This window comes from Lepidochelys kempii, chromosome 14 (genome assembly GCF_965140265.1).
Source record: "Lepidochelys kempii isolate rLepKem1 chromosome 14, rLepKem1.hap2, whole genome shotgun sequence".
NCBI lineage: Eukaryota > Metazoa > Chordata > Testudines > Cheloniidae > Lepidochelys > Lepidochelys kempii.
This window is the reverse complement of record NC_133269.1, coordinates 5,717,607-5,783,606: the sequence shown is the minus strand read 5'-3', so window position 1 is coordinate 5,783,606 and position 66,000 is coordinate 5,717,607. Positions and strand designations below refer to the sequence as shown.

The window sequence follows — 66,000 nt, the reverse complement described above, 5'->3', positions numbered from 1 at the left end:
TAAATGGCAGTTTGGCGTTATGGTTTTCAGGTGAAAATCAGTCCCATCACTTTCCTTCGCAAAGGAAACCCCCATGTAGACTGGAACAGAACCAAAGTTTTGCACCAACCTATATGAAGCAATACAACTGAATTTCATGGAGCTCTAGCTGGACTTCATACAACTAGTGGAAATTCGGTAGGTTGCCAGTGGATGGCAGACATGCAGGGCTGGTAGACCTCGGTTTCCATTTACAGACAAGGGAGGTAAGAAATCAAATCCCCTGGGTTTGCTCTTTGGCATTGACACACTGTAAAGATGAAGCGTCTGACACACACAAAAATAATCATCTGACGTTAGCTCACTCATAGCCAGTGAGACATATTTTTGGTCATCTGTGCGCCACCTTGTGGCCATAACAGGATACAGGCCTGAGCAGTCATTAAGCATGCTGGCCCCACTTTGCTTCATGACTGATGCCGAGGTATATAATTAAACATTTCTGGAAACCACCTACTAGCAGAAAAGGGCTATAGACTAAAAATAATTCCTAAAGCTCAGCCCAGAGAATCCATCCCTTCTCTTTCCATTCATCTTAGCTATTTCCCATGTGCCGATCTCTACAAAATCTGACCACCACTGTAGCCAATAACAACATTTAGGATACATAGAATGCTCCAAATATTCAAAGCACTGTACATGCATCAACCAATTTGTTGTCCTGATATGCCTATGCACTACATTAAAAAGTGTTTTTATAACACATCACAAATGGGGAAGCTACGACAGCAATTATATGGCATTGCCCAAATACAGGATTAGAACTCAGGGCTTCCTAAACCTGACCCTTATCCTCAATCCATTAGACACCACCACCTCATTGCAATAAATCAAAGCTCAGTGAATAAATAATGCTGCTATAAATACTGATTCCACACATGTTCAGTCCCTCTGATTTATACTGTATCATTCCTTTTATATATAGAAGCAGAACTGGAGGGTTGCTTGATTTGCCACCATAGGTTTATATAACCAGCCAAAACTGGCTACACTCCACCAGGGACCTTTCCAATAGAACAACAATCTATTTACAGTCAAAGATACTTACTTCAATGTGTATCAGTGACAAGAAGTTACATGCTGCCAGTCTGTTTGGCTCTGCATGTGTGAGCCCAAGGGCTATCAAGATACTTCATCAAATACAACTACAAAGTATCACTATATGCCTATAATGGTAAATAATACAGAAGAATAGGCAGACTCTAAAATGGAAATACCATAATGATCACTTCACACTCAATGCTCCCTTCACTGTGCATAGCTGAACACAAATATTCAAACAAGTGCCTTTGTGCTTTCTTCCATGCTGCATGGGAGGAGCTCCCTGTAAACATCTGCAGTGCAACCCCCTTGTCTTCCTTCAGATCCCTACTTAAAACTCTCCTGTACCATGGTGCCCACAGAAAACTTGACAATGGTCAGGCAGCTGGAGTCACTGTTTTGCATGCTGAGCTGTATTGTCTCACTGTTTCCTTGTGTACTCTCTGTCTGTTGTCTCTCATCTCATATTTTGATTGTAAGCTTCTCGGGGCAGGGGCCATCTTTTTGTTATGCATTTGTACAGCACCTAACACAATGGGGCGCCTTGGGTCTATGACTGGTGTCTCCAGGTGCTACTACAATACAAAAATGAACAGCACAAAGACAGGCAGGCCAAAGTCCCAGTAAGGTCACCGACCTACACTGATCATGTCAGATATGACCAGCGCTCATTCCCATCATTGTCATGTATATAGGCAGCCTGTTCGGGGTGTGCCATAGCAGTGATTCTCAACCTTTCCAGACTACTGCAACCCTTTCAGGAGTCCGAACCCCGATCCCCGCTGCCCAGGGCTTTGGCATATAACTTAGCTTTTGGGGCCCCTGTAGCATGGGGTCCCAGGGAATTTCCCTGCTTGTCACCCTCTAATGTCCATCTGGCACTTACAACCCCTCTAAACCTCTCCTGAGACCTCCCTCGGGGTCACAACACCCAAGTTGAGATAAATTGATCTAGATGAGTTGATGTACCCCTGGGAAGACCTCTGGGTACTTTGTACCTCCCTGATGGAGAACCACTGTGCTATAGGATTTTAAGTTTTGTATGAAATAGGGTTAGTTTTAATGTGTGTAAAAGCTCTCACAGCTTAGGATGGGCACCAACACCAGAAAATGCAAATAGATGGATAAGTCCTTCCTCTAGGTAGAAAGCTGGAAAAGACTCTTATCAATATAGCCTAGGGGAAAACTTCCCTCTCAGCCCAAATTTAGAGCTAGATTCTGCTATCCTTATTCATGCTGAGTAAAATCAGCCCCACTGATTTCAGTGGGACTGCTCCCAGAGTAAAGCACAGCACAGTAGTATGTGACTAGGGAGGCAGATTCTGGTAAACACCTCACCAGTTAATCACCATGGCTATAGGTTAAAATCCCCTCTCTCTGTTTGGCTAGTCACCAGCCTGTTCACAAAGACATGAATCCCCTCCCCACTGGGTTTTGTTTTATATGTTTGTGGGTGTCACAGTGTGTTGAGCGCCCCACTAACACTCAGGACAGCAGCATCTACTCTCGAAGGGCCCAGCAGCTCTTTCTCCGCCCTCTCTCTTCTTCTTCTTCTGGGGGAAGTCATAAGACACACACTGGCACTGAAGGGGACAGTCTTCCATTAGGAACGCCAATGCAAGAGATGCACCAGGATCACTTTTAAAACTGCATCATATCTGCTATTTCAGGATGCAGGTACAATGCTGCAGGAGATGCAATCATTGCAGAGTAGAAGGTGTGTGTGTGTGTGTGTGAGAGAGAGAGAGAGAGAGAGATAAATAGCTCCTCTGCCCTAGTTAAGTTGGCTTTATTAAAATGGAACAGAGAGGGCTAAATTAACCTCAAGTTTCACCCCCATGAAAGATGTGCTATTTCACAGCAGTGAATTTGGTCCAGTGTAATTACCATACTGCTAATTTCACCAGAGCTGATAAGAGCATGGGAACAGCAGGACCATATAAAGGGAAGACTCACACACAGCTGATCTATATGTAAGGGGACTCTTTCCCCCTTACTAACATTCAGTGCGGGCGTTTTAGTTGCTAGCTCCCAGTACTAAAAAGGGGGAAGCGTCGATGGGGAATCAGGAACCTGAGACTGACAGCCCCCAGGAACAATGGGGAGAGGCCAATGCTGCAGGTCAGCCTGAATGACAGGGCGAGCCAGGCTAATCAGGGAGTCAGGAGGCCAGGGAGGTCCCGTCCTCCGTGTGAGCTGGATTTGCCTGGGTCAGACAGAGTGGGGCCGAGCTAAGGAGAAAGCAGGGGCCTGAGCTGAGCTGGGGAGCAGAGCTGGGCCAGATCCAGAGAGAGCAGCCCCTCTCCTGGGAGCAGAGCTGCAGCCCCAGAGCCAGAGGCACAGCCCAGAGAGAGCAGACTTGCCCTGGAGCCGAGCTGCAGCAACCAGAGCCAGAGGGGCCAGAGAAGCAGCCCAGAGAGCTGGAGGCAGAGCAGCAGCAGTGTTGAGACCGAGTGGTGGAGCTGGGGCTGGAGCAGTCCGGAACTGGGGAGAGCGAGGGGGACCCTGGGCAGCAGGCCCAGCACAGGGAGATGCCTCAGTCAAGAGGCTCTGCAGGCCAGGCTTGGATCGTAACCCTGACAGGGCGGGGACGACACTGGGAAGAAGGGTCCTACCACTGAGAGCGTGTGGCCACCACCAGAGCGAGTGTCCAACCCACAGCATCCCTGCAGCACAGCCAGGGCCTGCGAAGGGGCCTGGGACCTACAAGGAACAGACTGTGAACTGCCCTGACGTTCCAGAGACACGGTTTGTGATGTTCCCTGCCACAGAGCGGGCTGATGTGTTTCCTTTAACCTTTCCCATTTTTCCTTATCCTTTTTAAAATTAATTGTTGATTAAATAAACTTGCATTTGCTTTAAATTGTATGTAATGGTCAGTGGGTCAGAGAAGTGCCCAGTGCAGAGAGAGTACCCCGGAGTGGGGACACCCGAGCCCCTGTCCTAGGAGACCACACAGGGTTGGGGGTCGAGCCCCCCCCCCCCCCCGGAATCCTGGGCCCAGCCTTGTTGGGGTTACGAGGACTCTGCCAGACAGGAGAGTGGAAGGGGAGTCCTCAAGGGCAGGGAGACCAATGGGTAAAGGAAGTGGGAGCGAGGACTCAGATCCTTTTGCTAGCCCACTTCACCGGGGTAGTGCAGAAGCCAGGAAAGTTCCCCACAATAGCGGGACTATTACCTCGCTTACATATAATTATGGATCCCTTTTATGAGCACAGGAAGAACAGAAAAACTGCTTTGTTGAACTGGCTGCATCTATCATGTGGTTACCTATGACACTCAGGTGTGAGAGTTTTTCACATCCCTGAGTGATGTAGAAGGGTCGATCTAATTTTTAAGTGTAGACCAGGCCCGAGTCCCTCTTTGTGCTATGTTTCCTGCTTCACTTTCAAACACCCTCACCCTCGGTGAACCAATACCCAGCAAAGTCCTCTACTCACATACTTCTAATTTCTGGCTGGGCTCACGTACCCCTTTGTCCTAGGTGAGAGCTGCTATAAAGAAGCCTGGTTCCCACAGCCATCCTAAATGAAGGGCGGTGGCCACACCCACCAGCCTAATCATGCTTCGCTCAGCCCACAACATGGATTTGACTAATGTGTCAGGTTCGATTTGTTCTCTGTCTCTCATCCTTTCTCCTTTGTCTATGATTGGGGCCATTATCAGGTGTTCTACCCCAATGGCTCTCAACCCTTTTGTACGTCTGTCCGCCTTTCAGAAGTCTGATTTGTCTCGCATACCCCCAAGTTTCACCTCACTTAAAAACCACTTGCTTATAAAATCAGACACAAAAATACAGAACTGTCACAGCACACTGTTACTGACAAATCGCTTACTTTCTCCTTTGTACCATATAATTATAAAATAAATCCTTTGGAATATAACTATTGTACTTACATTTCAGTGTATAGTATATAGAGCAGTATAAACCAGTCATTATCTGCATGAAATTTTCATTTGTAATTTGTAAAACTCGTGCTTTTTTATATAGCCTGTTGTAAAACTGGGCAAATATCTAGATGAGTTGATGCACCCCCTGGAAGGCCTCTGCAAACCCCCAAGGGGTCTGTGTACCCCTGGTTGAGAACCCCTGTCCTACAATATTTGTTAAATCAGAATAGCATGCGTTTCAGATGTGGAGTTCTGCAAATTCACTCTTCCAGGCCCCAGTACAGGAAAACCGTTAAGCCTGTGCGTAAATCCATCTCAATTCAGGAGAGTGCTTAACCCCGGTGCTTAAGCACTGTGCTGAAAAAGGATGGTTTCCCGTAACAAGGCCCCAGTAAAAGAACAGAAAGTTGGAATATGACCTATTTTTTCAAATTAACACAGCTGTTAAATACTTGCAAAGATCTTCACTCATGAATGAATTACAGACTGAGAATTATTTGCAGAAGTTTTTCACGGGATTATTATGGATGAGCAAGTAACTGGGGAAAATCATGACCTGTTCGCATCCACTCCGCAAACAGCAAAAGAGAGGACATTTGCCCACGAAGATTCTTCTCTCTGAAGCACTCGCTCACAGCTGGAAAGCACAAACACCAGCTCTCTGCAAATGAGACACACCGCATTTGTGACTGTGTTCTATGCGGGACCCGTGCAGAAAGCAGTGCACTGAGTTGCCTCATGCTGCCACAACCAGCTGTGGGTAACTTTCTGAGAATTTCCTTTTCGATTTGTGTGTGTGTGTATGTGTGGGCACGTGCACTTGATAAGAAAATGGCATAATCTTTTTCTCTCTGACCTTCCCAACAAGTGTTTGCTTCATAGGATTTGGACATTGGCTCAAATAATAGTAGAGGATCAAAGCCAACTTTTTAAAGTATTAGGGAGATTATAAAGTAAAGGCTGGATTGCGCCTGCTAGGAACAGCCAGAGTAGAGTGCAGTGGCCCCAGGAGAGGCACTCCCCTGTGCTAAGGGGAGAGAGCCTGTTATTACAGCTTTTCATGAGGTGCAATCGCCTCCCCTCTGCCTATGCACGCTTAGTGGAGTAGGGTCAGAGCTTCTCTGAGTACCAGGGCTGCTGCTCTGCTTGACTCTACAGGAAGCATAAAGGTGTGTGAAGGGTGCTTCATGTCCCCACGGTGTGCCCACATAAAGAGCAAGCAGGATCTGCCCCCAGGCGCTACATGGCCCCAGAAAGGAAGCTAAGCAACACAGAAATATGAGAGGGGAGGAAAGGAAAAGGTGACATATTGTTTATTGAAGATCGTTGTGTCTCCATCCATATATTTTGCTAACCACAGAGTTGGTTCACTGCGTGGGTGAACTGCTCTGGATAATCAATCAGAAACAATGTCAAGAAATTCACTGAACTATTTTGACCCATTGGTTTGGTTTGAATTTTGAGGGAAATTCAGGAAGGGGCCTGTTTATTTCATCCATGTGGCCCCACCCCACTGCTCAGGAGCTTAGTTTGATCAGACTGTACAGCATCTAAAAAATCAGCCATTGTAAAACAATTTGACTTTCTTGTTCGCTGGTCCTGTCCCCTGCCTGTCTCAGTGCTGCCTGTTTGAACATACACTCCTCTAAACCCAGTGAAATAAAAACAACTACTGACATATTATTTGTCTTAGAAAACTACCATGGATTTTGATCTTGATCCACTGCTTAATTTGTAATTAAAGAGGTGCCAGGGCTCAAGCAATATTTTTCCCCTTTCATAACTGATGAAGCAAGCCCAGAGGTGCCAGGGTTATGAACTGCCAAGCCTAGAGGTGCCAGGGCTCAGCCCTGACACAAATTAAGCACTGTCCTGATCATGTCACTGAAGACAATGGGGAGTTTTGCCTTTGATGCTAAAACTTGCAGGGTCGATGAAGCCGTAGATTATTTTCTACACTATCAAGAGCAGCAAACGATTTTCATAAACTTGAATCAAATTAGAAAAGTAGCATGCTTTGCACTGATACTAAAATAATGAATTTTTAACACAGGCCCCATGCCTGTCCTCCTTTACGGAGCAGAGTCGTGGAAATCTACATCAGAAATTGATAAGAACATCAACTCATTCCAAAGTAAATGCCTGCAGAAAATCTTCAGAGTCCACTGGAAAGAGTTTCTTGCAACATCAGAAATTGTACGTAGAGCAAACCAAGAGAAAGCATTTAACATGGTAAGAAGATGGTGATGGACATATTTAGGATATGCTTCAAGGATGCCACTAAAATGACTTTCACCTCTAGTAATAATATGGACACCACCTGGGAAGAGACAATGATGGCAACCTATAGAAACATGACACAGAACAATAGAGAAAGAAGCTCAATCCATAAACATGACTGTCAGAAGCCTGAAAAGACCAGAACAAGACCAAAATTAATGGTGGAAACTGGTGTATTCCCTATGCTTAGGTGCACCTAAGCATAGGGAATACACCGATGCATCCGATGAAGTGAGCTGTAGCTCACGAAAGCTTATGCTCAAATAAATTGGTTAGTCTCTAAGGTGCCACAAGTCCTCCTTTTCTTTTTATTAACCATTAACTCCCTTTCTCTTGAGATATACAAAGAATGGAGATTATGGAAGATAATTAACTGCCTTTCAGACATATAGAAAAATATATTCTTACTAACATTCAAGGCCTGGTTTTTACATACACTAAAGTCGCTTCACATTTCCAGAGCAGTAACCTTAGTATAAATGAGAATTAGGGCCCCCTTGTATAATCAGTAGAGACACCTCTTTACACAGGGACCTCAAACCTGCAAATTCCATCACTGTGTCTATTCTACTCTTTGCAGGTTTTAGTATAGAGAGGATTCCAGGGTTTTATCTTCCTATTGCCTAGCCGTGCTCACAGTAGTGTTGGACAACATAGTGGTAAAAAATAAAAATGTACAGATAGGATCCAGGTGGTTTTCATTTCAACAACCTTCACCTTTGCTACTATTGGCGGAGCTGAGGCTATGGTAAATTAAGGCTCCTACATTGTAACTGAGGACTCAGCCCAGTTAGGGAGCTCAGTTCCGCATTTGGGAACTCAGATCAGAACCCAGGCATCTATAACCGGTATTTAGGAGTATATCCTTCAAAACTGGATCAAAAAAATTAGCTAATCCTATAATGCCACGGGGGGATAGACTAGATGACCCAAGAGGTCGACTTAACGTTCCAACCCAAATGATTAGCCATGATTCTAAAGTATGAAGGTTGTCAAGACGGCATTTAGGTAGAATCACTACAAAGTGCACTACAAATGAACATGGTCACTTATTCTCAGGAATGATGGAGTCTGTAGTACTGTAAAAATGCAAGCTGCACACTGAACACCACAATTTCTGTGGGCTTGCGCCTGTGAAGTGGTAAGCATCTGCTGAGAGTTGAGAGTGCTCCATGCCTATTTGTTGCAAGGTCAGGGCCTAAAATGTTATGTTGCGGAAAGGAAGTTTCTCTTCGTATTAAGCACTGTCTCTGTCGTTGAGGGTATCTCTTGCCTTCACTGTTGGATTGTTAGTTTTGACTCATCATTTCACCCTTTCTTCACCTTGCTTGTTGCATTCACCGTCTGTTGTGCCCAGGTTTGGTGTGTAGGGAGCAGAAAATGCAGATTCATTTTTAAACCTGTGAAATAAAGATGTTGCTTGGTGGGATTTTTCCATCCTATAATAGGTAATACGACACTCTACCGTCTTCAGCAATTTTTGCAGCTCCCACAAATCAGAATAGTGAATAGGAAAGACGGAGAAAACTCCTTAGTGTCAGGAATGTAAACCTACTACATTTTCTATGTCATATTTCTTCCTCCTCTTATGAACAATTGGCTTTTAAACTTGTTATCACTGTGTCACAGGCTGTACATGTGAACATCCTATCTGCTTGCAAAATATGCAACACATTTGTTCGCTCTTTTAGATCCTTCATCAAAACTCAATATATTTAATTGCCTCTACTTACAGAATGCATTACTGATTTATATATTGCATATTCTATTATTTCTGTTGCAAATATGGCTTAATTTTTCTTACAGAACCTAGGCATCAGACCTGTTAACATCTAAGAACATCTCAACCTCAAGATTTTATTGTGAATGAGACAAACACCTTTATCTGATGGATTTTTTTCTAGCTGACCTAACAGCTAGAGGAGAAAGGCTAATTTATACCAGTTTATATATTGTGTTTTGCTTGAATCTCCATTTCCCTGCATATAAAGCTTTACTTCTGGTTTTGCATGAACCTAGTGAACCGATTGTACCAAGTGGATAAAAGACCAGGATTCCATTGTAAATGTAATGTTTGAGTCAAGATATTTTCAGCTGGAAATAAAAACTTTGGGAACTAAAATGTACTTGGCCAATTCAAGATATGGAGATGCTATATAATTAGGGCAGTCCACCACTCAGACATAGAAAGCAATTTATTTACATGTCCAATGCAATGTGTTTCTGGATCCCATCCTTCCCCAGGGAAGTCTCTCTCCACAAGGGCTCTGCTGTGTTCTGCAAAGTTTGGGAGAAGGAATGGAGGGAGGAAGGTGAGAGCAGGGCTGGGGAAAGGCTTACTTGCATAGGGACGAAGAGTACCCTTTCTTTATACCAGTGTGGTTTCATGTGTATGACTGAAATTTTGTCTCTATAAGGAGTGAGAGCCTGGTGCTCACTGCTCCTCTCTCAGTGCACGCACGATCTCGGACGCACTGGTCATGTGACTGATGATGCTGTGTTAGGCCTTGGCTCCCACTGCCCCCTCTGGCCTTTGGTAGACTTGCTCCTTCAGATAGGGCATTGGGGAGATTCCCCATTGCAAGGGAAAAAGCAGTTCTCAGATGCTGTGCTGAAGAGAAAGAAAGAAAGTCATCCTGGAGGGCAGATAATATGCTGAAAGAACTGACTATTCTCCCCACGCAACCAATTTCACTGTCTCCCACTGTGCAGTCCCTGGGGTCCAGACCCTATAAGGGCTAGGAAAGGGGAAAAGCAAAGTAGGAGATATTTATAGTGGCAACTATTTATACCTTATATTTAAAAAACATATTTTAAAAGCAAAATTAACTCCTGGACTGGAAAAAAGGACATTACGTACAATGGAGTTAGTGCTCAGATGAGTGCTATAGACAACCAATGTGAGAGAGAAAGAGGTAACACCATGTCAGAGAACCATTCATGGCTAGGAAGAAAACAAGCCATGCTTACTCTCAAGGGTTAAATTTTCAACTGCATCTAACCCACTTCATCCCGTCTTTCGAGAAGAGATTTGCAACAGGAAAGGGTTTTTTTAGAAACATTTCATGTAACTTAAACTTCCTGGTACATAGGTCGTTTAGGAAGCATTTGTCTTTCTGCCACTCTCACAGGCCAGAGATGAATTTCTTAAGAATAGCAGAATAAAGCAACCTGTTTGAAATGGATGTTTCATTGCTAGGAAGGGTCTTTAGAACATAGTTGCCACTACCTTAAGAGCACTGCAAAGAATCTAGCAACAGTAGAATATCACTTTCTGCTTTTCTCTAATACCCTGTTCAATATATAACACTACTTGGCCTGATCCTGCAAAGCTTTGCTTCCTGTGAGTAATTCTTATTCATGCCAGTCATCCCAGAGCTCACTGGGTCTGTTTGCATAAGTGTGCATAAGAGAGGAGTCTTTATGCAAGAGTCTGTAGGGTTAAGCTTATTCTGTAATGTATTGGGTACATTGTGCAATGCATTGTAGAACTCACAGTATGGTCTAAACAACGTTCCATCAGTGCTTCGTTCACTTGCATATAATTACACCCACTTGAAATATATTTTCATCAACACAGATCATCATGTTACCATTCCCAGTTTGCAGGTTTATCTGTTTTAACTAAAAGAAAAGGAGTACTTGTGGCACCTTAGAGACTAACCAATTTATTTGAGCATAAGCTTTCATGGGCTAGAACCCACTTCATCAGATGCATGGAGTGGAAAATACAGTAGCAGGTATATATATACACAGTACATGAAAAGATGGGAGTTGCCTTACCAAGTCGGGGGGTCAGTCTAATGAGACAATTCAATTAACAGTAGAATACCAAAGGAGGAAAAATCACTTTTGTAGTGGTAATGAGGGTGGCCCATTTCAAACAGTTGACAAGAAGGTGTGAGTAACAGTAGGGAGAAATTAGTATGGTAAAATTAGTCATTACCACTACAAAAGTGATTTTTCCTCCCTTGGTATTCTACTGTTAATTGAATTGTCTCATTAGACTGACCCCCCGACTTGGTAAGGCAACTCCCATCTTTTCATGTACTGTGTATATATATACCTGCTACTGTATTTTCCACTCCATGCATCTGATGAAGTGGGTTCTAGCCCATGAAAGCTTATGCTCAAATAAATTGGTTAGTCTCTAAGGTGCCACAAGTACTCCTTTTCTTTTTGCGAATACAGACTAACACGGCTGTTACTCTGAAATCTGTTTTAACTGTTATACTTATTTTCGTAATAAAAATAAACAGGGACTCTGGAGAACTAATAAGGGTCCCCCCTCCCCAATCCTAATATAGGTGCAGAAGCTTGGTAGTGGTTTTCTCTAATCACCCATATTCAATTATTTCAAAACCATAATAAATTACTAAAATCAATTATTCTTACTAGACAACTTGATTTTTACTAGATTTATCATGCAAAGGAAATGTGTATCTAATTAATGGAGCGGCTACTTCTTATTTTCTTATTAATGAACTATTAGATAGAAAGTGACCCAAGGTTTTTATTATTCATAAGATATACATCTGCATGACATATACACATACTCATAATTATCTAGAAAAGGGTTAATCAATGAGGTGGCAAAGTTTTCAGATGATACCAAATTACTCAAGATAGTTCAGTCCAAAGCTGACTGTGAAGAGTTGCAAAGGGATCTCACAAAACTGGGTGCCTCAGCAAGAAAATGGCAGATGAAATTCAAAGGTGATAAATGCAAAGAAATGCACATTGGAACAAATAATCCCAATTATACATACAAAAGGATGGGGCCAAAATTAGCTGTTACCACTCAAGAAAGAGACTTTGGAGTCACTGTGGATAGTTCTCTGAAAACATCTGCTCAATGTGCAGCCGCCGTCAAAAAAGCGAACAGAATATTAGGAACCCTTAGGAAAGGGATCGCTAATAGGACAGAAAATATCATAATGCCTCTATATAAATTTATGGTATACCCACGACCTTGAATACTATGTGGAGTTCTGGTTGCCCCGTCTCAAAAAAAAAATTGAATTGGAAAAAAGTACAGAGAAGGGCTACAAAAATGATCAGGAGTATGGAACAGCTTCCTTATGAGGAGAGATTAAGAAGACTGGGACTGTTCCGTTTAGAAGAGAGATGACTAAGTGGGGGATATGAGAGAGGTCTATAAAATTATGAATGGTGTAGAGAAAGTGAATTAGGACATGTTTTTCACCCCTTTGCATAACACAAGAACCAGGGATCTCCAAATGAAATTAGTAGACTGCAGGTTTAAAACAAACAAAAGGAAGTACTTCTTTACACGACACATAGTCAACCTGTGGAAAGCATTGCCAGGGGAAGTTGTGAAGGCCAAAAGTATAACTGGGTTCAAAAAAGAATTAGATAAAGTCATGGAGAACAGGTCCATCAATGACTATTAGCCAAGATAGTCAGTGACACAACTCCATGTTCTGGATGTCCCTAGGCCTCTGACTAGATGACAAGGGATGGATCACTTGATAAATTGTCCTGTTCTGTCCATTCCCTCTGACGCATCTGGCACCAGTCACTGTCGGAAGACAGGATACTGGGCTAGATGGACCATTGATCTGACCCCTGTGGCCATTCTTATGTTCTGTCTCTCCCTCTCACCCCTATGTAATGTGTAGCTTGTATAAACTAAAAACAGAAAGACGTAGGGTGAGGATTTTTAAAACTTCCATTCACCAAATTTGACTATTTTACTGGTTGTTGTAATATCTGTGGTACTTCCCCATTCTGAGAATAGAGAATACTTCAGATATCACAAATAACAGTGGAAGTGGTAAGTGTGTGCGGCAGTTTTTAAAGTGCACTCACACAGATAAATGTAGGACAAGTTAGAGTCTCTAGGATTACTGCTTTATCAGTGTTAGCATTATAAACCCGATTTCATTCTATGATCACAACATTCCACGATGAACTGAGACCTATGCAAAGCCTGGACTCTAAGAGAGATGGTTTTTGTAAAACATTTCCAAAAAGCTCCTTAAACCAGGCTGACATCATGGCTACAACCCTAGTGAGTGGGAGCAGGAATGGATCATGCACCCCTTCCATGGAGTTTGGGGGTGGGGGCACATATGCTGGGAACCTAGTCTAGCAATTGGATGGCATAACCTCCATAGTTCTACACGCTACCTTGTGTGGAGAGCTCCACTCCTCCCATATCAGACCAGCAGATGGCCCAGTTGCTGGGCAAGGATCTGTTTGCCCCTCATAGAATCATAGAATATCAGGGTTGGAAGGGACCTCAGGAGGTCATCTAGTCCAACCCCCTGCTCAAAGCAGGACCAATCCCCAATTAAATCATCCCAGCCAGGGCTTTGTCAAGCCTGACCTTAAAAACTTCTAAGGAAGGAGATTCTACCACCTCCCTAGGTAACGCATTCCAGTGTTTCACCACCCTCCTAGTGAAAAAGTTTTTCCTAATATCCAACCTAAACCTTCCCCACTGCAACTTGAGACCATTACTCCTTGTCCTGTCCTCTTCTACCACTGAGAATAGTCTAGAACCATCCTCTCTGGAACCACCTCTCAGGTAGTTGAAAGCAGCTATCAAATCCCCCCTCATTCTTCTCTTCTGCAGACTAAACAATCCCAGTTCCCTCAGCCTCTCCTCATAAGTCATGTGTTCCAGACCCCTAATCATTTTTGTTGCCCTTCGCTGGACTCTCTCCAATTTATCCACATCCTTCTTGTAGTGTGGGGCCCAAAACTGGACACAGTACTCCAGATGAGGCCTCATCAATGTCGAATAGAGGGGGACGATCACGTCCCTCGATCTGCTCGCTATGCCCCTACTTATACATCCCAAAATGCCACTGGCCTTCTTGGCAACAAGGGCACACTGCTGACTCATATCCAGCTTCTCGTCCACTGTCACCCCTAGGTCCTTTTCTGCAGAACTGTTACCTAGCCATTCGGTCCCTAGTCTGTAGCTGTGCATTGGGTTCTTCCGTCCTAAGTGCAGGACCCTGCACTTATCCTTATTGAACCTCATCAGATTTCTTTTGGCCCAATCCTCCAATTTGTCTAGGTCCCTCTGTATCCTATCCCTGCCCTCCAGCGTATCTACCACTCCTCCCAGTTTAGTATCATCCGCAAATTTGCTGAGAGTGCAATCCACACCATCCTCCAGATCATTTATGAAGATATTGAACAAAACCGGCCCCAGGACCGACCCCTGGGGCACTCCACTTGACACCGGCTGCCAACTAGACATGGAGCCATTGATCACTACCCGTTGAGCCCGACAATCTAGCCAACTTTCTACCCACCTTATAGTGCATTCATCCAGCCCATACTTCTTTAACTTGCTGACAAGAATACTGTGGGAGACCGTGTCAAAAGCTTTGCTAAAGTCAAGAAACAATACATCCACTGCTTTCCCTTCATCCACAGAACCAGTAATCTCATCATAGAAGGCGATTAGATTAGTCAGGCATGACCTTCCCTTGGTGAATCCATGCTGACTGTTCCTGATCACTTTCCTCTCATGTAAGTGCTTCAGGATTGATTCTTTGAGGACCTGCTCCATGATTTTTCTGGGGACTGAGGTGAGGCTGACTGGCCTGTAGTTCCCAGGATCCTCCTTCTTCCCTTTTTTAAAGATTGGCACTACATTAGCCTTTTTCCAGTCATCCGGGACTTCCCCCGTTCGCCACGAGTTTTCAAAGATAATGGCCAATGGCTCTGCAATCACAGCCGCCAATTCCTTTAGCACTCTCGGATGCAACTCGTCCGGCCCCATGGACTTGTGCACATCCGGCCCTCAGTGCTCAGAGCACCTGTTCACCATATGTTGCAATGGCTACCATTTCAGTCCTGGGTGCAATTCAAGGTGCTAGTGATAATCTCTAAAGCCTCTAAAGCACTATGTGGTCTGTGACCCCCTTCATTTAACAGGCTGCTTTCTTCCATATTTTTCCATCACAACATAGGAGGCTCTCAGATGCATTTCAGCTGCTAGTGCCAAGAACTCAGCTTCCTGAGGGCACCTGCCTCTGAAACTAACACCTCCTGACTGTTCATCACAGCCAGAGTTCAGCATACTTCAGATCATGATTACAAAGCCTTTTATTTTATTCCGATTGGGTATTTTGTCCAAACACTTCTTCATCATTTTCTTTATTGGGTATTTTGGACCGAAGGAGCTTTAGGAATGGCAGAATATTTTGGAATAATTTTTGGTACTTGCATATTTTTAAATAGTGGGACAGCACCCAGGTCCATCTCCTATAGGTGGTATGTAAGGCCTAGTTATTACGGTGATGGGGAAACAACCATTGCTTCCTCCGTTGGTCCAAAATAGCCTTTATTTGCAAACCTCATTTTGGGAGTGTTATACTGAATTGCATTGTGGCATTTGGGGTAATATTTGTGATGTCTTTTTAAAGTTATACCACTGGTGATTAGAGTGTCTGGTTAGAAATACTAAGAAAGGGTACCTATCAACATAAATAAATAAATATTGGACATTGTTACAGCAGATAGAAATAAAAGACTTTTTTCAGTACTACGTGGGACTTGTATCTAAGTGCTGTTATGTTTTTAAGAGTGATGGGGGTATTGAAGAAAGCGAGATTAGATTGACCAGACCAAAACGTCCGGCAGATTTCCCAATAAAGTTTGGCAGATTTCCCAGAAAAATTAAACGGAAATTAATTTCCTCTTCTCAGGATGGCTCTTAACGGAAGATGAATCCTGAGGGTTCCCATACACGTAGGAAAGTTGCTTTGATATGTTATATCTAACACTGTTGTATGTAATTTAGCTGTATGAGCCCCAGGATATTAGCGAGACAAGGTAGGTGAGGTAATATCCTAGACCTGAAGAAGAGCTCTGTGTGGTTCGAAAACACGTCTCTCTCACCAACAGATGTTGGTCCAATAAAATATATTGCCTCACCCACCTTGTCTCTCTAACTTCTCACCCTGTTATGTGATTTCTTTCTTTATGGACACAGGCAATATGTTTAACAGGTGTTCTCTATTCCTGTCAAGCCCCACAGGAAGAAGTCAGAGGGACAAGGCCCGAGGCTGAAATCCCTCCCTATCTGAAGTGTACAATTTACTAACATCTTTACTCACACTGTTTGATGCACCTGCTATTTCTAGCATGGAGAGTCTTTTCTGTTTTGTGTTGCTATAACTTAGTACAATGACGTCCCAGGCTATGACTGGAGCAATACAAATAATAATGATACTCTCGGGTCCAGTCGAAGAGCACGAGAGCCAGTGCCCTTCAGCCTAGGAATTAATCTGGGAAGGGTTTTACTGCCAGCCAGGCTGGAAGCATAGCATATTTCTACACTATGATAAACCTAGGTCTATGGGACCCGGACTTCTGGACTCAGTCTTTCCACGCCTGCACTTGAGAGTCCACGCGGTGTTGTAAACCTGGGTTTACAATTGCTAGACCCAGGCCTCACAGTTGTGTTAATGTGTCCATACTGCACCATGCAGATCTTTTGTCTCGGGTCTATGGCTCGATCTGCATTCACACTGCAAAATGGCAGGGCTCAGACCCAAGTCACAACAGGACTTGGGCTCTGACCCACCCCCATAGCAGGACCCTAGGTCCTGAGTGCTTGCTGACCCGCATCAGCCCAATTTGTATGTGGGCGGAAGGCGGGCTGGGGCTCAAACCTGAGTTGGAACCTGAGCTCACTGTGCAGTGTAGACATACCCCTGGACAGCATGTTCTCATTTGCACCGGATATAAATCGAGATCTGCCTCAAGGCCAACTCACAGACCAGCTGTCCATACAGCGCCTGGCTATTGCATTTGGAGGGAATGATCACCCGACATTGCACCAACAGGGCCCTGTGATCTGCCTCTCTCCCTCCCTTCATAACCCACTCCCCCCCAGATCCCTCTCCTCTCCAGGCTGCCCCCACTCGCCCTATCCCCTCCAACCCCCCCCTCCAACCCCTTCCTCACTTTCTCTGCCCCCCACTCCTCCTTTAGTCTCTCCAGCTCCTGAAAAGCCTCCTCCTCCCCCAAGAACGGCACATCCCCCCCCCCCCCGGCCCGCTCTCCCTCCTCTTCCCTTGCAAGGTGCGTCCTCCCCCTGCACCCCCCTCGCCCCCACAAGGGGCCAGGGGCTCCGGGCTGCTCTCCCTCCTGGCACGGCAGCGCCCCCGGGGGCTCACTCGGGGACGGATCGGAGCGCGCCACGGGGCAGCCCCGCGGCGGGGCGAGGGGCCCCCTGGGGCTGCCGGAGGCGCGGGGGCAGGAGACCCGCGCCCCAGCCTGGGGCAGCGAGTTCCAGCCGCTGCTGCCCGCCAGGTGCCACCCGCCGCGGGGCCGGGGGCGAGCCGGTCCCCGCTGCGCGCCGGCCGGGGGGCAGCGCAAGGCTCGGCGCTCGCCGCAAACGCCTCGGCGCAGCACCATCAGCCCGGGCGCCCCCGCTCCGGGAATCCCTCGCTCTGGGCAGAGCCGGGCGCGCCAGCGGAGACCCAGCCAAGGCTGGGCCGGCCTCCCTTCTCCCATTGGTCTGGGGCAGCCCCGGAGGGCGGAGCCTGCCGAGCCGGTGTTAAAAATCACATGGCCGCCCTCAAAAGGGAGGCAGTAGCCAGTGAAGTGTTTGAGTTGCAAACGGTGCAGCGGGGTAGGGAGCGTGGGATTGGTTTGCTGATTCCCCCCTAGCCACTGGATCTTACGCTCTTTTATGTATCTACATCCCCAGCTTAAATCCACTAACAGGTAAGGAGCGCTTTATTTGAACCTACCTATTTCTGTAGTGAAGTCGGCAGCACGGTCACCTCTGAAATGCCACCCTCGAATGTCTGTGCCTTAAGGGGTGCCGGGGGACGGAGGCGGGCGGGGGGGGGGATCAGTCTATATGTATGTGCTTTACTGTCAGGTTTATTGATTGCACTTTTCTGCATAGTCACATGAAGGGAGAGCTTTACCCTTTCTCATACACCATGCAAACAGTCTAATTAATCTCACTAGCGCAAATAATTAGCTAGGTATGCTTGGAACACTTGAGCATCTGTTTGTGCTCATTTCTTTCCAGGCACCAGCTGCCAGTGAAGGATATTGTATTTTGGGGGAGGATTGGAAGTTAGCATGAAAACTCTCCGTTCCTCTGCCCTGTGCATCCTTTTCTTTTTGCCTAGTATTTCAGGGATTCTAAAAGAGAGGGAAGGGATCAAAGCATACAGAATTACAGTTTAGATTCATTTTTTAAAAAAAATTGATGTTCTCTCACCTCTTGCACAACACCGTGACATTTATTCATAACACTGCACATCGACTGTAGTCTATGGAAGATGCATCAAAGGAACTTGTGGAATTCTTTCCTAATGGGTCTGGCAAAAAGAAGAAGTAAAAAAAAAAAGCCATTGTGGTTTGAGTGACTGTGGAGAGATTGCGTCATTTTAACTTGATTCATGACAGTTTAAAAAAAAATACATATAGGAAATGGCAGACTTCTTTATGGCTGTATTGTACGAGCTTTTCCATTTTAACCAGGCAAGTGCTTCACTTGCACTTTGGAGATTGTAGACAGTAGTTGCAGAACATACTGAAAGTCTATGCTGGGTATTAACAAAGATGTGTTCACTGCCACATCTCTGCTCATCAGGCTGTATTCTTTTTTGTGTTCTCTGCCTTACCTTTACACTTGTTTGCTTTTCCACCCTGCTGGCCAGCACATCAACAACACCCCCGGTGATGAATATTTCATTTGTAGTTACTTTGTCATCATCTAGAAATATCCTGAGATCTGCAAAAGAGCAGGATCTCGGATGACAGTGCCACTTCTCTTTCCCCTTTTTCTCCGTACATTTTTCCTATATCACCTACTTTTCTTTTCTCTAATGTCTTCATTGTTTTATTAAAGAAAATCTGTCATGATCCAAGCTAGCTTAGCCTTTAATATGTAATATGCCTCAAATCCCCTAACCAAAGCAAGTAGGGAAATGAGGAGAGTCTGGGATAATAACTTTTAAATAATATATAGGACTGGGGAAAGGTCACTGAGCCTTTACACCTGAAGATCTCTGACCAATAAAATAAGAGAGCATGGACTTTTGGTTTTGCTATATATCTTGGCAGACCGCTCTTGTGTTCTGTTTACTGAAGAGGGAGGAAGGTAGCAGTTGTGCTCACTTAGCAACATGTGCCCTGCACACACAAAGCAGGGTAATGTGGCGTCAGCTTGGGAATAACTGCCCGGATCGCTCATTAGCAATCTCTCTCTCTCTCAACTCTTGTATCATCTCTATCTCTGATCAGTCTGAAGCCCTCCTGCACGTTCCGCTTCCACTCGATCAATGCAAATTACAGACATCGATGTAATTATTTTTCTTTGTGGGCTCTTAGAGATTCTATTGTTCTTGAATCAGTGTTTGTCCTGGAATGCTTCATTAATAGTGAAGTCCCCTTCTATTCCCCCCTTTTCAAGCCTCCCATTGCAATACTTGAAATTCTGATCTACCTCACTGTAGTGAATCTGTGCACGTACCAGCAACTGGTTTCAATACTTCTGTACAGTGAAAATGGTGTTGTTTTTCTGTAGAGAGATAATGGGGTGAATAAAATAAGATAATTTAGTTTATGTCTGACTAGATGTCATTATGCAATGGGCCCAATACTACAGACAACCCCCCCCCCCGACCCACTAAGTGAGGGTTGTAGGTTTGGTCCCCTCAATGATAACAAGAGAATGTTTGGAAAAATTAAACTTGCATTACCACTGAGCAGCAGGTGGATTATCAACGTAAGGCATAATATTAGATTTTTAGCCCAGGTCTGTGCATTTTTAGCTTTGTGCACACTTTTTGTATAAGACCTGACCCTGTATTCCTTGCAGTCCCCAAACTCCCACTGCAGCCAACTGGAAGAGTTTAGGATACACAAAGTTCAGATCCCAACACTGGTGGATCTATTGATTTTTTTTCCCCCCATCCACATATTTACAGGTCCTGATCCTTGAAGTCATGGAAATTTTGCCACCTTCTTGACTGGGGGCAGGATCAGGCCCATTGTGTTTCACGAGCTGTGAGTCTGACTGTTGAAGTGTTACAAATTCCCCCCCCCCCCCGCACGTATCCTAGCTACTCAAAGCACACACACAAGGATGAGAGGCAATTTGTGTTAAAAGACAGTAGACAGCTATCCTATGACCAGCACTGTAATATGTGGCATGTGCCAGAGTTTTGTTGTCTAAACATCCAGAAAGTCTATAAACACAGGAAAGAGATCCCCTCAAGGCTGCATTACAGTGTGTCAGGAACGTTTAAGCCAAAGTCGGAGCAGTTTTTGCTTCCAAAGGCATAACACGTGCAGTGACATAACTATTAATAGGGGGAGGGATAGCTCAGTGGCTTGAGCATTAGCCTGCTAAACCCAGGGTTGTGAGTTCAATCCTTGCAGGGGCCATTTAGGGATCTGGGGTAAAATTGGGGATTGGTCCTGCTTTGAGCAGGGGGTTGGACTAGATGACCTCCTGAGGTCCCTCCCAACCCTGATATTCTATGATTCTAACTAATAATACCATGCAGATGTACAGTAGGTGACAATTAGCAATGGAAATAGGCACCTACCATTGTCATATCGCTATTTCCAGGATTCTAAATATGGCAAGATATTTGTAGGAACCTGGCATTGTGGTTTCAGTGATTTGTGGAATTCAAACAAATGTCTTGGGGTCAAAAAAAATATTTTTTTTTTGGTATGTAGTTGCACTTTTAGGTCCCTCAGATTTCACAGCTGTCCCTTCCCCAGACCCTTCCTCCCTTGAAATCCAAGAGACAATGCAGAAAAATGACTAAATTAGTTCTAAGGCTATATATGTCCATCAACTTGGAGCAAAACCTGCTTGGAACAGGGAAGTTCAACATGATCATGATTTTAGGATGTGGTTTATAAAAGTGATTAATCTGCAAACCAATGCAATGATTTTGCAATGAGCTGTTCTTTTTCATGGAACATATAAATAGTAATTTGGCTTTCCCACTTGGCTTGAAAATGCATCTAAAACCAAATACAACAGAAAATATCTCAAACTGAATGTTAGAAGCATTCCATCGCTTTAGAGAGCTATATATTGGCAGGAATGAAAATCTCTATTCTTCTCACCCTTCCTTCCCCCCCCACCCCACCCCCAAAAATACAAAGGGAACTTTACACAATGCAAACAAAATATTCAGACAGGTGTAAGTTTAACAGCATCATATCATCTTTATACATTAATATGAAAGCTACATTCAAACTGGGTATTTTAAAAGTTGAAAGCTGCCAAAATGTATCACGCACTGCAGGAGTCACAGATGACTAATCTCAGGAAATATGTGTTGGGCCACATTTCTTGTAGAGTAATTTGAAGTGTGTGTGCATTTAAAGCAAACCATGAAGTAGCTCTTCAGGAAGAAATGTCTTATGCACATCTGTAAAGATCACTTATTCTTTTTGCTTGTTACCTGCTGTTTTCTTACACACATCTGCTTACCTGTGTCCTTGTGATGCAGCTGAAAGATGTAGGGGACGGAGGAATTAAGAGATCATATGCTGAACTCTAGAGATTCCAAATCTGTCTAGGTTTTAACCCTGTTATTGGACCAGGGGACGTTCCTATCTACAGTATGACTTTTTAACCTTGCTCTACCCAGGTCAGGAAGAACAGCTAGAGTGTGTGCAAACTATTTCACATGCAGAAGTCTTTTTCTTTGGCTGACACAATTGTGTCAGGTTTTAGAATTGAGTCGGATTAATTTTGTTAATATCCGTTAACAAAAGACATTTTAGTGCACTCTTCCACTAATGTGATTCGTACTTAGATCTCCTGCTGTGGCAAACCCACAACAGACGTTATCTTAAAATCCTCATTATTTTAAAATCAGTTATGACTTTCTTTCCCCCGTTGGCCGTGTGTGTGTAGGGGGGATTATTACAATTCATGCATTTTGCCTCCTCTGCAGTATTTCAATTAAATCTCCTCCAATACAATGGGTGATGACTTAATGGATGATGTGCTTGTTAAAAGCAAACACTGGGTCTAAGCTAGACTTCCATGAAATGAGTTTGGTGCCCTCCAGTCTCAGCAAACACATCTTGTATCCACTAGGCTAAGCCCTAACTACTGATATTCAAGACACAAGGGAAACTCAGGACCGTTCTCCTTTTTGGGGTGGAATCCCCTTTATCTCCAGAGACGAAAGTGCCTTGTACCCACCATCAAAGGCACCACAGAGATGTTAGGCCAATCCTGCTTCTGTTAAAGCCATTTATCAATAACTTCAGCCGGAGCAGGATGAGGCCTCATGTGATTTGTGTGATGATTTCCTACTGTGAATTTAATGATTGTATGGATCCCATCAAATTGCTGTAGCTTTGGTTTAAATAGTTGCCAACATAGTCTGTATGGCTTTATTCCTATTGCTGGCAAAGAATGAATGCATGACTTTTGCTTGAATGGACTAGTAAAGGGCTAAATTCTGCACAACTGTAATTTAATGGTAGTTAGTGGAGTATCACTAGAGCGAAATTTGGCCCAAGGAGCATTTAATCCTCATAATGCACTTGTTCCTTTTAATTAACACACACCTGTATCTTGGCTGGAATAGACCCTGAGACACAGACTTCTATGTCATTGTAAATCAACTTTGAGACTTGAACAGACATGCATGTGTTAAAGCTAATTCACCATTCCCAAGTAAACCACCAAAGGTGCAGGTGTATGTGCTAGACAGATACGTGTATTTCCTGCTTTTAAGTGAATATTTCTTTAAGACCTGTTCACTTTAGTGCTTGCTATGGAAAGAGTGATGACTTTTTTGTATTAATGATGTCAGTTTTGTCGATCCATAAACAGAGAATCTCTGTGCCTCAGGACAATTCCATGAATAGAAGTGAATAGATTGAAAAACGAACCATATGGATTTGGAGGCTGGGGTCTTTATATAGCTTTGATTCAGTGTTCTGTCCCATTGAGTTCTAATATGCAGTGTGTCTTTCTCTTGCAGACCATGTGCTCTCTATGACGGATGTTCAATTGCTAAGCTAACTCTGCATGTCAGCAGACTCTCCTTGGTAGAGCCAGGGGTTGTCGGAAACTCCAACCTAGTCCTTTTATTTTTTCCTGTGTGTGTGTTCCTCTAGAACTTTCAAAACTGTTTCTCCAAAGGGTTTTGCAGAAACTCAGACTGTTTTCTAAAGCAGAAGCACCTCAGTCCACAGCAGTAGTGATGGGCAGCGTGCGAACCAACCGCTATAGCATCGTTTCCTCAGAAGAGGATGGCATGAAGCTGGCAACCATGGCAGTTGCCAATGGCTTCGGGAACGGGAAGAGCAAGGTACACACTAGGCAGCAGTGCAGGAGCCGCTTCGTCAAGAAAGATGGACACTGCAATGTCCAATTCATTAATGTGGGTGAGAAAGGACAACGTTACCTGGCAGACATCTTTACCACCTGCGTGGATATTCGCTGGAGGTGGATGCTAGTTATCTTCTGCCTGGCTTTCATTCTTTCATGGCTTTTTTTTGGCTGTGTGTTTTGGCTGATTGCTCTGTTGCATGGGGATCTGGAGGAGCCAGCAAACTACAAACCTTGTGTCTCCAATGTGAACAGCTTCACTGCAGCCTTCCTCTTCTCCATCGAAACCCAGACAACAATTGGGTATGGTTTTAGGTGTGTCACGGACGAGTGCCCCATCGCAGTATTCATGGTGGTTTTCCAGTCTATCGTAGGCTGCATCATTGATGCCTTCATCATTGGGGCTGTCATGGCAAAGATGGCTAAACCAAAAAAGAGAAACGAAACTCTAGTCTTCAGCCACAATGCTGTTGTGGGCCTGAGGGATGGGAAGCTGTGCTTAATGTGGCGCGTTGGAAACCTACGGAAAAGCCATTTGGTTGAGGCACATGTGAGAGCCCAGCTCCTTAAATCCAGGGTCACCTCCGAAGGAGAATACATCCCTTTGGACCAAATAGACATCAACGTTGGGTTTGACAGTGGGATAGACCGCATATTCCTGGTGTCCCCAATTACAATAGTCCATGAAATAGATGAACAAAGTCCCTTGTATGACTACAGTAAGCAAGACATGGACAATGCAGACTTTGAAATTGTAGTAATATTAGAGGGCATGGTGGAAGCTACCGCCATGACTACCCAGTGCCGTAGTTCATATCTGGCAAATGAAATCCTCTGGGGCCACCGTTATGAGCCTGTGCTCTTCGAAGAGAAAAACTACTATAAAGTGGACTACTCTAGGTTCCACAAAACGTACGAAGTGCCCAACACGCCACTTTGTAGTGCCAGAGACTTAGCAGAAAAGAAATACATTCTCTCGAATGCAAATTCCTTTTGCTACGAGAATGAAGTGGCCCTCACCAGCAAAGAAGAGGACGAGAGTGACAATGGGGTGCCTGAAAGCATGAGCACGGACACCCTCCCAGACATGGACCATCATAACCAAGCTGGGGTGCCACTAGAACCTAGGCCATTAAGGCGGGAATCGGAAATATGACTGACTGACTTTTTCTCTGTTATCTTTTGGTTTAAAAGAAAAATGTCGGTCAAAGGCACAATGAGCTGAGAGTTGGCCCAAAGCAGTTTTCAGATGATGGTACTGTTGAAGAAAGGCGTGAAGACAAGTGGTCCTGAGGAATCTAAGCCAGTTTTAGGGCTGTCTTTACAGGAGAGAGAGCTGAAAATGAACTCTAAACACGAAGCACTAAACAATGTCTAAGCATGATCAGAAGGCACATATATATTGTAGAATAAATTATGTATATATTTTTTTACAAAACTTGAACTTGCAGGCGAGCTTTGGTTGGGTTATTTTTTTTTTCAACTTTTTCCAGAATGCTTCTCTTTAGGGAACAAGAATGTTTTTAATGGCATAACAAAGGCATGAATCTGCCTTATTATTATTATTGTTGTTGTTGTTATTATTATTATTTTAAGAAAGCTGCTGCTAACTACATTGACACAAATTGTAATTTTTTTGTGGCCATGTAGTTTTTTCTTTTTCTTTTGTGTAATTTTTTTTTAAAAAATGTCAGCATTGAACTTTGTGGGTTGAAAAGCTCGTGATCACACTTCAAAGAGGCCAATACGGCCATATAGTCTGAACTTCTTTTGAGGCCAGTAGTTTGATAGCTAGAATCAATTTCTTTCTCTTTTCAGTTACATAAGGGGCATTATGTAACATCAGGCCAATTGGTAGCCTCCAGGGAAAAAAAAATTCCAGGAGCGGGGATGGGAGGGGGCTGATAGAGTTTAATTCTCTATCTAAAAATTAAGTTAAAACTACCTAAATGGATACCAAAGAAAATGCACAGTTTTGCACAGTGGAGTTTATTTAAATGAAACAGGCTGCTTTAAACAAACAAAATTTGAACCTCAGACTTCTTTTTAAAGGGCCTCATTTTGCACCTTATTCAGAAAATAGAGTGTAAGACTCAGATCTAAGTAAGCAAGACATTTTCCCCCCTCTATGGGAAAACGAGCTCCCTCTCTTTCTTTTTATAAGAAGGAAAGCAACGGGGGGCGGGGGGGCGGGCGCGGGGGGGGGAAGCAAACATCTGTTCTTTCCTGTTAGCAAAACACCAGCAGGGCTACTGCAGAAGGTCAAGTGTTATTCTACACACATTCCAAAACTGCTTCTAGAACTTAGAGGGCCCTTTTAGAGCTGACCCAGCGTTCTGAGAACTGAGCCATCAGACATGCTGCAGGCGGTCATTACATTTCCAGTTAAACTAGGCTAGAGACATGCAAAGCTGCTGATCTGCTCTAGGCTAACTCGGCTGGAGCAGGCATTTGGGTGTAGGTGAGCTGAGCAACACGTAAATCCCTGGGGGGGGGGCAGAAGGGAGGGAAGTTGTAACAGAGCAATCTGAAAGAGCAGAGGGATGTGAATGTTTTGGGAAAATGCTTCCCTTTGGCAGGACACGGGTGTCAGCCCAGATATAATAGTGTGCTCTGGATCATTTGAAAAAGGATTATTTGCAGATAATACTGTAAAAGAGTTCCCTCTCCCACCTCCTTTTTACCTGTAAACTTCGACTGAGCTATCCGTGGATGAACTATGACATCAAGTCTTGAGACCTTTTGTAAAATCATGGCTCGAATGGTATTTTGGCCCCCTTGCCAAGAATGCTTTAATGTTTTCTGTGCCTCTACGATCAAGCATATACATTAGCTGTACTTGGAGGTTCCTTGCCTCTGAATCTTCCTCAAGGAATAGGTAATGGTGGTGGGGACAATAGATCCTAGTCAACTCTTTTACAGTATTGGATCACTGTATGCCATTAAAAAACAGCTTGTTCTAGGTCTAATGTCTTCTGCAAATGGATATCTGTGAAGGCCTCTGGCCCCTTACAGCCCTGCCTGAAGGAAATGCCTGCAATGAGATGGTGGTTTCTGATAAGATGGTATTTACAGTAACCTGAGTAGGTGGGTTCTAAAACTGTGGAAATTTTACATTGTAAAGGTAGCTCTGGATATACTAAAGAGGGCAGATGTTATTTAAATACAAGTTCTAAAACTATTTATGGGGGGGGAGGAGGGGAAAAGGGAATTAAACCCACACGGCAACTTGAACACAGTTCTGGGTCATAGCCAGTGAATGCTACTTGTGCTGCTATCATGATATTCTTGTAAAGGAAAACAACTAAACCAAAGAGTCTTCAGTGAAATGTAAAACAAATGAAGATGCAATGAGGGAGGGAGGAAATGGGGGAATGAGATGGAGAAAAGGGAACCTTTTCCCCAATTAGATCACTCCAAAATACACAGTGCCCCACTTAGGAGACTTGAAAAATCAGAGCAAGGGACAGGAGATAAGGGAAAATAAAAAGCTTCAGTTTGTTTCTTTAAGAAAAAATAAACAAAACAAAAACAAAAAGGAAAAAAATCTGAAATTTCTGGTGTACAGGTTTTTCGAGTCACGGTTTTTCAGAAATGGTTTTTAAATGTACATTTTATAAAGTTTATCAAGTATTTTCATATTTAAAGCCAAATGTAAATAGAAGTCTGTAAAGGAGAAGAAGAAAAATGAAAAATTAAATAAATCCATAGAAAGTATAAATTCAGTTCAGCAGTTTCTGCTAGCTCGTACCTAGATGCTACCGGTTAGCATTGTTTTAGCAAATACTTGCAAGCCTTATAGGGTTCCTAATGCTATGAACTTCTGTTATTTATTTAAGCATGGACTTTTAATTTGAAAATATTTTCTAGTTACTGGCATTTTTAAAAGTTACAAGCTTTCAGATTGCTAGTCTTGTTGAGAGTGGATACTTAGGTAATTCATTGCACTCTCTGCTGGATTTATTTTATTTTTAAATAACCCTTTGTCTCTACCGACTGAATCTAGCTTTACAGATGTGCACTCAGCCTCTGGCTTGTGAAAGCTGCTAGGAAAGAGACCTGACCTGCAATGTATATTTCATGGTACCCTCCCCACCCCTTGTTCATATCTCAAATGGTTTAAATACATTTCTGAACACGCCTTGGTAAGCCCAATACAGGTCTGACTATTGTAGGGTTGGTTAATTCTTTTTTTTTTTAAAGGCATGCATAGTGACTGACAGCATTCATACTTAGTGATACTGGGCCAAATTAATTCCTCATTTATGGCCTGATCCAAATGCCTATTGAAGCAGATGGGAGTCTTTCCATTGGCTTTAAAAGTTTTGGATCTAGCCCTTAGTCTATGGCATGACCCCAAGGATGAAGTTGGCTCAATGTCTTTAGTGTCTGGCACAGGTGGTTTTATGTATTTTGCTTGGGGAGTCGGGGAGGATTTAGTTATTTCTGCCCTTCCCTGAAAATACTTGAATAAGACTTAATGTCTGAACATAATACTGCCTACAATGACAAAAGGCATTTGTGAGACAGGTGGGCTATGTTGTTTCTCTCTGTCTCTTAGGTGCAACTTGTTTTTTGGATAAGTAGCAAGGGTGGAAATCACTACATTTTAGTTGTGTTTAATGATACATTCTCCCAATCATGGTAAATTTCTGTGGTGTTAACTTAGCACTTGTTCTCTTTTGGCAAAGACAAAGGGTTTGTATGTTTTTATCTGGTCTCTTAGGTCCTTTTTTTTTCTTCCATATTGGATTACAAGGTAAAACCAAGAAGTACTGTAATGTCTTTAAACTATGGCTGCTCTTGACCATTTTAAGGCAGAAGGGTGCTGCAGGGTTGCCATCCCACCGCCAACCAGAAATTTATTTTACAATGACTCTTGGTCTGCAGCTGTTGTAAGATGAACAATCGAGACATTTGACAATTGTCCATTACTATTTTCCTGTTTGCAGCCTTTTTGTATCAAAGTCTTCCTCATGTACTGCACAAATCATGGATTGTACAGATTTTTATATATTATGTCTTATTTTATTATTTCTAAATAATAATAATAATAAAAAAACCCAACAATCTTCTGTCTGTATCTTCTGTGTGCGGAGGGTGGGTCAGAACATCACTCTTTAACTGTACTGTAGTAATGCCTGCAGCCAAGATAGGGGTCCCTGTGAAGTGCCTCCCACGGTAACACATGTTAAGAGACAGCCCCTTTCCTCAAAAGCTTGTAATATTAGTAGACGAAGGGTAGGAGGAAAGGTGATATTGTTCTCAGTTTGCAGATTAGGGCCTGAGGCACAGAGCCTCATTGTCTCCTCTGGCAATTTACACCAGTTGAGGATCTGCCCCAGAGTGATTAAGTGACTTTCTTAAAGTCACACAGGAAGACTGTGGTAGAACTGAGAATTAAACCCAGGCCTTCGGAGTCCTACTCCAGAGCCTTAACCACATGATCGGTGCTTAAGTTGTAATGAAAGAGGTGCTGGGGCTCAAGCAATTTTTTTTACTTTCACAACTGATGCAGCAAGCCCAGGGGTGCTGGGGCTATGAACTGCCAGCTCTAGAGGTGCCAGGGCTCGGCCCTGGCAAACCCCGGCACAAATTAAGCATTGCATGTGACCATCCTTCTTCTCTTAAGTACAAAGTGTTTGTACACAAAATAGAGATCACATCAATCAAAATGGTGATGAGATAACGGATTACAAGGGGCCTTGAAAAAAGTGTGTATGCATTCACCAATATAGCGTAGCAGGTGGGAAAATGGACACTCAGAGCATAAACTGACCTCCTGTGAGGTTTGGGCATGGATTTGAAAATAAAATGGGAGCCGCAACTCCAAATGCCCATGTAGCATCCCAAAGGTGTGTTCCATATTTACCTCTATTACAAACAGACTTGGTTTAATGATCATAAACTTCTTAGATCATTCTGAATCATTAACCTGATGTCACAATAGGCCAAATTCTGTCCTCGGGATACTCCTATGTAGTGCCTCTGGATGTCAGCTGGATTTATGCTTGAGTATCTGGGAATAGAATCTGTGCCTCTAATAAATAGGCTGAAGACCCAGACGCACTTCTTGCACCATTTTGTGTGTGTGTGTCCTTCAATCTGACTTCTGTTCTGGGCTCTGTCCCTCAACTCCCTATGTGCCTTTGGGCAAGTAGCTTCAATTCTCCATGCAGCAGTTCTCCTGTCTATGATGTGGGGACAAAAATATGTGCCCATTTTTTGTAAAGCAAGGTACAAGATCTGATCTGGTCTCTTTCCTGCATTTGATCATTTAGGGTTGAGAGGTGTGCCCCCACACGGCTTTGAAAACTTAAATTCAATGGTACAAGTGGATGGCTAATCCACACCACTGTAGTGATACCCTCTAGTTTTTGCTATAATGCTATGACTGACAAAGACACAAGAGCAAACAGATTTCAGGTTTTGTGCCTCCATATACAAGGAGCTGGAAAAAGTAGAAGATTTTACAAACTATCTAATATTGCCAGCATAAGCGCTGCAGAACTCCTACTCGGCTCAAGAAGATTAGGCCGACATAATCAAGATTTAAATATATTAATGTCCAAGCACAGTATAGAGTTTCAAATTGAGTTTTGCACTGCATTTCTGGCTTTTACGGGTCCTTAATGGTATATAAATGAATCTCTACTATGATTCTTCAAGACAGAACCTTGTCCTCTGTAAGGACCCCATTGTAAATTCAGCTTCCCTTTCCAAAATCTGTCCCTTAGAAAGTTAGTTTATGTGATGCTTTGAAACTCATACATATCCATGGTTTTTGTTTTTAAACAGGGCCAAATGGCTAATCCACACCACTGTCAGCACTGGTCAGCAGAAAGTGTACGTGGAAAAGCCAGACAATGGAGACATTCTGATATACATTAGCTGAGAATCTGGCTCAAAGTGCAGAGAGGCTTATTTTAAGTGGCACTTTAGCCTGTCTTCCTGTTATTTGCTTCTCTTACTGTGCTGCCCTCTTCTGGTCTCTATCTGCATTATACCGGTGCAGCCTCCCATAGATGAAGTTAGACTCTGTAGGCCCCATTCAGAGACGAAATGTGGAAGTAACAGCACCTGTGTTCCAAACTCTCGTGATTGTAGTGGGAATCTCACAATACTTTTTTCTTTTTCTTCTCATTTCAATCATGAGCTCCTAGAGTTATGGAATGATGTGAGGATCTCAGCTTTTATTTAAAAAAAAAATAAAGGCTTCGTGGTTGCAGAGTAAAGGCTCAAAGGCCAGGAAAAAAAACTAAAAAGAATTTAAACTTATTTTTAAAAAAACTTAGCGTTTTTAAGCCAGTCTAATGATTGTGGAGGGTCGGAGTCATGACTTTTGAACATTTTGGGGGTGGCAATGTTGGGGTCAGTTTCATATTGGCAAGTGGGTCAGAGCATTTTAAAAGGGCTTGTCTAGAATAACTAATTTGCACTGGTGTAACTATTTAGACAGTAAGCTCTTTGGGGCAAGGATGGTCTTCTTGGTTTTGTACAGCGCCTAGCGCAATGGGGTCCATGCCTGAGGCTCCTAGGTGCTACTGCCATGCCAATAATAAATAATTATTAGTAATAATACATTGATGTGGCTAGAACAGCACAAATCATATTGTAGATGCACTACAGTAGGGACACTTATCCTGGTAATATACTGGTTTAACTCACATCAGGGAGCGCCTTGTATTACAACAATGAAGCCTATCTACAATGAGGGTTTGCACTGCTATATAAACCCCAGTATACAGCGAACGGGAGTCTAAGTTGAAATAACATATACGTTTTGAGAGGGGAGGGGCATAACATATTTCTGAGAAGGGGAGGAGAGGAACAGCTGTTGAGTTACACTAACTGTCTCTCAAGTCTTATTTCAATTCACCTCTGCATTTGGCCATCAGTGCACAAGGGGTTTTCTACAATCTCTAAGATGCTATTGTTTATTTAACCTCTGTAGCTGTAGAATTTCTTGCTCAGAAGAATCAGAATTACCCGACTTGCTGAAGAACTGTCTCCAGTGGCTGGTAGGTGGCATGGCATTTGGAAGCATTTCAAATTTTTCCAGTTAATTGCACTTACGCTGAAGTTTAGACCTGTATTTAGTTCAAAACCCTAGCAATGTGGGTCCAGACAAAACGGCCAGTGCTACAGAACATGAAAGCCAGGCATTCTAACTGGAGAAGTCACCCCAAAAAAAAGAGTAAGAATCTTTCAGTGCTTACTAATCAACAAAATATTTACAGCCAGGGGACCAAATTCTCATCTCACCCACACAGGTACAAATCGAAAGTAACTCCGTTGAAATCAGAAGCTAAGTAAAATCAATAGTTACTCTTGATTTACAGCAAGGTGGTTGAAATCAGAATTTGGCATGGGGTGAAGAAGCAGGCGGAATCTCCTCTAAAACACTTAGGGCAGTGCCCCGTTGTGTATTGCGAATGCTGTGGGAACTACACTTTATGAGAAGTGGGAGATTCACTAGGGTAGATCACAGATGATGGCATATCTATATTTTTTCCCATTAAGAAAACGGGAAGGAATGTTGTAATGGTGATAATGCTGCCAGGGGAACACCAGAGAGATTATGTGAACTATTCACATCACTTCCAGCATGGTAGTCAGAAAGGAGACATGCAACATAGGCCAGAACAGTGAACAAAGACCATGGGCAAGCGTTTTCAGTACATTTGGCAATTCTCCAATAGGAGCTCAAATCCATTCCTAAATCTCTACATTTCTCTTGCATGCAGGGTAGATTTTCTTTTGTAAACTCTTGCTGTTACCTAAAATCCAGCACATTCATCTTAATGCAAGTTCTTGAGGAGTGAGGATTTGCAGTTCCTCCCATTTGCACTTTACCTTACTGCTAGACAAGTTTTGATGCCTTCCTTTGGCTTTTTCCTTTTCTGCAGTGGACTAGTAATAACACTTTCTCTTGAAATTTGGATAGTTATTTGCAGATGTTGGTGTGTCCGTGCATGGGCGGCGGGGGGAGGGTTTGGGGAGACAAGAGAACACAAAAGTAAAGAAAATTAATATTACAGACAGTTCAATAGTGTAAAAATAAAATACAAGCCTTGAAGGAAATGGCAATTCTTTCAAGGGTTTCCCTAAGTACAGGCTTCATTCCAACAGTGCAGTTTATAGTCTTACCAAAGGTACAAATCCAAAGTGTTGCCTGGCAAGCAAAGTGTATTTTGTAGGGCTGGGCAGCCTGAGGAAAACCCACCTATTTAAGCAGCTCATAAGTTTTATTTTATTCTTTAAAAAATAAGTTCCCTCAGCTTGTGGGCTGAAATACAGTCAATGAGGATGGACAGAGGTAAAGCAATAAGCTTTTTAAAGAGCCTTGTAGGGACTCATACAAGTTACATGCAGTGAATTATGAAATAGTTACTGGGTTACCCGGCTCCTGGGCATTTTATTGCCCATTTCATGCCCCTTCTGCTTTCTTTCTGGAGAGACAAAAAACACACTTAAGGCTTGATCCTGAATGACTCAGACAAAACAAAGTGGGTTTGGCTTCAGTGTAATTCTGGGCTGAGAAAGAACTGGAGAATCAAGCCCTTAATAAAAGAGGTGTGATCTTTTGGTTTCAATGTAGGCCTGTGCAGAAGAAAGTCATGATCTCTAATCCTGGCTCTGGCATAAGAATATAAGAACATAAGAGCTGCCATGCTGGGTCAGACAGAACATGGTTCAATTTGCCCACTGTCCTGTCTCCTACAGTGATCCATACTGGAGCTTCAAGGGGGTGTAAAGAACAGGGCAATTATGGAATGATCCAATCCTGTCTTCTGGCAGTCAGAGGTTTAGGGTCACCTCCAGCATGGGGTTGCGCTCCTGACCATCTTGGCTAATAGCCATTGATTGACCTATCCTGCATGAACTTATCTAGTTATTCTTTGAACCCAGTTATACTTTTGGCCATCACAACATCCCATGGCAATGAGTTCCACAGGTTATTTGTGCTTTATGTGAAAAGGTACTGCCTCTTGTTTGTATTAAACCTACCGCCTATTAATTTTATCGCGTGACACTTGTTTTTTGTATTGTTTGAAAGGGTAAATAGCACTTCTCTATTCACTTTTTCCACACCTGTCATAGTTTTATAGAACCCTATCATACCTTCCCCACACCATTAGTTGTCTCTTTTCTACGATAACAGACCTAATCTTGACAGGTTTCAGACCTAATCTTTTAAGTCTCTCCTCATATGGAAGCCATTCAATACCCTTCATCATCTTTTTGTCCTTCTGAGAATCTTTTCCAGTTCCACTATTTTCTTTTTGAGTTGCACTCTCCTCTGTAGCCTTGAGCAAGTTACTTAGGGCCAGATGAGGCAAGACCATTGTATGGGGCCAGAGGGGTGAGCAAGAAGCTCCCTTTACCCCTGACAGCAGGTCACACAATAGTCTTCTTCTTCCCCCAGAAAGTAGGATGTAGAAAAGGGGTTGATGAAGAGTGGGGAAGAGGTGGGGCTATAGCCCTGTCCCGCCCCATTTCTGCACAGGTTGGTGCATCAAAGAGAACCAAGAGGGGCAAGAAGCAGTCCTGGCAGAGAGTATGCCTCTCTGAGGAACTGCTGTCATGCATACAGGCCTCTCTATGAATAGCAGGGGTTTGGTTTGCTCTGGCTGGGCAGTGATCCTCCTCCTCCTTCCGCAAAGGTGTGCAGAAGTGTCTACATCGTTGTGGGGACGTGATTCCTGTAGGTACAGTATGGGATCCTTTGGGCTGAAGGATGCTATAGAAATGTAACATACAGTATTGCATCTGTTGAGGGGAAGGGCTTGCATTGTCTCTCCAGATCCCCTGACGTGGGACTGAAGAGGGAGCTGAGAACAAGCAGGATTTGAAAAAGATAGGAATAGGGAAAACTAATGAGGGATGGGGGAAAATAGAGGCTGCTAACTCAGATCCTAAACAACCCCCACTTGCCCCAAGCCTCTTGCTACCCCATCCCTGTTACTCCTAGAGGGAATTGCCCTTTACCCTCTCCCAGTTTAGGGGAGAAGTATGCTGGTAGGACATCCTACTGTCTAATCTCCAAGTTTAAATAAACAGCTGCCTTAGACAAATCCTTAACATCAGTCAGCCAGAAGAAGAGCTTTGGTAGAGGCCAAACCAGAAATGGATAGGACAGCAAATTATGGAATGAAAATGGAGGTGGCTAGGACACAAATGAAGGAAAAAACTGAACAACATAACAAGACAGGCGCTGGACCGGAATCCCCAGGGCAAGAGGTGATGAGGTAGACTAAGGCCAATTTGGAAATGCACAACAGAAGCAGAACTGAAAGTCATCAGAGTGACCTGGGAAAAAGCTAAGACTGCAGCAAGAGATCGGCCAAGATGGAAAGCAGTGGTGAATACAGTGGCCTGCATTTTGCAAGGAATAAAGAGGCATAAGTCAAATAAATCTAGGGTGACCAGATGTCCTGATTTTATAGGGACAGTCCCGATATTTGGGTTTTTTCTTATATAGGCTCCTATTATCCTTCATCTCCTGCCCCAATTTTTCACATTTTCTATCTGGTCACTCTGAATAAGTCAAGCCATGCTGTTTGGACAGAGTGTGTGTGAAGCTTGCTTTACTGCTGCCCTTTTAGAAAACCAGAGGGCTTTCTTCTTCAGGGTTGTCAAATAGGCCTTCACTAACATGCAATTTTTTTAAGGCGAAACATATGGTTATGTGCCAATTATATTTGAATACACAAATTGGTTCATTAAATATTTTGCATAATATGCCCTGCATGGCGCTGCACAGTTACCCCGGTGTTTGGGTGGGGTGAGGTTCTTGGTGGCCAAAGAGAGCACAGGTTATGGAATAGTGAAGTGCAAGCCTTTTATGGTTACGATGGAAACCAGGCAGCACCACCAACATTGCTATCAAGGTTTAAATAGTTAGTCAAATGAAAATAAAGAAAAAAAAAACTAAGCCAGGATGCTTAGAGATATCTCTTCACCCAAAATCACTGTCCGGCCTTATCTGGGCTTTTATTTCATCGTTATACAATAGGCTGGTACCAGCAAAGGCTGGGTTTGAAGGCTACAGGTTAGTGACATGGGACCTTTATGTATATGGATTAAAGTCACTCATGGCCAAGCACCCAATACAGTGCTTAAGCCTTATTTTGTGGGCGTTAGTCATTCTCTCAAGTGATGTTCAGGTTTTAGTCCTGTGGCAGGGGTGAAGTTCAGCCTATAGCCAGATGTAATTCATACCTTCAAGTCTTTGCAGCTGCATACATTTATGATTCCTTTGTATGATTTGGGTAACAGCATTCACACAAAAATCCAAGGAAAATTAAAGAGACAGGGCCAGTAAATCACTTTTTCATGTTGATACCTGTAGTAACTTTACCTTCACAGGGAAGGCAGAGCAAGTAGTTCAATAGTTAGTATTGTCACTGTTTACACCTTAGGCAAAAATGCTTTGGCTACACCAGGTTTATTTAAAAAAACAAAACAAAACAGGAGTACTTGTGGCACCTTAGAGACTAACAAATTTATTTGAGCATAAGCTTTCCTACTCTGAAACCAGTTTATTTAAGATACCGCTGTGCTCTAAAAAATGGAAAAGGACAGATCCATCTCTTTATTTTCACAGATAAATTCGTGGATCCTCCCCCATTAATCATCCCAGTAAAGAATTCCAGATGGGAAGGCTAAAAAAATATGACCGAAATTATGGAACAGATGAAAGTATGTAACACCGTTCAAAGTAAAATCCCTATTTGCATAGATTAGGCAAAGGGAAATGCTGGAGCGGCTAAGAAACGTACATGCTGATCAAGTGCCCCACCCACAGGCAGACTACCAGTATGTTGCTGCTTATATTGGGGACAATTGCTATAGCAACAGCTGGAGAAGGAAAAGATTTTAATTAAAGAGAGGAAACCCTGTGTCATCTGCATCTTGTTTTGCTGAATCTACATTGATTGCAATAGGTGTTATCATGGACCAGGAGCACCTTCCTGGTTCTTTTATACCTGGCCCACAAGCAAATCTGGTATTGCATTAAGATTGTACACCAAAGGTACAACGCACTAAAAACACTTCTGGCTGATATCTCCTTTCACGGATTTGCTTAGTTGTGCCAGGCATGCTGAGCTATGCCTTTAGAGCTTGTGCACAGAGGCTCAAATTTACAAAGGAGTCTAAGGGAATTAAGGCAGTGGGAGTTTGAAAATTCCACCCTTATCTATCCCAGGACTGGAGCCATTTAGCTTGTGTTTTCAGAAGCAGTTCACCACAAATCTGAGATCTATTTCCCCTCACCCTCCCCAGTAAAAAATAAATACATAAATAAATAATTCTGCAATTCTGACATGGGTTCAGCTCTCAAGTGTTCAGGGGGATTAATGGGCTTTTGGTTGGACTTTAAAATTCTAACAGTTTAACCTAGCAGAGAATTTCCATGACATTTTAGTTTAGGGCTATTTTGGTACATAGCTGCTAGGCAGAATTGGGGAGGTAACTGGTCATGATACAAAACCTTTCTCCATTAGTTTATGATCTTTAAATGCACTCCGATTCAAAGCTGAAATGATTTCATGGTTGTCACGGTTATAGAAGTAGCTGCATATCTGAACCCTTCTTTGGTCTCTCTGGATATGTCTACGCTGCAAAGCCCAGGGTTAGTAGAATTCGAGTTAGCAGACCCTAGGTTTGTTAACTTAGGCCTTGAATATCTACACTCATTTGTAACCCCAGGTTAGGAATTGTTGAACACTGGGTCCCAAACTAAGGCCCCAGCATCTACGCTGCATTATGCAAGCCCGACTCCAGCCACCCATATCCCAGACGTCCTAATGCCCTTCCAGATGTGGCCGCTCTAGTCTTTTGTTCGTGGTGCAATGTGGGAAAACTTGACTATCCAGAGGACAAAGAAAGTTGATTCTTGGGATTGTGTGATATATTTGGCGGACTCCCAGAGTATGAGTCCAGTAGGGCTGCATCTACACTGCAAAGCAATAGGGCTTGAACCCTGGATCTCAGCTTGACTCAGGCTCGGAACCTTCATCCCTGTGGGGTCCTGGGGCCCTGGGTTGAAGCCCTGGGTCAGTGTACACAGAAGGGGGTTAGGCTTGAGCCTGAGCTCGAACTGTGTATACATACCCTCTGAGTACATCTTTACTGGTCCGGTGCTTTTACTGCTCTTGGGATGAAATCTTGTGATTCTCCCACACTTAGATTGGACCCTGTGCATTAACTAAGCTTATCTGGTTTCTGGATTTGGTTTCTGCAGTTCTTTTCTTTGGGAGCTAGGACTATTGGTAAGTACAGTGACCAGACAGTCTTTTCAAACCAAAATATTGTTTAATCTTCACGGTAGAAAGAAAGCATAACATAAAAGGAAAAGGATTGTTAAAATTAAAAAAAGGTCTGCACACTATCTTATCTAGAGTCTACTTCTCCTCCTGATGGGAGACCCTGGTAAGTCTCATTTCCCAGACACCCTTGGACTCCTATGTGTGTACCTACAGATGTGGTTGTGCATATCATAAAAATTCAACCCAATTCAGGACAATTAGAAATCTCACCAAGGGAGCCCATGTTTTGCTCTGTAAACTGATAACATATTATAGCTGGTTAGGAAAAGGTTTTCCCATCCCATGGATATTCTGAGGATTTTCAATTCAAGTCAATCAAAACATTTCATTTCAATAATTTCAGAATGTTTTGATTTTGATCTTTTCTCTTTAACCCTTTATTAGTCTAAATGTACTAAAATTTCTAAATGAAAGGTCGTTTCAGCTTGAAAAACCAACACTTGCTGATTTGAAAATGTCAAAATGGAACTTTTAGATAATTTCAATAAAAACAATTTCAAAAAAAATTTAGTGGAGACTCATAAAAACTTTGACCATGTTTTGCGAACATTTTCAGTTTTTGGCAAATTGTTTTTTTTTTTTGGTGAATGAAGAGTTCATCAAAACATTCCCATCCAGCTCTATAAGATACCATGATTTCTCTGGGCTTTAAAAACTACCAGTGACACTTTCCTGATGACAAGATTTCATTGATGCCATCAGATATGGTCCATTGGATTTTGTACAGGCACAAATCTTCTACTTCGTAGGGGTGTTTCCATACTGTGAGGAGACCCTGAGTATGGACCTGCTACCTGTCACTTCCACAATCTACTGATTACAACAGTCAGCCAGGGGATTTTCCTTAGCAAGGATAGGACATTATTTATTATTCATCTTGAATGGTGGAATAATCCTAAAACTATACTTTAGGGGATTATCATTCATGCACTTGTCTAACTGGATACACGGTTGTCCCTATCCAAAATGGGAGACTTAGATGCAGCCTTGAGAATTTCATGTTCTTTCCTTGAAGTTCAGCAATTTAAAAAATGGTAACATACAGACATAATTTATATACAGGGAGCAGAGAAAGCTGCTTCTCTTTTTCTTGGCAGGCTTTATTCATTTTGGAAATGTGCAACTTTTCATCTCTGCACTCTAAGGAAAGGATAACATGCAGCATAAAAGTAGCATGATAAATTGTGGAAAAATATCCCCTGGGCTTTCATAAGAAAATCTCTCTCCCCCCCTCACTTCTTCTCTCACTGTACTTATTCTAGTGCTCCAGAGTTCAGTGGTTAGAATGCGTACGGCATTGGCATATGTTATGGCACCTTTGGGATACGTTAGTCATAGGAACAGAGCTACTGGTGCTTTACAAGCATATTTTAAATTTGGCTCCCTTGTGCATGCTCTGACGCAACTGTGCTTGTCTGCATGTCTGGGTAGCCTTTGCTTATGGGTGTCTCCCGAGACTCCTTTCAGCTCAAGGAAGGAAAGAAATCATTTATATTTTCCAAGATACGTGTGGGGCCCCTCTGATATATTGGTAATGGGGTAACTTGTCGTTAAGCCACCTTTGAACTCCAGCTGCCATGCGGTGGTGTTCAGCAGCAGGTCTGTCCCTTCACCTCCTAGCACTGCAAGCTGGCTAACCGGAGTTGAGAGGGGGCCTTTGTTTGGACAGTCTTGCTCCTGTGCCCCCTGAGTATCATTTATCCTCACTGTAATGTATTGGGAATGTTTGCCCATACCTTTCTCAGGCTGAGGCGGAAGCTGAGCTGTAAGCACTGGCATATGGACCTCTGTAATGCTCTCCTTGTGATGCTTCCTTCCCTTATGATCAACAGGCTTCAGAAACTGAACAAATACTGCCGCCAGTCGTTTGACTTGGCACCAAGCGAAATCATAATAGCAGTCTTAGCCGAACTGCTGTTGTGAAGGACCAAATTGCCTGTGGGATTCTGCCCTCCGTGCAGAAGAGCTGAAATGGACTTGACCTGGGCAAGAATTCTGCTTTTTTTAAATTTGTTCATATCTTAGGTTTAATAGGCAATTGGTTTTAATTAATTACTGCTTATAAAGCTCTTTGGAGATGAAAGCGCTATGTAAGTTCTCAGCCTTTATTGTTATCATGGAGATCTCTCCTGGAGGTAGGCTCATCAGATTCCTTGGCCCTATATCTGATTTCACACAGGTGTAAATATAGAGTAGCATCACTGATGCCACATTTACACCCACGTACATGAGATCAGAACCTGGCCCCCTAGTTACCTACCTTTACTAACTTACAGGCAATGATGTAAGCCAAGTTTACTTCAGCAGGTTATCTTTGTCCCCATTTTGGAGAACTCTCTTTTTAGGCTAGGGCCCTGCCTGGTATAATCAGGATAGACTTGACTTCAAAGGGGTTATGCTGATTTACACCCACTGAAGATCCAGCTCTAACTCTCAATATCAGATCCTACAAAGACTTACAATTAAGCATGGTGCCTTCTACCATGAGAAAATTCACTGACATCAACAAGACTACTCACACAAGTAAGCTCTGTTACAAGTATTAAGTCTTTCCGAAATCAGGTGCTAAGACATCATTACAAATGATTTCTGTTTCCTAAGGGGCAACACCTAGAGAAACTATTTCATTCAAAAGACGATGGGCATAATTCTCCTTTCGCTTACGCCACTTTCACACCATAGTAACTTCATCTGCTCCTGGTTTACACTAGGGGAGGAGGGAATTAGGATTTTAAAAGCGCCACAACTGTAACAAATCTATGAACACAAAGTATGGATAAAATAAACAAAGTCCACAGAAACAGATTATATAAATACATAGGATCCAACAAATTAAGGATTTGGTCTTGTCAGATGCTGGGTGTCCTAAACTTCACTGAAGTCAAAAAAGTTACACCAGAGTCGGTGCTCTATAACAGAGTGGAAAACCAGCCTCTTATGTCCAGGTGGCATGGAGCTGGCATAACAGCTCTACGCTGTCCCATCTGTGTAACATATAAGATCAGACAGTGTTTCTACACTCTGGTTGTTCGTGACTGGAACAGAGAATTGGAACTCTATTTGAACCGTAAGGTGGAGGTGAAAACTTTCATAATAATATGTATTGGCACCAATCCCAGCTTCAGTGGGAAATTTGCCTCAGTGAGGTATTCAGAACTGTATCCCTCCTTCTAAATTGCAGGAGCAGATTTTTCTTTGAAGAACATCGATTTATTTCAAGCATTTAGGGCCTGATGTTAATGTCAGTTTTACACACACCTTGTCAATGGAGTTTGTAAAGCCAGCGTAAGATCAGAACGAGGCCTTTGTTTCATTTATTTAATACATCTGTAGTGTGATTCAACACAATGATAATATCAGTAGGCAAAAACCCAGTTTGCAGTGCTGCAGGAGTTTGTATTTTATATCTTTTAACTTGATTCAGATGTCTGAGTGATCTTATGGCTCCGTGATTTTATTTCCTTCTTATCGGATCAATTTTATGAAACAGCAGAATCATTCCAATCTTCAAATTATTCTTCCTTTTCTTTTCTGAGCCTATTAGTGGAGACAAATATTTTTAATGGGCAGAAAAAAAAAACCCCTCTGTGTTCTACCTCACTCCTTTCATTACTTAAAATAAAGACTTACAGCTTCAAAAGTAGTCTGGGGAATTTTGGATGTCTCCGTGTTTTGCTGTCCAAATTGAAGCTTCTTTAAGGACCCTGATTTTCCAAGGGTGAACGCTCACATAAAGAGCAATGTGATGTACTTTAATTAAATTGCATAGGTACTGTCAAATTAGACTATAATGTCATCTAATTAAATTCTTTAGATACTAGGAAAAAAGGCTGTAGAGCTATAATTATCCTCTCAGGTCAATATTTTTAAAAAGATGAGCCTAAATTTCAGGTCCTCAGACCATATTAAAGTGCCTAAATCATTGGCCTGCATCTAAAGCATCGTGAACCTCAAATATCCCAAATCAATGAGCTTGCTGAAAAAAGAACACATTTTATTGTAATTGTGTGGGTGAAATTTTTGTCCCTTTCATTAAAAAAATCCGTTTTTTAAAAAATTTGATTTACCATTTTTACTCAGCGCATTTGAAAATCAGACCATTTATTTAGGTTCCTAAATAGGGCCTTAGGATCCTAACTTTGGGCACTCGCTGTGGAAAATCTTGGCTACAAAACATTAATGGAATTTGTAAAGTCCTATATTGGAAGCGATATGTGGCCAACATTTTCCAAAGGGACAAATGACTTTGCCTGGCCAAGCTGAGACATTTTAAAGGGGTCTGAATGAGCATAAAGTGCTGAGCAGCTACCTTCTGAAAAGCAGGGCCCTTTAAGTTCTCTCAAGCTATGTACAAACACATAGAAATACCTCAAATTACCTTTTGAAAATCTTGGCCCATATCCTCAGTGTTTCACTTTTCCCTTGAGTCAGTTCCCTTGTTATACTGCCCCAATAGGATGCATCTGTATATGTTGAGATATATATTAATTAGCTCTAGTAAGGCACTTGATTCATTATAAAGCAATCTTATATGTCAGTGCAATGCTTTGGTGTCTTATTAAAAGACACTTTTGAGATAGAAAAATTCTGATTTGCTGGCGATAGAACAGATCTGTAAAATAATTTCAAAGCAACTTTAACTGCAGTTCAACTTAGGGGTATTTTATGTAATTCATTGGGTGAATCAGTTAAGGCTGATTGATGTGCCATTTAAATGTATTTTCAGTTTAGAGAACTGTAATATTTTATTTGGATAGAAAAAGTTTCTTTTAATATCAGTAGGCAAATTTATTTATAGCATATATTAAAAGTGACAAATAAAGGGTTTAACTTCATGGAGGAATTTTTTTTTTAAATCTGTGAAGCAGAATCACACAAAAAAAGAACAAATATATATTCATGAGGTATAAAAATTACAACTCACCATGCTGTTGATTGTCAAAGTTCTGCTTAAGTTCTGAGAGTTCTTAAAAATCAGTGGCATGACATGATTAAGCATCACCTGGGTACATCTTGCTTAATTAATTCACTGCTATGGCAGGGGGCCTCAGGCATTTGTGCACCTCAGTCCCCCCCGTTCTCTGCTTGTGGCACACAATGGTTGTGGCACACCCCGGGGGTTGTAATACTTTGGTCTAATTCTGGTGGCTGGCTTGGTAAGGGATTGGTTAGTGGTCTGTGATATACAGGAGTTCCGGCTAGGTGATGTGGTAGTCTCTTCTGGCCTTAAACTCTATGAATCTAAAATACAGAAGCAAGTCCTTAACTCTGTCTATATTAAGCACATCCCTAAAATTTAAATACATGCTTAAACTTATCCATGTGCTTACATGTTTTCCTGAATATGGATGGACTGCTGATCTGAGGCCAAAAGTAGGGATGTAGAAATGCCCATTGTGGGAAAGTAGGCTCCCTGAATTTTTTTGGAAAAATAAATATTCATAGAATAATTTAGTCTGACATCTGGGCCAAAGAACTTCACCTAGTAATTTCTGTAGTAAACTTAGAACTTTGCGATTCTTGACATGAATTCAGTCAGATAATAGCATCTGAACATTGCTACTGAATGGAGAGATGTCATGTGGTTTTGTCCAGAGGTCAGATGGCAGCGAAAAATGACCCAAGGGGGAAAGGAAGATTCTCAACAAGTACCCACTGCAAAAAAAATAATATGGAAAAAAGACTGAGGAGGAGGAACAGGAAGGGGGCACATTAAATGGGAAGAGAAAAGGCAAAAGAGGTCCTGAGTAGAGGAAAGAGGTTGTGGGTGAAAGAGAGTACACCAAAGAGGTGGGCGGAATATAGGCCCTGTTCCAAAGCCCACAGAAGTCAATTGGAAGTTAATAAAACACAATGGAACTTACGCGCTTCGATCCCTTAGGCACTTTTGAAAATCCCACCCCTTGACTTCAATGTCAGGTTCAGGCACTTAGGGTCTTGTTACGCTGCCTCAGCAGTAAGCCTCCCAGCCTGGGTCCACAGACTTTTGCTAGCGGGGCTTGCATTAGTGGCTAACAATAGCTGTGTAGATGTTGGCTTGAGAGCCCAAGCTCCAGCCCAAAACTGCAACGTCAAAGCCATGTCTGTATTGCAAGCAGTGTAGACATACCCTTAAAGTACAGTTAGAGGGAGACATTTTCAAAAGCATAAAGGGCAGGCAGGCCTCTGCTCTGACCATCTTTGAATGCCTTGAGGAAACGAAGAAGAAAGCTGTTATGATAGACCGTGAAGACTGCTAAACTTGGTCTGCTGGAGATCCAGAGGTATAGCCTCTCCATGGAGAATGCCTTCCCATTAAGTGTAGAGAATTTAACCCCCAGGAACACACAGCAAGAAGAGATCTAGTGGGTCATAACTCCATTAGGGAATGGAGGTAGAGGCAATATCTCAGTGCCTGACTCCCACACGATGTAGTGATTTGTAGTGTGTGTAACCAGTAGAGCTGTCTGGAACTTGGAATGGTCGTTCCATGAGAAATTCCCAAAAAATTGACAAAAAATGTTGAGTTTAAAAAAAAGCGAGAAATCTTGAAATTCCGATCATTTTTGTTTGGGAAAACTCAAAGCGTTCTGGTTTGATCTGTTTTTTTAACACAACAGAGCAGCGAGCTGCCTTATCTCATGGAGATTCTTGGGCTGCCCTGACTCCTGTATTTCAGGTATTGTTCAAGAGCTGCCTCAAGTCAAGTGTATTGCAACGTATTCTTGTAAAGGTGTCTCTAAATCTTACCTCACAACAAAATGCATTTATAGAGTGTGTTAACAGAGGGCTACATTCTTAAGAATGCTTATGCTCTACTGGATGGGGAAAAGAGCATTGTATGCTTTATTTAAAGGCTAATAAACCAGTTTCATATTGAGAAGCCAGTTACCAAGGATCATTTTCCTTCAGTGGTATGAATTAATGACTTCTTCATCCCTCCCGTGCCCCCCCACCCCACCCATTTGTGCTGGCATTGTTCCAGTCATCCCTAAGCTATCCACATGCAGATTTTCCATCAATGTTCATAGAGCCCAAAGATGATTAAGTAAGAAAAGCCCCTTTTCTGAGCACCCAGTCACAAGGTGGCCCATTGTAGTGTTGCCCCAGTAAAAAATAATATTTGCTGGCAAGGTGTATCATTAGTTTATGGGGTGTTCTGACCCTTAATTATCCACTGATTGTAAGGCATCTTGAGCTACTCGGATATTTGTAAGTGCAAGGGAATATTATATCGTTACCATTATTTTAGCACATGGATTAACAAAAGTAAGCCCCATCAAGATGAGATATTTGTGCCAGGACAATTCTGTAATGTATTGTTATTATTATTTATTTGTATGATTATAGTGCCTATGAGTCCCAGTCATGGACCAGAATCCCATTGTACTGGGCGCTATACAAACACAGAACAAAAAGACATTCCTCCGCTGTATGCTGTGTAATATTCAAGCCTCCACTTTTAAATAGAATTTTTTTTAGACGTGTGCTGTGTATTGTCTATAATAATTTACAGTCCCTTAATTCTATGCCTGAAGCTTTTGCTACTCCAGACTTAAAAGAGCAAGTTGTTTATTCTTTGTGCTAGGGAAGAAAGAAGAGACTTTTGTAGTCTCAGAAATGAACTTTGATTTTGTTTCAAAGGATCATGTAATTGCACACACACACTGCAAATTTCTCTGAACAATTCTCATCTGTTGCTTGAAGAATCCGTTGGTTGTATTGTAAATCATCACAAAGTGCACCAGAAAATAGATTAGGACATAAATGAGTTTAGGAGCTGTCTAGTCTGGAGACTGATAATGTAATTAAACCAAGGACCGTTTCTGATCTATACAAGGGTCAAAGTAACAGGGCAGTGCTTTGAACTATCATCACTTTAAGACACAATTCTCTCCTTTGCTGCCCAATTGTCTATAACAAAGGGCCTATTCCTGAGCAGGCTATAACGGGTGACCATAAATCATAGTATAAAAAGAGATATCCCCAATTTGTGTGTCAGATCATCAGTCGGTGTAAGTCAGCGCCACGAAGAGCTATGCCATTATAATTTTATTGGCTCTTATGGAATAATTTTGCAGGCACAGATTTTCAGTGAACATCATGAATGCAGTGACAATTAACTGAGCTCTGTAAAAAACAGTTTTGTAAAATTTTCAGGGCAAGACTGAACCCCTCCCTCCCCAACAACTAGTTTACTGAAAATAATTGGGATGTGAAATTTTGCCAGCTCATGGTTGTTTCCCTAAATGTTACTGTGGTCATTTGCAAACTTTTACAACAGGTTTTACAACATTTTCTAGTGGTCTTTGTGTGATTTATTAGAGCTGTTCCTTGATTTTAGTTTATATATACATAGCGGGGCAGGAATATTTTTTCTGTCCTATGGAAATTTAAATAATAGAATTCCCATTCTGCTTTGGGAGGAAACCAAAACTTTTCAATTTTTTCTGTGTAATAACTTGAATAACCACAAGTCCAGTGGCAGGTTTCTCACTGGAATGTAAGAGAGCCAAGTGAGTGCCCTAACCACCAGGGTATTGACTATGCTGTGGTGGGTTTTTTCCCTCTCACTCTCTGGTTTTGACTAGAAGTTCAATCTTGGACCCAAGAAAATTTCCCAGTAAAAGTTTTGTCAAAAATGATACATTCCCACAAAAAATTCCAGTTTCAGCAAATCTCAGTTTTCTGCAAATAATTATTTCATCAAACAATTCCTGATCAGCTCTCTTTCTGTGCATAGATGTGTATGTGTATTTGTATGTTATTATATTACAATATTGTATGAGGGCATGAAACATTGCAAGCACGGGACCTTCACCATGAAACCCCAGCAATTCAGTACCCCCAAATGGAACATTCTGAGGAAATATCTTCAAGAAGACCATCACAGTACCCCTTCTATAGTGTTTTCTCCCCCATTGATAGGGATGACTCCTCACTTCAGACCGTACGGCAGAGGTTCTCAAAATGTCACCCCTGGCTTATTGGTGGTCCATGGAACATTCCTGATAGTTAGCAGGCAGCTGTCTGGCCATGTGTTTCTGGCTCTCTTCCTCACCTCTAGTGGATAATCTGTATTAAAATACGTCTGAAAACACATTCAGTACTTTCCTATTTTTTTTTTTCAGGTAAGCAATTGGTTGAGGTGCCACGGGGCTGCTATGCAATCATGCATGAGCGAGAAAGTTGTGCACCAGATATCATGTGGTCCACATGGTGAAAAAAAGCTTTGAGAAACCCACATTGTACAGTCTGGGTGAGGGAGAAGGGCTGGAGAGGCACTAAATGAGGCAAGAACTGCCCTACCATAACTACTGAAAAATATGGTTAATATTAACAATACCTCCCTATAATAATATAAAACATGTCACTGCTCCGTAAGCACATAATGTAAGAGAAGTTTGCTGGAGAGCTGGAGAGCAAAGAAGAATCTTCCATCTTACATGTAGACCTCCCTCCTGCATTTCATCATGAATAACAATTAATACAATTTACAAAAGGTCCATTTTTGTCACTCTGTTTCGTTCCAGTGGTTTGCTAGGATGAAGTTTGACTGCATCAGTCACCTTTATATTTAGTGGCTATATTTCATCATGTTGATGTCAATACTTATGTCACTGGTATCGATACACTATTTATGAAGGTGAAGATCGATATTAAATACTGGATTTAAGATCTATTGACAGGCTTATAGTCCTGACTACATTTGACCTTCTTCTACTTTTAGCTGACTGAAAGCCTGAGGGATTTTTCCATGTCATTCAAATACAGGAGTTTCCACTGATTAGTTTTCTACTCTCTATGCATCTCGACATCACATCAGGTCATAATAACAACACTTGTTATTAAAAATTTTTTAAAAAGATTCACAAGGAAATATTTTTTCCCTTCAAAAAATCAAGCAAGGAAAGGGATTGGTGGTGGCAAAACATCACACAATTGTGGTAATCACAAACAGAGATATTTAAAATTACTTGAAAGCAAGGAACAAAATAGTAAACAAGCAAAAACACCTTCTAAATAAATTACAGCTATAATGGTACTTTTGCACCTTAAAAATGCAAACCTCTCTAATACCCCCTCCCCTCCCGAAATGTTAGCACTCAAATAGTAACATGCCTTGACCTTAGTGTTTTTGGCTGTGATGTCTCTGTGATGGACAAAAATTATGATTTTTTTTCATGAAAAAAATTATCACAATTTTGTTCCGGGCCATTTTGCAGCCCAGAAATGTGTGTGAAATATTCCCCAGCTGACCACATTGTAACAAGGGCAGGCTTTCCTGTTACACCATCCTTTGAGCAGGGATTTTAGGTTCATTATTGCTGACTCATTGGAGCATTACATTCTATCCAGAAAATAAGGGATGTGAGAGAAGAAAGAACTCTGGTAGAAAGAGCTAGGGTGTAAGACATGTTTGAAAGCCAGCTCTGCTGTCTGACCATGGGTAAGTCACATCACCTCTTTATGCTTCTGTTTTCCCTCCCATCCTTTGTCTGTCTTACCTATTTGGCTTATAAGCTCTTTAAGACAGGGACTGCTTCTCACGATGTGTCTGTACAGCATCTAATGCAATGGGGCCCTAATCTCAATTCAAACCTACTGTAAAATAATAACAGGAGGAGCATAATCCCCGATTTATTTCCGGACAGCAGTCTCAAGCCATTAAACTCTTCAGCTGAAAGTTTGTACACTTATCCTGGCTTCATGATTATCGTCTGAAAGTACAGTAATCCCCCAAATCATTCTCTCTATTGAACCCCTAAAACTATTCTGATGACTCTCCAGCCTTTCCACGTGGCTGCGTTTCTTCCCAAATGCCTGATGACTCCCTTGACTTCCTCTTAGCCCTGAGAGCTTTCTTATGCTCTTAATCTTTCTGAAGCCATACTTTCTTATCTAAAGCTGCTTAAGCAGTAGGAGAATGATGTGCACTTCCAGGCAAAATATCCATAAACCTGCATGAAAACTGCTTTGCAAACTGTGATGGCTATATTCTGCAGTAAAACTAAAATGTAGTCCCTACATTCTGAAGGAAAGATTTTTCACCACTCAGCTTTTTCTAGCAAACACGTATCTATAAAACACAGGAATTCCTGTAGAACACATATCTCTTCATAACCCAATGGCTTAAAATAAGGTGGTGATTCAGGTAGGAACTTCAGCTATTTGTCCAGTTCATCCATCTGAACATGACTTTGAGTAATTAATATATTTACATTAACACAGGGGTATGTTTAAGAAGTAGGAACTGTTAGGCCAAACACATTTATTAGTAGTAGTTTCTGAATTACATTAGTGCCTAGAGGACACAACTGAGATCAGGGGCCTATTGTGTTAGTAACTGTACAAACACATACTAAGAGACAATTCCCACCTTGAATTGCTTATACCCAAAGTAGACAAGGTAGGCAAAGGAAGGATTTTTATTCCCATTTTACAGTCTGATAACTCAGGTTCAAAGGAATCAAATTATTCGCTCCATCAGTGGAAGCTCTTATATAAACTGGGTTCTAGGCAGCCACTTGACCTTGCTAGCAGAGAGAGCCTAAATGACACAGGTCTAAAAATGCCAGCAGTCACTGGTTTGTATCTGAGTGCACTTACCATTGCTACTACTGTTGGAGCGGGATCTGGAGTAGCAGTGGTGGGAAATTTGGGGCAATAAAAGCCTAGTATAGATAAGGCCTCTGAGTATGAGGGCTTCACAGCTGGGGTGGGCTTTCAGGATTATAACAAGTGCTTGGTATGTCGATTCTAGCTCACACCCAGTTGTGAAGTGTGGGGGAGATAAAGATTTCAACTATGGATGTGTCTAGACTGCTATCACAGGGTATGATTTCAGCTCGAGCTGACATATTCAAGCTAGCTTCAATCTAGCTTGCTCAGGTCCCAGAACAGTTGAAGCGATGGCAGTGTATTCTTCAGCGTGGGCTGTACAAACCTGTCTGGAACCCTGGATAATTATTTGCAAGGCTAGTCCGTGTTGAAGCTTGCATTTACATGACTTCACTCCTCTGGGAACAAGAAGAGAACATATCCACGAAGGTAAGGTTTTAGAGCTATGATTGCGCATTATTCCTTATTTTATGGTGAAATAAAAGGGGTCATGTTGGCCCTCTTGTCCACTGTTTCTCAAGAACCAGTGACAATTGCCAATATTTTCTGCAGTCATCTTTCACAGGGACTTTGGAGCAAAAGGCCTATCTGCTGTGATAGGACTTACACATCCTGTAATGACATACCAGAACACATTGAACAGAATGAAATCTGGATAAGAAATCCAACCACATTAATACCTTGGGTCTTGCCTCATGAAGTTTACGTGAGAGAGTCCTGAAGCAATGTCCCTCTAATTACTGTGTAATCTCAGATTGCATAGTACTTTATGAAGAGTAGACATTATCTGTGCAATCCAATAGAAGGGAAATAGATGGGAATATTTTCAATTCTGTTATCAAATTATCTTCTCAAGATGCATAATTAATTCTAGTTGCCTCTGGCAAGCTGCAGTGGTAGTCACAAGCACTAGCCAGGATACATACTTCCTGGGTGGATTCTAGAAATCCTGCCCTACCCTTAGAATTCACCTGCTTGTTGTTCTGCTGTGTCTGGGATCTTCTACACTAGTACATACCACAAAGAGCAGGGGCAAGGATTTGTCCCAAGCTGCATGTAGCAGGACGCATCGTGACTGAGGTGAATGACTCAGGGCATGTCTACACTTACTGGTACATCGGCACTGCTGGTCAATTTAGCAGGTCTGGTGAAGACAAATGGAAGAGTACTCAAACCTTCCCGAGACGTGTAAGGGAAGTCAATGGGAGATGCTCTCCTGTCAACACAGTGCAGTGTAGCCACCGTGGTAAGTGGATCTAACTATGTTGACTTCAGTTACGTTATTCACCTAACTGAAGTTGTGTAAGTTAGATCAATTTACCGCGGTAGTGTAGACCAGCCCTAAGAGTGCTGGAATGGGTAGTAATATGGTGCCTCCAGATAAGCCCATTAGCTGTTCCCCACCACATCTTTAGACCTCAAGGCTGCAAGTAAGATGGGCTGGAGCTTCTTCCCCCTTCTCATCTGAGAAGTTGAAGAATAAAGTCCCCGTATTCCTATATCCATAAACTGGCTAGGTCTCACTGGACCTATTTTATATGCTTAAGTCACTTTTGAAAATGAGAACTAGGCTCCTAAGTTACTTAGGCATTTTGGAAAATGTTACCTGTGAGTCTCTCTGTGCCTCAGTCCCCCATCTATAAAGTGTCAATAATAGCGTAATCCCTCACTGAGATTCTATGAGAATAAATATACCAAAGATTGTGAGGCTCTCACATGCCATAGAATTATGGCCAACATAAGTATTCAAGGCAGATTTCTTAAGAGAGATGGACCCACTATAGCCACATTGATGTTCTTTGTACTCATGTGAACATTTATGCATGGAGTGTGAGTCAGTTGCTGGGCTTGTCTGTCTATATCTCATTTAATCAATTCCCTGCCATTTCAGGGGTCTCAGGCACTGGTGCACCTTGATCTCGTCTATTCTCTACCCATAGCACACAATGGTCTGGTCTCTTATGGGCTGTAATACTTTGGTCTAATTTCAGTTGTTGGGTGTAGGTTGTGCATGCTTGGTGGTGCTGGTGGCCGGTGATATATAGGAGGTCGGACTTGAAGTTCTGGTGGTCCCTTATGGCCTTAAACTCTGCGTTTATTACTCTAGGAAAAAAAAGGGGGGCACTAAGTCTGTTCACAGTTTGGCTTTGAGGTGTCTCAATGAAAGCCCCAGTAAAATATTGAAATAGCACTGATCTGCTTCAACTTACATGCATACAGCTCAGCACAGACTGTATACCCAAGCCTTGTGTATTAAGTAGAATTGGGTCCAAGTCACAGATATAAGACCGAAATGTAGCTCAAGATTGCAAATGTGCTCCACAGTGTTCAGTAGTGGGCAGATATGGCATTCTAATCCAGGCCCATTTTTAGTTTTAACTACTTCTTTGCATAGCTGGGGTAGCTGTTCAAACTACCCCGACTGGCTGAAAGTCATTGAAAAAACAAACAAACAGATGGTTTGTGTCTGACTATAGACCTCTCCAACCCACTCCATAGAAAGGCCAAAGCTCAGATTAACCATTTCTTGGCCAACATGGCACTGCTAGTAAGACAGATTTCCAGCAACCTTTGTCAGAAGTTGCAAGATATTTATCAGAAACAAATGAAGTTTGGAACTTCATGACATTCATTTTTTAAGACAATAATTACTTATTTCCTTTCCAAAATTGGAAATAGAAAATGTTTTCCTAACCCCACCCTCTACCCTACCAACAACATCTAATGTGAACAGGGTTCTATCTATCTATCTATCACTGATGAAAAGCGCATCAGTGCCTTAAATACATATATTTAAAACTAAGGCACATATGCTCTTTTCATCAGCAAAATATGAATATATATCATGCACAATGGGCCCGATCCAAACCTCTTTGAATTCCATCGGAATCTTTCCTTTGCTTTCAGTGGGCCACAGGTAAAGACCAATATGACTGCATGTTATGAAGGTGATTCTGTTCTTGTGCTAAGATCACACTTTCCATATGCACGTGGCCCCATGATCAATTTTGTTAGTGCCACAATATATTTATATATTTATTTTTGCTTTTGTTTCTTTTTTATTATTTGTGTATCATATAAAGAAGCATACATCTGGAAAACTGGATAATGTTTAGGGCAGAAAGAATGGGACATAGAACTGTTTGACTCTGCAACTCCGGCTCAAATACAGCCAGTGACAGTAATGACAGAGGAAAAGGATGACTCCGACTCTGCAATACCTTCCAGTTTTTGCTGGCCTGGGAAGTGAGACTAGAATGTTGTAAGGAGAGAGGATAGAGAGGCTGGAGAAAAGAACCTGGACCCAAGGGGGCTGGAACAATTTGTATAGTGGGGGTGCTGAGATCCATTGCTGAGTGCCATTGAATCAAACTGTAAACCCCATTTCAAGCCAAGGGGGTGCGGTAGCACCCCCAGCACCTATGCTTGGACTGCATCTGGCAGTGCATTCCATCAAGCAGAACAGAACAATTCAAAGTCATCTTGAGTATTCCAATAAGTGAGACCCTTGCAAAAACTGTCCTTAAAAATCAGAGATTAAGGGATATATACAGTGCTGGAATCCTGAAGTGAAGCTTATAGATTTGTATAGAATTTGGCCCTGCAGTAGTGCAATTTAATTCCCTTATTAAGATGTACGAATGGCTTTCCTTTCTCATGATGTATGGGCCCAGTAAAGCTGAAGACAGCATGAGAAAGCCTTGGAGAAATTTTGCAGCTTTGGGGTTGCATCACTGCTGAAATCTAAAAAAAACAACACCAAAGATTAAAAAAGAGAGAGAGAAGGAACAAATTCAATTTGCAATAAGTGATCATAGGAAAAAATACAGACATTTACTGTGAAATTTAACATTCACCTGCCCCACTGGTGCATCTTCCCATCTTCTTGCCTTCTGTTGATGTTATGCCCCACTGAAGATAAAGCTACTGTAACTAAAACAAAAATCAAAATATGCCATAAATTTACAGTAAAAATCTGTAAGCCATATTCAGTCTAATATTAAAACTGCTTCCTCATGCATTAGTGGTTGGGTTTGCACTGTGAACAGCCTTGTTTAAATTGCTCTATCTGCCTAGTGAAAAGAATATAATTCTTCAGTGCTCTCTTGGCTTGTGTTGTAGTAGGCATGATCAGCACAGGAAGGACTGGAGCTGAGTTATGATAGATTGCGAATGAACATTGAGATGTCCAAAACTGTCTAGAGGATCTTTAGACACATATTTTTATTAAAATGTATGGAAAATGTATCAAAACACTTGAGTTTGTTTTGCAAATCTTAACTGTATCTCAACTGGACATTGTACAAGAATTTAGCAATCTTATTCCACCTTCCATCTCCATTTCTATTGTAGATAGTTTTTCCAGGCAAAGTTCTAAAAGGATAAGTCTAACCATCCTATTATGAACTGATGCCAGAGAGCAAGGTTTATTTCAAGTTTAGAGTTACAGTGACAACTGGTATGATACAGGCCCTTGCAAATTGTCTGGAAAATGCTCAGCATTCATTTCCAGGCATAACAACTATTTCACACTAGATATATTTACCATAGCAAATTAATTCAGGACTATATAGCCTGCAATTATACACTGTATACAGGCTAGATATGTTGGGCAATTAAATTAATTATAATTATTGTTACAAGCACTTGATAGAGCATCCAATGTGGTGTATATTACTAATTTTCAGAACCATATGAAACTATATTGCTCCAAATCTGGAATGTATAATCTGAGAGAGCCTGCAGCACTGAACTAGCTAAACACTAGGAAAATCTATCTAATAGGGGATTCTAGAACCTGCAGATATTTGTTCAAGGCTTGCATAAACAAATGTATCATGCATCTTGTTATGAATGTGTCCAGCCAGATTTGGGCTCTAAAGTAGGGAATCAATTTCAGAGGCAAAGTCTTGCACTACTGGCAAAGTCCTGCCCTCAACACCTTTGAATTTCATTGCAGGGATGATCAACTAAAGTTTTGCTTTCAAACCAGTTATCATGGCTGGTTAGAGAAATCTGGCAAGTGGTGCATATCAAGTCACAATTTCCTCATCTTCTTTCAAACAAAATAAAACAAACCCAAACCAACAAACAAGCAACCACCCATCCACCCACACATCAACCAGCCAAAAAAAATAATTGTTTCCTCACTCATTGCACTAATACTTAAGACAATATTCTTCCTCCAACAGTGGTTCTCAAGTTATGGATGATTTCTTAAGCTAGAGATTGTCTGCTCATCTAAATTGTCAATCTTAATTCCACAACTTCCCTGCAACAATGAATTTTCTTTGTTCCATAAACAAGGTAGTCATTGGATAATCTGAAGGAGATAAAATGAAAATTAATGTCGTGTATTTTATTTAGCTGCTTGGTTATGTCTTCCTGTTATCCTGTTTGTATTCTCTTCAAATGTAGGACTTTCTATTCATTATGCTCCCCTTTCTTCTCCTTGCCTGCATCCTCTACTGTTCTATCTTCTGCAGTTCATTTTCTTCAAATTCTTTCCTCTTGTATATTTTGTTATCCTTCCAAATTTTTGCAAATTATTATCATGATTGAATTTACACAAAAGAAAATTAAAATAGGGATCTAACAGTTTTGCCAAGGACATTGTGTACATTTGCTCAAAGAGAATACTCGGAACTCTCTCTCTCTCTCATCACTTCTCAAGGTGGATCTTCTGCCAGTGTAACAGCAGTGCAGTCAGCTGTTTTGCTGGATTAACTGTTGATGTTTTGAAAGAAAGTGTGTAGAAATCTTACCCAATGTGAGATTTGACTGGTAGCCTCCAAGATCAGAATTTTAGCTAGGCTTCAGCTATCATAGCTAAAAATTGCATCTATTTTGCTTATGTGCTGTGGCATTCAATTAAATCAGGATACATTATTTTCTCTCCTCAGAAAGTTTTTCACACTAGCACTGGTTGTAAGCCTGCTTATCCTTCCACCCCTGCGGCTTTTCTTTTTTAGACAATGTTGAGGCTTCAGAGTAGCAACGGTAGATGTTGGGGGTTAGTCCAACAATTTGGTCCCTTCTAGGGAATCTGGGACCTACCATCAGAAAAGAAAGTGACCCCAAATCTGCAAAAATCCCTCAGCCTGTGGAGGGAAAAGATACACTTTGTGATGGAGACTTCTCTCTTTTGTGATACACTCGATACTTAATATGAGAGATTAGTTGGAGCAAAGGAAGTGAATCTGGGCATTGTGGTTGCAAGAATGAGGGCTGTTTGAAACACTCTCTCCGTTTCTCAATTTAGCCTAGAGAAAATTGGCCAAATTCTCTTCTAGTATAAACTGGGTCGGGTCCACTGTAGTCAACAGAGCTCCACTAATTTTACTCCAGCAGAGAATTTGGCCTAGTATCTCTTGCACTACCTGAAGTTACCACGACTGACTGATGTCCTGCCCCAGAATCATCACAGCCGCTTCTTGACATAGCAAAACATTCAGTGGCAGTGAGGATTACATTACACCTTCTGACCGAAAAACCCCCCGCCTGGTAGTAATCAGTTAGTCATACAGTCTATTGCTTAATTACAGCTCCACCGATCCAGAGTAAATTTTGCTTCCCAGACAATGGGTAATTACCGATCCCTAGATCCAGAGTAGCTGGATGATTTGAAGGCTTTACAATAGTGGAATACATACACAGTGTCATGTGTCTGTGGTACAGAGCTTTGGAAAAACAGCATCATATACCAGGTATAATACTGTACATTCATCTGTGTGGAAATTCTTGTGGGTAACCAGTGCAAAACAAAGATGAGCATCAGCAGGGAATTCTGCAAGGGCTCTGACAAGTGTGCACTTGCTGACCAATGATTGTAAAGAGAGCCAAACTTTCTTTGTAGGGTCAGCTGGGATGAGTTCATTATTCATAGATTCACAGATCACCAGCCCCAAAGAGACCACAGAGATCATCTAGTCTGACCTGTATAACTCAGGCCATAGGAATTCCCTGAATTAATTCCTGTTGAATTAGAACAGATCTTGTAGCGCAAACATGCAGTCTTGATTTAAAAATTGCCCGTGATTATCCACCATGACCCTTGGTAAATAGGTCCAATGGTTAATTACCCTCACTGTTGAAGTGTTGTGTTATTTCTTTATATTCCTTTGGGGAATGTGTAATCATACTCATTGGAGTGCTGTGAGTAGAAAAAAAAACCCCATCGCTTATTAACTGTGAGTGCTGACAGACTTGACTCATTACCTGCTGACTATTAGAAGAGCAGCTGAGTATTATCTCTGGCGGTATAACAGCATCAGAGCTCATGGAGCTGCACCAGAGTTTGGCCCATAGCTTGTGTGCTATTTAGTGCTTCCTAAATTCTTCCTTCTCTCAGCTTCTATTTTTGCTATGACTCTCCCCAAGCACTGGAGATAGGGAATGGGGTGATCATGCAGCACGCACCACATTTTCCGAAGACAGACTCTAAAATAATACAAGGAGGAAAGGATGTCTCAGATTGGCGCAAAGAATGTGAATGATTCTGTCCTTTGCAGTTATGTGGCACCTTCGACTGTAGAATGCCAAGCTTTAGAAACATCAATTAGGCTTCACAAGACCCCAGAGAGATAGGCAAGCTTTTTTTCATAGCCACATGAAGGATGACTAATTTGAGACAAAATGAGGTTAAGTGACTTGACAGGAACATGCAGCAAGTCAGTAGCGGAGCCAGGAATTGCAAGGAAGAGTCCTGGCTAGAGCTGTGAGCGTCTTTTGTGACAAAACTTGGATCACACAGAGCCTCCATGGTTTATAAGCCGCATGGCAAAACTGGGCTGAGTTTCAAGAGAACATGGACTGATTTACAGGGACTGGGTGGAAAACATGTAAAACTGGTGCCACTGCATGGTCTCTATGTGAAACCAAACAAAATCCGAGAGTTCGAGCTGAGTTTTGCTCTGAATTTCTGGAACCCAGATGGATCCAAACCAAACCCTCAATTCCAAACATGGGGGCGAGGGAGTGGGGAGCCACAATATCTAAATCCCGGTTTTGTGGCGTTTGCAAATGACGGGGAGGTGCCAGGTAAATAACCTAAGGCTACGTCTACGCTACGAGCCGGCTTGTGTAGACATACTTGTGCTAGCTTTTCTCTGAGTGAGTGTGCTAAAAATAGTAGCGTAGCCATGGTAATGCAGACAGTAACAGCACGTGATAGCAGCATGGAGTATGTACACATGGGACTCAGCCAGGTTTATACTTGGGACAGCTAGCTCAGGCTGCCGCTTGCTGCTTCCCATGGTACTGCAGCTACACGACTGTTTTTAGCATACTGGCTCAGATGGGAGCTAGCACCGGTATGTCTGCATGAGCTGGGACTCAAACCCCTAGCTCATGGTGTAAACGTAACCTAAGAATATCGAGGGGTAATAATTTTATGAGCATTGTATGTGACCTGGTCAATGAAGTGAAGTTATTGTATAAAGTATACCTGGGTTCAAAAAAGAATTAGATAAGGTCATGGAAGATAGGTCCATCAGTGGCTATTAGCCAAGATGGTCAGGGAAGCAACCCAATGCTCTAGGTGTCCCTAAACCTCTGATTGCCAGAAGCTGGGACTGGACCACAGGAGGTGGATCACTCGATAAATGCCCTGTTCTACTCATTCCCTGAGAAGTATCTGGCACTGGCCATTGTCAGAAGATGGGATACTGGACTAGATGGACCATTGATCTGACCCACTATGGCTGTTCTTATGGTCTTATGTAATATTTATCTCTTGAAATTAAAGCAGTCATTTTATTTGGCTTCATCTTCTATTATTGAAGCAACAAACCTGGTGATCTTGGCTAATGACCAGCAGCCCATGAGCTGAATGCATCTTTCATTGTCTCCATTCTCTTCTCACTGATATCAATAGGGTTATGTTGGTGTACCAGCTATGAATCAGGCCCAGATCACAAGTCTTCTGAAATATTGAGGGGTAATGTGATGGGAGGTGGGCAGGGGGTCAAAATCTGTATCTTGATCCAACTTCTGCCACTTGCCCATCTCTGCTTATAACCCAAATTCTTTCATGTTTACTCCTATGGGGAGGTGAAGAATAAGGCACTGAATTGGACAGGAACAGACTAAGAGCTGAATGAAATACAAAGCTGCACTCTCTTATCTGCAGTTCTCTCAGCAGAGCAGGACTACCTCTTGTGTAGAGTGCAGAAGCATGTCTCTTCACTGAAATGCGTTCTCATGATCACACTATGCTTACCCTACATTCTTTACAGGTTGGCTGCCGGTAAAGTGGTTTTAAGGTCCATAGGAACCAGAAATTTTTCATAGATTCATAAATTCACAGAGTTTAGGGCCAGAAGGGACCATTAGATTATTTAGTCTGACCTCCTGTATAGCACAGGACATTGCATTTCAACCAGATACTCCTGTATTGAGTCCAAAACTTGTATTTGGCTAAAACATAACTTCCAGAAAGGCCGTATTGATTTCAAGCTATGAAGAACTCTTGTTCCTAGCTGTATAATTTTGCCTCTGGCTGTATTAAAATGAATTTTGTTTGAATGGGCCCAGCTTCCCAACTGATCTAGATTGCTCAGTATGACTGCCCTGCCCTCACTAGTACTGACCATTCCACCAATCTGTGTGTCACCTGCAAATGTTATGGCATGCTGCAATCTCCTCCAGGTCCAGGAGACAATAACTTGTAAAACTGTTCCTGGGGAAGGGGGAAGGCGTACTTCCACTCCACCTTCAACACGGAGCTGTGCCTTCATCATATAATTCGGCCCCCAAGAGGAAGAGAACTGTTCTCCTGGAGCCTCATCCTAGAGTGTACCCTACCACTCCCCGGAGAATCCTATCATGGCACATTAGATTAGCAGTAGGTTTAGCTGAATGTGGTGGAGTTGAAGCTAGTCTTTGAGCTGTGGGAACTCTCTGTATGTTAAATACACTGTTTATCTTTTCACTGGAAATTCTCTTTCTCACCCTCTGCTCCTTAATTCCCCAGCATCTCTATGTACTTTCCCCATTCCACCAGTTCTCTCACCTATTTTTCACAGAATGCAATAACCTGATTATGGTCGACGGTGGGATTTTCAACAGCCCCTCAGTGAGTTGGGAGCACTTGTGCTCCTCTAATCCAACTTTCCAACCCACGATGTGTGAATGGTTTCAAAATATAATGAAACAAATTGGCAAGGTGCTAGTCAGTGGGTGATGGAGTGATTGCTGCGCATGGAATTTGCTCTCTTTTAAAAATCTGGCTCCCCACTTAAAAATAAAATAGATGTAGACCCAGATGTACTGAAAACCCATCCTGAGCAGATGTGACCCTATTAAGGGTCACTATTAATAAGAAGAGGATCTGGTTCTCCCCTCCACTGCACTAGATTTATACTGGCATGGAACTAGTGAAATGGAGTCAGGAATCAGGCCCAAAATTATTATTATTGTTGTTGTTGGAAAGGGACGAAAAGGAGGAAGACAAACAAAGAGTTGTTACTTAAGGTCACTTTGAGGTCTGGCCGTGCACGACATAGAAGAGCCAAAAAGCAATGGATTCACATCCCCATGGAGAGTGAAACAGTTGATGAGGATTATATGGTTACAATAGTGTGCTGGGCAATTTTGCAGTCAGACATTGCATCAAAGAGGCCAGGGTATCCACAAACAATATGCGATCTACCATATGATGAAGGGTATGACTGCAGTCAGAACACTTTGCAGGGGGACTGCCACCAACAGTGGCTTGACACACAACTGTCTGCCAAGTATCTGCTCATGATAGAGAATGCTGTAAAACCATTGGGACTGTGTGGCTGGGCACAGAGTTTATATGCTGGGCACACTTTCTCACCACTTCCTTCCTTCATGGTAAATGCAACAGTGAAAAAAATTAGGTATATAGCTGGCCAAATCTGCATCCAATTTCACTGTGGTCACCAAAAGCCATTTGTTAGAAGAAATATGCCTGACCTGCATTCTGAACAAAGATGAGCGCAGGAATAAGGAGCACATCGTTTGTAGGCTATTGCTTCGGCTGCCATTGAACTGGGAAAACTTACCTCCTTACGCCAAATACCGGAATACTGGTGGTGACATGTTCCCCCAATGTTATTTCCTGGGCGTCTGTGTCTAATGAGGAGGGACATTGCATTGCAGATGCCACCTTCAGCATGAAATAGCCGTGTAGTAATGATGCTGCTTCTCCTATATTTATTTGACTATTTTAAACTATTATCTGCTATTCCTATTTCATTCTGGCTTGGTAAATCCGAATCCAGGATTCAGCCTGGCCTGGATTCACATTCAGGTGTTGCAATGCTGTGTGTTGCAATGTCTAACTTTTAGGCACCTAGAAACTCATAGGACTGTAGCTCTTCCATTTGGTTTTTTGGATAGATGCATAGAGGGGTGTGTGGGGGTGTGTGTTTGTGTGTGTGTGTATGCGTATGCATTTTGTTTCACTTTATGTTGCATTTGACTCTATTTAAAATAAAGACACCTGAGACAAAAGAAAGTCCCAAGTGTAGCCATTATAATAAAATCCACCTTAGTGTTGCTATCTTAAAATCCTCAAACACACCAGCAGCACGCACTTCTGCCTGAGAAATGTTAGGCTTCTGGAAACCTGCTAATGCTCTAATAATAAAAAGCCAGCTCTTACTGCCCAGCTTGCATCTTAACCAAGCTACTTTAGAGACTCCAGCCCACTTGGATGGAAGGTCCCATCAGCTGCACTTCGTTGCCTAAAGCCTGGGAAGTTTAAGCATTGCTTTGCCCCCTGCCCTGCAAATGCTAATGAAAATCCCACAGGCGGCTGGGTGTAGGGAAAATCAGTTGCTGAAATCTTCACTGAAACAGCAATGCAGTCACATTAGCATGCATTCGGTTGCTTCCTGGAACAAACAAACAAACAAGCAACTGTGATAACAGACTTTAAACACTGGACTCATGTCGTGCCTGGTTCCTCCTCAAGACTTCAGAGATGATCTGTATGGAAGTCAGTTGCAGTGCTTCTTGGCAAGTATCTTAGTCCCTCTTTATAAACCTCTTGGGCTAAATTAGTTTTTTGCTACACCTGGCGCAACCTGAGAAAGGTCATACATGTATGGTATCTTGCTTTGACACAGAATCTAAGGATCAGGCAAATATAAGTCCGCTCTGGTATGTTAGATCCCACAGACACAGAGTGCCTGTAAGATGAGAAAAATACCCTCAGCTTTAATCAACAGCTTTCAAGAGTTTACAGACAGGTTTAACCACCACAAATCCTGTATGTGTGGGGATCTGTTAGCAGCCTCCAAGACTTATTCTGGCTGCAACATCTTCTCACTCAAACACGGCTGTACCCAGAAAACAACAACGGAAAACCACTTTCTCTTATGCACGTAGCTTAATGTCAGTCCTAACAGTGAACCCTACCCCAGATCAAAGATGGGCAAGCCAGCATGCTAAAGATTTCAGCGTAACACCCTTGCAGTCATTGTTCCCCACTGAAGATTTTTGCCCCATGGACTTTCATCGCTGAAATGTTGTACAGCTTGGAGGGACAGAGCCTGAGGTGAGTAGGTGTGATTCTAACAAACCCTGCTTTTCTGAGTTGCATCCCTGTTTCTTGGTTCTGTGGACCTTAAGAATTTCCAATAATGTAAAGAAGCGCCTGTTAGATATATTCTCATCCCTAGAAAAAAATAACTTCTCCTCATCAGAACAACGCTTTGCAATTACATCACATGTTTCCTCTTCAAAGCACTTCAGTTAATTGATATATTAATGACTTTTGGGGTGGGGGTGGGGAAGCAGGAGGAGAATCCAATGAAAGCAGGTGATGCCTCTGCTCCTTTTCCCTCAAACCTTCACACCTCATCCTCTGCTTGCGACATCACAATCAGTTTCTTTGAAGGACTGTCACATCATAGGGATAACCCAGTCATCTGGGGACAGTAGATAGGACTCCTTTCATCAACCATCAACACTCAGTGGTAGACTGTGGAGGGCAGCACCTGTTTAACAGCACACAACACTTCAGGACAAAAACCAGCAGCAACAAAACCTTTATACTAGAGACTTTTTAGGTATGCCGAATCAGAGTTTGGAATATGGGCAGAACACTGAGATAAGCACCCTTTTATTATAGAAAAGGGCCACGTGATCTCTCATGATCAGGGTCTTGATTTTATGTTTCACTTGAAAGTTGATTAAATAGACGATCAATAGCAAATGAAAGACTCGTTGGAGTTTTATAATTATTCATACCATTGCAGCATCTAGAATCCCAACCGAGATCAGGTCAAATATGTAGAGAATGTACGATTTAAGCAGCCAAAGAGTGGGAAGGGAAATAGAGGCACTGAAAGGTAAAGTGGCAAACTGAAGGTCACACAGCAGATCAGTGACAGAGGCAGGCATAGGCCCCAGGTTCCCTGGTTCCCTCTTCGCTACACCACACTGTCTCAGTAAGGATGGTGGCTATTCAGCTCTGATCAGAATAGATATATCTTGTATTCGTCGGCATGAAAGGTGAGAATCCTGGCTTGATTTTTAAACGAGGCCCATAACAAGGGAGAAAAACAAACAGGAATAAAAATGAATGGGGAGCAGGGTAAGAAAGGAAAGACACCCCCAATTAACTTAAATTCTCAAACAACGGCCAAGGAAGGGAAAGAAAAAGATACGATTTCCTGTACCACGTCAGGCAAGGCAATCAGGAGATCCTTTCACTGAGAGACAAGACAAATTAGCTGTAACCTCCAGGTGTACTTCACAGTCAGCCGCACGTTTTATTTCTTTCTTTACCTGGCTTTTCTCCCTGAGATAGGAGTCAAGCATTAGAATTCAAGTCGCAGCTGAGGCCACCATAGATACGGAAAGAGCACAGAATTACACGCACACAGCCAACACGTCTGCGATGTGACTCAGATGGAATCCAGCGCAGCCCGGCTTGCCAATCCTTCCTGCCTACAGACAGCTCAGGATCCGCAGCACCACAAATCGATGTGTACGGCGGAGCCCTTACGGTGGACTCCACATCTAAATGCTATGGTGGGCTGATGGCTCTGTGGATCTGGGTAATGGCTTCACTGCAACAAGTCTCTGTCCAGGAGCGAAGTCTCACCCAGACATAGGTAGCACCTTTTCCATCAACATTTAGGTACCTGGCCTAGTTTCTTTGCTATGTTCATTATCTGCTGGGCACAGCCAAGGATCCAGCTGAGATTCCTGGATTCACAGGCCAGCTCTGCACCAGCCCCAGTACAGATTACCATTGCATCAAAGATGCTGTAAACTACAATGGCCAGCTGCAGCCCCCCAAGGGGCTGTGCACCTGCTCAAACTAACTGGAACCCTGTAGAGCTCTGGTCACACCTCCTCTCACCTTTGGCATACCCCCTGCCCTGCCTGTCTCACCAATCCAGTAGGTGTGTTCAGAGTACGCCTAACTCCACACAAAATGGCCTTGCAGGGCGGAGGCAGGGACTGCCTTTATTACCTTTAGCCCATTGTATAGGGTACTCACTCAGGATGTAGGAGACAAAGGTTCAATTCCCCATCTCTTTGTGCTGAGACCTACATCTTCCAGTGGTTAGGGCACTCTCCTGAGAGGCAGGAAACTCCTCTTCAAATCCTTTCTTCTTATCAGGTAGAGGGGGGAACTGAACTGGCAAATACTGTAACCAGTGGACTCAAGGTTATATGGGAGAGCGTGCTGTGGATTATGATAAGAGAGACCACTGCAGCGATGGAGTGACCAGTGACCAAAGGCAGCATATGGGAAGAAAGCTGCTACACCATGCCTGGCCAGGAGGAGATGCGGTTGTGGTGGCTGGAACCCCATTACACACCCAGTGAGTTCTTTATTATTCAGGACATTTCAGGGCATTGAAAGACAATGATGCTTCTGGAGATGTTGTCTCTCTCTTCCAATCTGTGCTGATCACGTGTGGCTTTTTTTCAGGGTCTTCTGTTTCATGAAACCGGAGCTGGGCACCCGTGGAATGTTCTGTACTCCCTAATTAAAATAGAGGGGCGTATACAAATACGAAACATCTGATACAACTGATACTTGAGATCATTAACCTGTAATGAAGATCAGCCTGTAACTATCCTTCTCAGCCCAATTAACATGTCCTTCTAACATAATTACTTTCACACCGTGCATGTGGCTTTCTTCCAGTGTGCATGGAGGGAAGAAGAAACTGATAGTAAGAAAAATAAACTATGCACCCCACAGTCATAATGTTCAGCACCTATACAGTGCTTAATAACCTGAGATTTCTTTGCAATAAGAATAAATTACATTAAATAACAATCTGGGTAGACTGCATATTTTGCAAACTTAACTAGATTTCAACATAGGTGAAGATTTTCGTTCTTGCTCATATACTTCATCTTGTTGTTCATTTAAACGAGATGTGCCCCAATTGCATATTTCTTTGTCGCTACATGCAATAACATTTGATTGGATGGACAAAGCAGTTAATTGTTCCGTATTGTACATTCTGTACATATTAAGGAACACCAGCAAATTGTTGTGTATGGGTGTGATAGTAGGAACACAATTTCCAGGAATGAATTGATAATAGGAATTACATGTGGGCACCACAGATTCCTAGGCTGAATGTGGCTGCCTGTTAGTCCCTTGTTCACTGCTTATGCAGTTTACAGCTGAATCTTAGGCAGGATCCTCGTGAGCAGTAAATCCAGGAAGCATTTGAGAATGTGCTTGTGGGTTTTGGTAGATACAAAACAAATGCATCTACTTGACTTTCTGAACCAGAAGCTGTCATGAAACTTCAGGTCACCCTGCAAAAAAAATCCAATTTAGGATGTTTGAAGTCTGTTTCTGCAGAGTTCTGTTTCTGTCACGGTTGACAGACAGAATTTGCATCATCTATAAAAGGTGTCAGGGGGAACCTTTCTCCCCCAAAAGAAAACCAAATGCTTGGAGTGGCAAATGCTCAGAGTGGCAAAACACTGAGTGGATTTCTGGTTCAGGAATATTAACATGAGAAACACACGTGGGCTGTATTGCATCTTTTTAACACACGAGTATGTGATTCAAGGGTTTCTCTCCAGGGACTAGAATTGATGTGCACAATTATGCAGGCAAGCAAAGGGCATTGTTAAGAGCAACATTTCCTTATTCTGGGGAAGAGGGGACGGTAGTTTATAACCACAGGACCTATATAGAGGTACTGTGCTAGAAACAGAGAAATTGGGTTGATTGAGTGCCTTAAAAGACAGCTATGGCTACATGGGGAATTTTGTTACTGACGCATTCTGCTAATGGCCAGTGCAGACTGAACAACCGTGGTCACTATATATTTGGCTGACAGTCATGTGTGGCTAGCTGGTAGGATCCCAAACATGCCTGCAAGCAGACTTGGAGCTATTTGGTGCTCACCAGAAGCAGCGGCAGTCTACAACTAGACCATATTGTGTTCCAGGACACACTCATATGTGCTGCCTCTTGAGGCCTTTTTCATCATCACCCTTCTGGTTTTG

The 66,000-nt window shown here is 42.4% G+C and overlaps 1 protein-coding gene and 1 long non-coding RNA gene across 2 annotated transcripts; both read left to right on the top strand.

Moving 5' to 3' along the window:
* The first annotated feature begins 5,277 nt into the window (after positions 1-5,277).
* LOC140897731 (uncharacterized) lies at positions 5,278-9,358 on the top strand. Its single transcript, XR_012154800.1, has 3 exons — positions 5,278-5,727; positions 7,025-7,167; positions 9,058-9,358. It is a non-coding gene; the product is annotated as an uncharacterized lncRNA (long non-coding RNA).
* An 8,492-nt stretch (positions 9,359-17,850) lies between these two features.
* Positions 17,851-25,114, top strand: KCNJ2 (potassium inwardly rectifying channel subfamily J member 2). The gene is made up of 2 exons (XM_073310174.1): positions 17,851-17,973; positions 23,241-25,114. Exon 2 carries the CDS (start codon positions 23,463-23,465, stop codon positions 24,744-24,746), a length of 1,284 nt encoding a protein of 427 aa, XP_073166275.1. The 5' UTR covers positions 17,851-17,973; positions 23,241-23,462; the 3' UTR covers positions 24,747-25,114.
* The last annotated feature ends 40,886 nt before the right edge of the window (positions 25,115-66,000 follow it).

What these genes read in the sequence shown, in the direction of transcription:
- KCNJ2 (XM_073310174.1), top strand. Translation starts at nt 23,463, where the DNA reads ATGGGCAGCGTGCGAACCAACCGCTATAGCATCGTTTCCTCAGAAGAG.